Source organism: Melozone crissalis, unplaced genomic scaffold (assembly GCF_028551555.1).
Source record: "Melozone crissalis strain CALT ecotype California unplaced genomic scaffold, PUWL_Pcris_2 ptg000004l_1, whole genome shotgun sequence".
NCBI lineage: Eukaryota > Metazoa > Chordata > Aves > Passeriformes > Passerellidae > Melozone > Melozone crissalis.
The window spans coordinates 10,082,053-10,154,141 of record NW_026535782.1 but is presented as its reverse complement, the minus strand read 5'-3'; positions in this window follow the sequence as shown (position 1 = coordinate 10,154,141).

The following is a 72,089-nucleotide window of genomic DNA, read 5'->3' as shown; positions in this document are numbered from 1 at the left end:
CCTGTGAACAGTTTCTACAAAATTTGGTGGAGGGCATTTATCATTCCTCAATTAAAATGTCAAATCTAATTAGACTTCCCCTCAACACACTGTATCTTACACAGTGGTACAATGAGAGAAAGGCTTTCCCTTGAATTACTAAAAAGCAAAGGGGTTATCTGTGAAAGCTCCAAGAGAAGCAAGGGAGCCTTTCTGTAGCATTTCCAAATGCAAGGGAGTTAATTCATCAGCTGTTTACAGCCCATAAAATATCCATGGACTTGATATTTTACCTGGATGAAGGACACATTCATTCTCATAAGACTCCAGACCAAATTGTTCTGTGATTAGGAGAGATGTGTCCAAGATTCACAGGTTGTTTTGATAGTGACTGGCATCATATATTGGCTGTTTGGCAGAGTGAAGACTTCACTATTCATTTTTTGGTACTTGTTTTTAATCCAGAATGACACATCTTAACAAAGCTAAACACCAAATGATTAACAGCATGTTCTTTCAAAAGAGTTTCAAGCATCTTTCTTTTTCAAATAAGGGCTGTTCATTCCAGCCTGCAAATCTGAGTAACAGAAAATACAGTGGAAAGCAAAATCTTAAATATTATTCATAGTGACCTAAACATACATACATATTGAAATTAAAAAATTCAATATTTTATAAAATCTATCATTGTTAATTATAAGAAATAAACTATAAGATATCAAATCAGTAAATATTCTCTTCTTACTGATCTCCTGAAAAATTGCAAGTGTCATATGCAGACGTGCATAATGCAGTCTAGTGATTTGAAGACATGAATTCACCATACTAATAACACTCTGTAGACTGGTCAAATTGTACAAAAAGTGAAATTATTCCCTTTCCTTAATTTAAAATTCAAACTTTAACAATAATGCTTTTATTTTAATGGACAAGCCAGAGTAGTCATAGAGTTATAAGTCCTCTTTTTTTCCTCCCTTTTCCCAACTTCCATTCTTTATAAATACGACTGTGTAAATGAGTTTGGGTTTTTTGAAGGTTTTTTTTTATTTTCTGTTGCCATTTTTAGAGGTGCTGTTTTACCTCTGGGTCTTTTTTTCCACGATTCACTCCCACTTTTATATTTAGAAATATTGCTAATTGTCAGAAGCCAGTACTGCCTGTCTAGGTTCTCTTAAATTTTCCAAACAAGGAGGTTTTAATTTTTAATACCAAATTTACTTTCTGGTGAATATTTTATGTTACATGAGGCTTTGACTTTGCAGAACAATACAGCAATATAATGAAATCACAAGACAAACACAATCTAGCAATTACAACATGCAGTTGGATAGTAATAGAGATGTGATTCCTATTACAGGTCTTTGTAAGCTCACCATTATGACGCTGGATATTCTCAGTCTCCAGAAAGAATATGTGAGTTAAAGCCAGCTCAAGCCCTTTGCTCTCTTCAGACTTAATTTTGTTGTTTTTTAAGGTTTTTTTGAGAGCCATGTATTCACACCCCCATGCAGGACTGACTGGCTGGGGCATATATTAGCTATTGTAGGGAAGGCCATTTACACAACTGCTTGACACAATCTACAGATAGAGTCCATTACTTGAAGGAAAGGCCCCTCTCTGGTCCCCTTCGCAGCAGCTGTGCTCCTGTGGGTCCATAGGGGAGCAGAGATCCACCCTGAGGCCCGTGGAGGTCCCAGCAGGTGGAGGAACACTGGAAGAAGGTTCAACCTGCAGGGACACATGCAGAAGCAGATGCTGACAGGAGCTGCTGCCCATGGCAGGGCTCTGCTGTGACAGTGCATTTCTGGTGGTCTGCACTCCATGGAGAGGGCCCACACTGGAGCAGCCATTGAAGAACTGCTGCCCATGTGCTGGTCAAACTGTACAAAAAGTGAAAGTATTCCCTTGTGAATAATTTCTCCCCAGCCCATGTGAAGGAGAAGTTCATGAATGACTGTAACCCCTCATTAGGAACCCCATGCTGGAGCAGGGGAAGAAATGTAAGGAGAGTGGAGCAGAAGGCATAAAGTATTGCAAGATGATGACAATCCCCATTCCCCATCTCTCCCCTGCCACGCAGAGGGAGGAGACAAAAGAATCAGGAAAAAAGGAGTTTGGTGTGAAATATTAACAATATGAAATTGAACCTGGGGAGAAAGAGGGAGGGAAAGCATTTTTAGTTTTGTCCTTTTTTCTCACCATCTTAAGCTATTTTTTGCTAGGAAGAATTTAATTGCTCTTTCTCCAACTTGAGGTCCTCTTTGCTGATCATGGTAAATGCAGTGATCTCCTCATCTCTATCTTTACCTACAAGCATTTTCTTCACATTTTCTCCTCCAGTTATTTTGGGGAGAGAGACTGATGCAGTGGCTTGCTTGGAAATCTGGTAGCCAACAAATCTTAACCTTCTACACCTATTTTCTCTTAACCTTCTTTCATTGGCTGGTCACACAAATAAAATGGAGATCGATAACCATTCCATGATATTCCACATAATTATTGCCTGTAACTAGGAAATTGATTGTCAGCGACTGCTCATATTCTGTTAAAAGTACAGTTTTTCTAGAAAATGAACATGAAGAGGTTAATGCAATAGGTAACAAAGCATAAACCTAAAATTCTCCTGCTCATAAATATTTTTTTCTGTCATGGATGAGAGAACAAATTGTCAAAAAGGGAAGAACTGAGAAGGACACCTTCTATGTGGCAGCACAGAAAAATATTTCTTTACTTTCATCCATTTTTGGCAGGTGTTTTGACAGCCCTCAATCACTAAAAATATTAACAGTATGTCAGAAAGTTAATGGAAACTCTTCACTCATTAAGTGTACATCAGTTGGAAGCTACTGTATGCTAATTCAAAAAGCAAGAAAATACATTTGGGAAAATGTAGGAAATGAGCAAAGTATATAAATTCAGAACAAAACTATTCTCCACCATTTCTTCCCTTTCATCAAAATTAAGATGCTTTAAAATTAAATTTACACTTCTGGTAAAGTATGTTCTTTATTTGCAAGTACATCTATTCTGCTGTTAACTGTTTTCAGCTCCTGCTTCTATTTACATTTGCAACTCTGATGCTTGGTTGGGTCTTGATAAATTTCCAATGTACTTCCTTCACATTAAACCAGCTGTGGTGCTGCTTAGCAATAAATCTTAGAAATTATTAATTTTCAGGGGGTTACTTCTCTGAGTTGTGATTATATTTTATAGGTGTTATCTACTATGGGATTCTCAGGTAATTGCTTGGAAACAACATTAAAGTTTACATTCTTTATAGCTTTCAAGAGATGAAATACCGATTTCCATTAGTGAATATGCATATAACAGGCATATGAAAGTATCAGCCAATAATTCAGATAATAACCATAGCAATCATCATGCACCAAAAGGCATATGAATTATTTTAAAATACAAGCACTTTTAAGACATCTTTGCATAAAAAAAGTCATAAAACAGATAGCAAAGTTAGTTCTGTCAAATGTATGCTATTTCAGTTAAATTTATTTGATGCTGTGCCAGAGCATGAGATTGTTCCAATATAGGTCACATCTAAATGAATCAGTGATAATTTCTAAAGTATAAATATGTATTAATTGAGAGGTTTTTGAATATGAAATCTATTTGTGTATCTATCATCATATTTCCTTGATTTTTGTACTCATGCAAATACATGCATGTAGATATTAAATAGAACCTGATGACTCCCCTCCAGTCCTCTAAGTTCTAGAAGTTCTTTGATAATTTAGACTCTGATAACAAAATAATGGGCAAATGTTTATGTTACCATCAATGCATACATCTTGGGTTTGATGATAAAATTCTTTCACCTAAGGTCATTGTTTTGTTCTCAAAGATTTTTTCCTAAAAATTAAATGAAAAATATTTATGCCCAAACTTCTTTCATGGAAGATTGAAGAGTCAGCAAATGTCCACAGCATTAGCCAGCATCATTTAAATCATATCTGCAAAAGACTTTTGGAAACTGGCTGAGGAGTACCAAGAAGCCACCTTAAAATATCATCCCAATATGATCTATTGTTCTTTTTCGAATAATTCTTCTTGTCTTTATGTAGGTATACTCCACATGAGTTTATCTGTATTCCATTAGTTTTTATGCAAGCAACTTCCATTTACATTCTTTGCTTTTAGTTCCTTATTCTTTCAATAGGTCTTTTTGTTGTGTGAAGAGGAACTGGAGTGTAGCATAGTAGTTATCCTCTATAAAAAACTTCTAAAAAACCCCAACCAAACAAACAACCACTTCCCAAGAAAAAAGACTGTTAAGAAGAGAAGTGATTGATTACTTCTCCAGAGAGAAATACAGAGGTGTTTCACAGAGTATCAACTTACCTAGACTGGATTTTTACCAGCAAAATGCATTTATCCTTATCCTTATAAAAATGTCTTGGGATCTCTTAATGAACATTAGTTACCAGGGCACTGATACCAATTTCTAAAGTAATTTCTGTCTCTCAAACATGTTGTCATCTTGATAAAACATGATACCACTGCTTGCTGGGAAAGCAATTCTTTGTGTTTGCAATGTGCAAACAAATCCTTCTGATGGGAAACAAAGAACAGAAGAGTCTCTGCAGAGAAACTCATACTGAATAAAAATCCTGTCTTCACTAGCTTTTTGTAGCCAAATTATATTATATGGAAATGTTGCCAGACCCTTTAGAAATTCAGATCAGATTAAGACCAGTATACTACTACATTAAATTTTACAAGAGGCAAGAAAGATGTTGTGCACTTTATTTAAATGTGATTTTATTGAACTACATTACTATTTTTACAACTGCTAAAATAATTAAATATGGTGCTAATTACAGCCATTAGGCGTGATAGCATTATTTACTCTAAGGTTTCTTTATATTTACAAGAGTAATATCATTTTTCTACCTTTCTGATAACTTAACCAAAAATAGCTAAACTATGATCATCTGAACATTTAGCTTCAGAACATATATGCCTGATTTAAAAAAATATGAAAAGTAAAAAACTCAAACATACAGTTCTGGAGTATATCTGAAGGAGTATATCTGATCTTTTTCCCTGTTAAAGATGATTAGAAACTTCTTTAAAGACCTTTTGCCTTATGCTTTAAATTGTAGAAAAGAAATTTGCCAGGAAACGTGGATTTCTTGCCAAGTCTGTAAAACGCCCTATAATTAAACCAAATGACACATCTTTTAAGAAGTTAGCAATGCATACATATTCAATTGGAAAGCACAATTTTACAGCTCCATCCCTAAGTACTCCATCTCAACTGAGCATGTTCTGGCCAGGTCTCAGCAGATACTCATGCATCATGGAATCTCTGTGTCAGAATTAGAGGCAGCAGCAAAAAGTTTGTTCCTCTTGAACCATGGGTCAACAAGGCTGCATTTGTGTCCAGCCTGCAGGAGAAGCTGGAGGGAGGAGCTGGGGATGCAAACTATCCTATTCAAATTCACTCATGAGAAAAGACATTTTTGCAGCTGGATGTTGCAAACGAACAGAGATTCAAAGGAGCATAGGAGGTTCAGTTTCAAGGAAAACACATAACATGGTATAAATTGAGACCTATTAAAAAAAAAAAGCAACAGGTATCTAATCTAAACAGGTATATTAAAAAAAGGTATGTAAAAAAACTGGTATCTAATTTCAGGAGAGCTGTTCAGGAATTTATGAATAGAATTGAAAAGTACAGGCAAATATACATGGATATAATCTAGTAAGAAATTCTAGTACTGTCGCAGAACTGAGGTGGTCTCTGCAAAATAAAAGGATTAATGTGTTGTAGAAGAAGAAGTAAGATTAGATATAGAACCCACAAATGAAGCTTTTACTAGAAAGCATTTGAGCACTAATGGAAAGACACAAGTGAAGATCAGGGGGAAACAAGCAAGGCAGTCTGAATGAAAACCTTGACGAGAGAAAGTTGAATTTATTGGGCAAGCTGTTAGCAGGAGAGTCTTCAGCAGCATGCAGAGGTTTCATCCAGAAAGGAAATAGACCAATGATGTGAGGAAGTATCTATGATGTTTAATACCTTTTGTTGACTGGAACTGTATGCAAATTCCAGCACAAGCATTGAAACAGTAAATAAAATTACTGTTTAAAAACCATTCAACTTTGGGACAAAGCAGCACATAATAGCTGGCAATAATTGCACTAAGATATTGACATAAATGACAGTATAAAATATAATCGTAGCCATCATAAAATAATTAATTAAATCATGTCAATATTATATAAATGCTAAAAGTTCAACATCATATTATCATTAAAATATTATCAGAATGGTGTTATGGACATGGCATGTACCCTCAGTGCCAAATCCCTGGGTTGTCCCAATAAGCTTAAGTTAAAACTCTCCTATCTTGTACTTTAGAATTCGCATCCATGATACAGGTGAACCAGCAGCATTTACTGAAATGTGAAGGTGTCTTGGATGATGTCCTCAACATCATCAACAGCAGCTGACTACCAGACACTGATACCTGCAGTGCTGAACTTCTTGTTATCAAAAGTTTCCTATCTGTCATTTAAGCTGCCTTTTATCCCATCAAATGATTGGTCCTGTTATTCTGTTCTTTATTTCTCCATTTTTGCAGTCTGATTGTTATTTTGCTGAGTTTCTTACTCAGTCTGGAAATAACTGCTGAGTCCTTGGCCATCATGTCTTCTTCCTGAGAATGATCCCTTGGGGAGTCACGTCCTCAAAACAAATCAGAAATTAGTATTTCAATTAATCCATATCTGTGCAATTACAAATGCCTTTGTATTATAAAATGCCACACAAGGCTTATCTTGACTTCAGCCACAGTTTTCCCCCTTCTATGGCGGCCACATGCTATGATGCATCTGATCAGTATTTTCCTGATCATTCAGATCAGCAGTTCATTCATGCCTATTTTTCTATCAACTCCCTTCTGCAACTCCCTTCCCTTACATAAATTCAAAGCCTTTTTTACATGCTTAAAATTCTTCTTACACACATAGTAAGGAACTGGCAACAGTAGGAACAAGAGGAAATATTAATGTGAATTCAAAAAACAGAAGCATACACTGACTAGTTAAGGAGAATCACAAAAAGTGAAATTGGAAGAGTCAGCTGGAGGCCTTTTAGTCCAATCTCCCTGACCAAGCAAGGTCCCTTGGAGCATGGATCTTTTTTATGACAAAATCTCCTAGCCAATCTTCACAATTCACGATCACTGTGTGAAAATAATCTTGTAGCAACAACTGAATTACACCTCAGGAAAAGGAGGAAGACTGCCTGCAACTGTAAAAAACTCCTGTTAGTCGTATGACACAAGCCTGTAAGCTGACAATGTTTAGGATTGATAAAGGGTTTGTAACAAGGTTACTAAAACTGTATTTTGAACAATCTGCAAATAAAATATTATGAAAATATTACTTATAAATACATTTTTTAAACTCATGAATTTTGGTTAGCTTTTCTCAGAGACAGCTTGTGCCTCTTTAAAAATAAAAATGAAATTAATTAACAAGTTTTTACACCAAGCCACTTTCCTATAATTCTTTGTTATTTTAGCAGGTTTTTAGCATCTTATTTTAGATTGTGTTTTCTTGTTTGTTTGCATTTTCTCAGTGTAATGATTTAAGACCCGCTGGAAATTGGACACAAAGTCATAATACTTTGTATTCTCCATTACTGTAAAGTTTAATTTAGGTGTCAGCTCACACACTTATGACTTATCATACTCCATGTATTTACATGCTCCATTCTTCTCCACTACCTGCATATCAGTGATATCTTCTGTTTTATGCAGAGTCCAGCATTTCTAATGCTCATCACAAATCAGAATTTTTAATCCTTCTGACTAGAATTCTTATTGACTCTGAGAGAACTGCAAACAGCTATGAAGTAATTAATAACGTCCCCCATGCTGGGCTAATGAGTATGGAACAAAAGGCATTTGGGTGTCCAATTATCAATATAATCTGATTCAAGGGGAACTTAAATTCTCTGCCTCAGGGAAAAAGAAGCCCCTAAACATATGTGAAAACTGAATTCCAAATTCAAATGGGATGAAGAGTAGTTTATATCCTAGGGTCTAGAATATCCCACCAAGGAAAACCAGACAGTAATGATTGGAACACTTAGAAACATGTTTACAAAAAATGTCTGCATGCATCAAGAGCATATTCTGGTCTTTGATTTTAGAGTCCAGTGGTGGAACTAAATCAAAATTCTTGTACCGTGTCCCTACGGAAAATTAACAGATGGCCTTGATCTCTTGTGTATGAATATTTTTTGCACATACATTTCAGCAGCAAAATTTATCCCCCTAAAAGAGAACTGGAGGTGGGGATAGGGGAATGAGGGCAAGGGATGGGAGAAAAAGAAGACTGTGAAATGTGAATGGCAGTGAAATCTTTAGGAATCTGCTTCTTTGTTGATGGATTTTTTGGCTATAAATCATCAAAGTTTATGACAAAATCAGTTTACTAACCATAGATCACATGTATTGTGAATAATTACTGGAAAATAAACAGACAGATGAAATAGTATTCTATTCTCAGACACACAGAAAACCACCTTACTGTTGTGCATCATGGCAAAATAAAATTAAATTACAATAGAACAAAGCAGTGCAATAAATGTTAAAGTTTTTAGCAGTACCAAAGTCAGGCATCATTTCTCCCTATGTTTACATTTTCTACCTCATCTTTTTTAAAATTTCTTTCCTCTCTTTTCAAGTCTTTCTTTTTTTCATTATCATATACAAGGAAATTAATTTTCCCCAACTTTCCTCACTGCTTTTCCCATTCTTCTTCTTTTCTCTCAATGTTGCTAAGACATTTGTAATAAGGCTTCTTGATTTTCTTTAAGGCTTTCATAGCTATATTAATGTTCTGTACCAAAAAGATAGCTTGGTGATATTCCTCAGAGATTTTTTCTCACTTTTGCAAATGTAGTAAGAACTAGAATTTTACATATATTGAAAAATTTGTGATGAAGTGACTGCTCCATCCCCAAAGGAGCCATCCCATCAGAGCAGAAAGGTCTGGAAAAGTACGGACCAAGGTATCTTACACCAAATTAACATCCCAAACATGGAAGTTATAATATCACCCTTCCTGCTCTGCATGATGAACTTCTGGGTGAATGACTACAGACATTATTTAGAATGAAGAAATCTCTTCAGATCATATTTTAAAAGAAAAATCTGAGGAGTGTCTTGAGGAGAAGAAAAGTCCATGAATAGTAGGATTTGCCTTGTATTTTTCTCCAAACAGAACATACTTGTTGGTCTTTCAGTTAATGCAGTTAATGTGTAAATAAGGAGAAGTCTTCAGTAATAGTAGACTAGTAACCTTATCCCCTTTTATAACTTTGTTAGCATTATACTGCTGACTTAATCTTCATGTACTGTGTGGGTTTGTCTGGTATATAATAGGCATATTATACATCTATAATCTACATTTATGCAAAAAGAAGGATAATCTAATGTGACCCACTGTGCCCTCCAAGCCCAATTATGCGCATTTAACTACGGCATAGATTTCTCAAAGCATTCAAACTGCACTACAGCTTTTCAAGAGATGAGGATTTCAGAAGAGAGAAATTTTGCTATAGAAGTGTCAACCCATTAATAGGAATGTGGTGATTTAAAATCAGCTGGGGATTAAACGCCAAACAAACTGCTTGCTCTGGTGGGAAAGAATGAGGTCCACAGTGCTGGCTGCCAGCAACTGCCCCAAAGAAGGAAAAGATCAAAAGGCGGCCACTCCTCGTGTGTGCTGTCCCTTCTCTTCCCTCTGAGGCCACTCTCCCCATAAAGGATTCATGTGGTATAGAATAAAAAATATTGACATGCCCATGTGGTTCTAGGCTCCATCCTCTTTTTGGCACCTGCAAGCAAAACTAGAACAAGTGACCAGTGAGAAAGATGGAACTGGATCATATTAGACCACACATTGTTTATGTGCTGAACATTCAAAAAAGAGCACCTTAGTAACTACAAATAGGACATGTTTTTCCTTATAAAATGCAGGGGGATATTAAAGATTCATCCCTGCCTCCACAGGGACTGTGGACATTTGAACCTTCCTAAATTAGCCTTTAGGAGCACTTGCAGTACCATAATAACTAAGCTGTCTCTTTTCTTGAAGATTTAAAGAGGTTGGTTTTTCTTTCTGGGCAATTTTACCTTGCTAATAAATTGTTATTTGGCATTTTACTTAAACGTATTTTGCATATTTTTGGCTTTTCTTTTTGAAAAATGGATGATTTTGAAAAGGTCCACTGGATCTTTTAGTATGGAAGAAATGTTGCTGCAACAAATAGTTTATATATATAGATTTATATAAATATATTTGTATTAATTTGTGTAAAATTGGTTTTAACAGTCAATGGGGGAGGGAAACAGGAGACTTTCAAAAGCCATTTGAGCTTATTTCTCTACAAGACACAGTACAAACAATAGAGATTATGTTTCTTTCCAGGTTATGAGTCATATATGAAGGTTTCTATTCCACAAATATATTTCTATTTATACCTCATCCAATGTCTGAAAATTATTCATTCTTTTGTCCTTTCTGACTGCAAAAATATTTTTGACTGCACAGATATTTCTCTAGGATAGTATGAACTTTCAGATTATATTTTTAAAAAATATTGTAGCATTTCATGAAAGCAGCTATCCATCTGTACCACAATTGGCATTTTTCTCAGTTCTACATTTTCTACTAATCAGAAATTTGCCCCTGGGAAATACAAATGACTGTGCTGAGTAGACACAAGGCGTAAAACACTGATACAAAACATTTAATAGAAATCTGCATATAACGAAAATAATTCCTGAAAACTGTTAAGCCTCCCTGGCAAATAACTAGCATTGTGCAACAAAGTATGGAACCCAACTCAATGTCCTAATTTGATTTTATTTTTTCTTCTTTTTAATGTCATTGGATATAAACCAGTTTTTATTGTTAATCTCTTTTGGAAACCATATGAAATTGAGGTCTGATTAACGATTTTGCTCTTAGGAAAAAAAATAATTATTATGCTCAAAATAATCTCCATATTAAACATGTTTTCTTAAAAAAAAATATATTGAAGCATCTCTGTTTGTACCGGTATAGAAACTAAAGAATATATGTGTCCCAAATTAAACTGAGTTAATGATGGGATCAGGAATAAAATACAACACCCTGTCCCTGTGGAGATACGTCCTCTATCTAAAAACTCCTTTTCCCACCTCAACTGTTCACAGGCAAGAGTGAGTACTGGCTGTGCTGTGTGCTTCACTGCTGATGGTCACAGAAGTGCTGGATGTAGAAAGAACCACAGGAAGGCAGCAGATGGTATTGTCTAGGGATACAGTTGTAATTTATGCTCTGCATTTACTACCATACATACATTTAAATAATAAGAAATATAATGAAAGAGCAGTAGTTTCAGTCATGGCTTTTGGCATAATTCTGAGCCTGTGTTCAGAGTTTTTGAATTAACTATCCTGTCAATCACAGCCTAAAAGAGAAATCTAAAGATCCAGATGTAATTTTCAACAGAATACTCTTAGAAAAACTAAATTTAAAAATGTATTATATACTATTAAAAAATTCATGCCAGTAAATGAGACTTTAGGACTCAGCCTCAGATTGCCCACATATTTTTTTTATTTATTCATTTACTTTAAAAAGTTTTCTTATACTAAATTCTTTATGCCTCAGGCATTCATCTGAAATCTTAATGCTGTAAGCCTTCAGGCTTACCAACAGTAACTGTGATGATGTTTTATAAATGTCTGTAGCGTAGTGTAAGGTTTTCCGCTGACTCACTGTCACAACTGGGAAATGCTAACGAATCCCGTCACCTCAGCCTCTCAGACTCATCTGTCATCTCTGGTCTCTTGGCTTGTCCCACCCCTCGAGGTGCCTGTTGCCATTCTCTCTGAAGGACTGACTGCAGTAAAGGAGGACTTCTATGAACACTTACAGTTATGTGGATTTTCAAACCCAAACAAGACTTTAGGGAGAAATAATGTATTTCCCTTAGTTACATGTCCATTAAATTATCAGAACCATCAAGTCCAAAGAATAAAATAGATGCATAGTAGGATTGCAGCCTACAAAAGCTCTATGTTGATTTTTTGGATTTTTTAAAATAATTTTTAAGTCTCATTTTATGGATGGAAAACTGTAGATGTGCGCACTAAAAAAGAGAAGTTTCTACCACCATCAACAAACCACAGCACTGTGTCGAGCACTTTGACCCAAAACGGTTTAGTATATCAGAGGAATAAACCCACAGCACAAAAGTTATATTCAAGCACTGGTGAGCTTGAGGTCAAAAGAAAATTAATAGAGTAACATCAGAATAATTATTCCATCCTGAAGAATTTTAAATGCACTCATCAGAAGTAATAAGTATTTATACATCAGATACAATAATAATCATCAGAACTACTTTCTATCTGTTTTCACCCTTCTAATTTTTCTTGACTCCTGAGCATTTTCGTATCTTGATATTTTAATTCTACTGTTCTTGAATTTTATTGGATTTTTCATCTGCTTTGATCTTTACGTTTATACCTTAGCTTCTTGTGACTCATAAGAGGTACGCAATTATGTTTCTAATTCTATTTCAACTATCATACTTTTTTCTAGCAAAAAAAAAAAAAAAGATGAGTTTAATTTGTTTAATGTAAAGCAAAATATGTTCAAAATATTCCTGAATTTATGGCTTCAGAAAACTCCTTTCTTTCTCCTAATTTTTTTGTTTTCCAGAAAAGTGCTTGATTTACACTTATGAGTAGGAAGAAAGATTTAAAGATTTTATGCTTTCCACTCACGTATGAAATGCTGAAATTAACAAGATAAGAATGATTTCTCACAGAAAAGCCAATTGCTTTTCTTAGTTGCTCTGAGTTAATTTTATTACTTTAGTTTCAATTCTCCCAAATTCCTACACAGTCCTTTCTTAGAAATTGCCTAAGTTTGTAAGGTTTAGGTTACAGGACTCAATTCTTTGTCTTGCAGACTTCCATCCATTTTTGATATATCTAACTCATTCCATGATATTGTCATATTTTCTGTATAGAATTGATTGTTTAGAACATTTAGTAGGTTGTAACATTTTTCCATTAAAGATTGTAATGCTTTGTGGATTCAGATTTTGGTTCCCTTGTTTTTCTTTCCTTACAAAATCTTCATTTTCTCTTTTAGAATTTCTTGACATGAAAATAAAGCACTAAACACTTTCAAACTTCTCCAGGGAAAACTTTGGTCTACTTGAGCTTAGCCTAGTTATCTGTCAATCACTCAATCAGCCTTTATTTTATATACAGTAGCACAATGGAGAATGAATCTCAGAGTGCCGTGCATAATAGCTGTTAGTTAACAAGAGAAAGCTAATCTCAGCAGATGAATTTTCACCTTTGTTCTACATCTATGTAAAGAGTTTCTAATAACCTCAGGGACTAAGTGTTATTGCTTTAGGGTATATGCTTGAAGTCTTGGTCTCTGGGTTTTTTTGCCGCTGTGTCCATGATAACTCTGGAATAAAATGAACTTGGGTTTAGACTAAAATAAATCAATGACTGAATATTTATGCTATGCAGCATGACAGAGACTAATTACATTTTTGCGACTTAACAACTTACTATGGCCACTGGCTAAGCAAACTGTTATAAATAGATCAAGGCTGTGCTATTGAATCAGTATCCACACAGTAAAATTAATCGCAGCCACAGTCTTTGCAACTTGCACACTGATGAGGATTGCACCTGAGGGAGGTCACCAAGTTCTTATGCAAAACCAAAATGTCCTGCTACCTAGATAATTTTTACATGGCAAAACTTGCCCTCGACTCCATGACATGTAAAAAGACACCTCAGGGAGCCCCTCGTGAACTTTTCTTCTGCACTTTTCCATTAAAAGAAACATTTCGTGTCAAAGTGAATGGTGGTACTAAGTATGCCCTGTACTTACAACACGGTTAGTAATAGCAATAATTTCAGAAGTCCCATACCTATTTTTTTTTCTCTTTTTGATGCTTGACAGAGAATTTTGAGCTCCCTACATATGGAATTTGACTTTTTTTTTTCTGGATAATCTGTAGACAGAAGAACAGAAGACAGTCTACGCAAAATAGTAAATGTACCTCGAAAGGTTGAGCATATGAGACTTTCAAAAAAAAGTATATGGATGTTACCCTTTGCTAGAATAAAAGAAGCAGCAGTAAATTTTTAAAAAATCACTATAATATAAGCAGACTGTTTTGATTCTGCTACTAATTGAGCATCTTTTTCAGTGTAAACAAGCATGTCATATCTATTGTTAGATACAATTGAGTAAATTCTGGTATAGGCTCATTTTGCAAACTACATGTGTTGACATCTGTAATAATAACATCATTATTAACAATTAGAATGAACAGCAGCCATTTCACAACTCAGATGAAAATGTCATAGACTTTTTCTGAATTACTAGTTTCTATTTAATTTAATTGATTTTTGTAAGAATATTCAGATTTTAAGGTTTTGTATGAAAGTAGGCCAAATTTTTCTCTGGTTTTCTCCAGGAAATGAATCACAGGATCACAAAATGGCTGTTGTTAAAAAGGACCTCTGGAGATTATTTAGTCCAAGCTCTTCTGCTAGAGAATGTTCACCTAGAGCAGATTGCACAGGATCATTTTCCAAGCAGGTTTTGAGTATCTCCAGAGGAGGAGTCTCCACAACATCTCTGGACAGGCTCTTCCAGTTCTTTGTTGCCCTCAAAGGAAATAAGCTTTTCCTTATATTCAGATGGAAATTCCTGGTTTTAAATTTGTACCTGTTGCCCCTTGTCCTGGCATTAGGCATCACTGAAAAGAATCTGGTTCCATCCTCTTGATGGCCACCCCAAATTTATTGGCATGCATTTATAAATTCTCCTCACAGTCATCCCTTTTCCAAGCAAAACAGTTCCAGCTGCCTCAGCCTTTCCTCATAACAAAGATGATCCAGTTCCCCAGTCACCCTGATAGCCCTTTGCTGGACCCTCTCCAGTAGTTTCTTGTCTTTCTTGCATTAGGGAGCCTAGAACTGGACTCAGCACTCCAGATGTGGCCACCCCAGGGGCAGAATCACCTCCCTTGGTCTGATGGCCACACTCTTCCTAATGCATCAGCAGTTGCTTCCCAGCAGGTCAGGCCCTTGTGTTCATTTGCGCATGGGGTTATTCCTCCATGGGTGCACGATCCTACACTTGCCCTCACTGAACTTCCTTAGGTCCTTCTCCACCCAACTCTCCATCCTGTCCAGGTCTGGCTGAATGGCAGCACAGCCTTCAGGTGTATCAGCAACTCCTCCAAGTTTTCTATTTTAAACTAACTTGTCAAGCGTACAAGGATCTTGTACTGACCTTGGAGAAGACCACTGGAAATGGACCTCTAGTTAGACTGCACCTCTGACTGCAGCCCTCTGGGCTCTGCCATTTGCCCAGCTCTTAATCCACCTCACTGCCCACTCATCTAACCCATACCTGATCTTACATGGGAGCATCTTATGTGAGAAAGTATCAAAAGCTTTGCTGAAGACAACATCCAGTGTTCTCCCCTCATCTACCCAGCCAGTCATGTCAGCACAGAAGAGTTCTGAATTGGGCCAGAATGATTTCTAATTGAGGAATCCATGCTGGCTACCCTGAAAACATACCTTTTATCCACATGCGTAGAATGAACATCCATAATAAGCTGTTCCATCACCTTTCCAGGGATTTAGGTGAGGATGGATTACCTGTAGTTCTCTGGGTCCCTCTGTTCACCCTTTTTGAACACTGGAGAGACTTTGTCATTCCACCAGTCCTGGGGCATCTCTCCTGCTCTCCATGACTTCTCAAAGATTACAGAGAGTGGCTTAAAATAACATCAGTCAACTCCTTCAGCTGGTATTTCCTCTGTAGGTTTAGGGTAAAATTAGAGGAGCAAGGCAAAAGGGTATCTTCTTCTTTTCCTTTTTTTTTTGATTGGTTGATTATTTCATGGAAAACTTCCAATTTAAAAGTATAATTCAGGAAGAGAAAACCTTGAAAATATTTCCTCAAACATTTCAAGTAATAGATTAAAACTTAATAAAAAAAAAATTTGGAGTGTTCAGAGGAAACCACAATGGAACAGCACAAAGGTATCTATCTCAAAAGAGAACTGCAGTATATAGATAAAGCTGTAGGGGTAATTTGACCTTCAGGCCCTGAATGGGAAGGTTTTTGAGATAGCAGGTACATCCCTGATGTAGGGGTACCTGTGTTCATGACTGAAAGATAAGAAAAAGCTAGTCATTCTAGTCAGGGCAATGATATGGTGTAAAAGACCTATCTAGAAGTAAGCACAGTTTGGAAGATATTTTTATCTCCACATTTCCACATTTTTGCCCCTATGGCAAAATGTTAGTATATATTTGTTACAACAATTTTCTGTGAGATTTAATAAACTTCACTGGGAATTAAATTCGTTTAAAAGTAGTAGGTTTTCATACCACATATTCAGACCTCAGAAAGAATCAGTATGTCAGACCAAATTAATCTCAATCTTTTTTTAAAAGCTTGCTAACACATGTCAATTAATAAGCAGAGAGCTTATGATAATTGGCAGTTAACACTCTATTATGAATAAGGTTGTTTGCTCTTAATGGAATGTAATGGATTGTAATTCTGTACTTTAATATTACATGCCAAAGCATGCCTCTCTCACCTCCCTTTCTGTCCTCACAACAAATTACACAATATTTGACAATGATAAGTAGACAAAGGATTATACTCAACACATTTAATATGGTGTATTAAATACACCAAATGTAGACACTAGGTAAGTGCTATTAATACAGGCATTCCTGTCACTTCTAGCATGAAAATGCCAAATTTTGTTTTGTTTTGTTTTCCACTTGCTGTTGCTAAATGTCACAAAATTCAGTGGGTGTTCTGTCACAAATGGTGTTCCCCAGGACTCAATTTAAAGGCCAGTTCTGTTTGATACCTTTGTCAATGATCTGGATGAGGGGATTGAGTACACCCTCAGTTTGCAGAGGACACCAAGCTGGGTGGGAGTATTGATCTGCTGGAGGATAGGAGGGCTCTGCAGAGAGATCTGGGATTGATGGGCTGAGGACAACTGTGTGAGGTTCAACAAGGCCAGACACTGCACTTCTGTCGCGACAACTGTCTGCAGCACTACAGGCTGGGTGACACTGGCTGGAGAGCTGCCTGGTGGAAAATGAACCTGAAGGTGCTGCTCAACAGCTGGATGAACATGATCCAGTAGTCTGCCCTGGTGGCTAAGAAGGCCAATGGCATCATGGCTTTTTTCAGCAATAGTGTGGCAGCAGGACCAGGGAAGTGACTGTCCTCCTGCACTTGATAATGGTGAGCTCACACCTCAAGTTCATTGTCCAGTTCTGGCCCCTCACTTTCGAGAAAGATACTGAGGTGTTGGAGCATGTCCAGAGAAGGACAAGAGAGCTGGGAAATTTCTAGGGAGTAAGTCATGTGAGAAATGTCAGAGGTAGCTCGTTGTTAACTTGGAGAAGAGTAGGCTCAGGGGACACTCACCAGAACTACCTGAAACGTCAGTCCCTTCTCCCAAAAATCTGAAACAGGATAAGAGAAAATGGTTGCAAGTTTCATCAGGGAAGGTTTAGGTTGGTTATTAAAAATAAAATGGGGGAAAGAGTTTTCAAGAATTGGAAGAGGCTGCCCAGGGAACTGATGGAATCATCATCCCTGGAGATGTTTAGATGTGGACCTAGGGACAAATGGTGGACGTGACAGTGTTAGGTTAAGTGTTGGACTTGATGGTCTTAAAGGTCTTTTATAATCTAAACACTTCTATGATTCTTTTCAGGTGTAAATAAACAGTAAATACAAATCTTGAAAGCACTGGGATTGAGACTAAGTGATCTTTGCTAATAATTGCTCTTTCTTGTGTGACAGTTCAGAAGAAATAAACTTGCTCATAGGAATCTGTAGGTGATCCTTAAGCGAGGTAAGTGAGTAGTAAATTGACACAAGAGCCTAGTGAGGAATTGTTTCTGTCATTTTCTGCTGGGAATTAACTTAGGTCAGTTCTCTATCAGGGGATAAAAATATACAAAGACAAAGAAAGGATGCTTGCACTCTTCGTAGTGTAGACATGCACCATATTTGTTTAATTGCACAGAGCAATAGCAGTATTTCTTTTCAAGCCAGTGCTAATTACAATTTGAATCAATCTCTTTGCCATTGCTAGCAGTAAACTTTAAAATATGTTTGCTTGTTTGACTTCACAGCAGTGAATGTATTGGCTTCTTAGGTTTTTCTTTCATTTATTTTTACTGAAATGTCTGTCTGTCTGTCTATCTATCTATCTATCTATCTATCTATCTATCTATCTTTTTAAAACCTTATTGTCATGCACTACTAATCTAGTAATAGAAGTGCATGAAAATATCTAATAGCTAAAAAGAAACCAATCTACCTTTGTGCAGATAAGTTGCATGAATTATAAAACAAGAAAAGCCACCAAGATACTGGAATTGGAGTACATATTGCCCTGTTTACAAAACCAGCGCAATGAAAACTTCCTCTTCCCCAAATTATTACTTCCATTCATTTAATTTGAAATAATAATTATTGATAATTAAGCACTATCAGAACCAAGAGGGAAGGGAAAAATATGAAGTGTATACACTGAATCTTAATGCCACAAGAAATAAAAGTGTCTACATGATGCAACAGGGCTAATAAGGTTATATTCAGTTTCTTGATCAAACAGAATTCCCATTTCTGAAGATGTCAATTTAATTATTCAACAACATAGAGCAGATGTAATGGATATATTACTGTTTGAATCACTTGTGATTCTTTTGAAGCCTCTTTTGAAGCTTTTTTGATACGTAATCTACCTCTGAAAACAGGCAATAGAAGTATTATCTTAAGAAAATCTCAGATTATTAATAATATTAGAGGTGTCTAGCAAAGGAATAAATCCTTTTCTTCTTACCAAACCTTTTAACAGCTCCATCACCATAGTTCTTAATATGGTGATGTAGCTTCTTTATAAGGTTTATTAGTAGCAGAGCACCTGTATTTACCTAACCTTATCTACTCCTAGACTTCTAGAAGCAAAAAAAATTATCTGAATCTTGTCTATATTCTGAAAAGGATATTTATGATGTAGAAATTGTAGAGAACATCCTTCTGTAATGGCAAATTGAGAAAACCTTTTTAAAGAATTAGAAAGAGATTGCTGTAACATCTAGCTTCATTTGTTGAGATCCTGGTGCCAACAAATGGATAAAACTGTCAGAAAATGAAGAACTCTTACCTTTTATCCTTTATGTTGAAAATTAAACCCTGTATAACACTGGTAAATAAATTCTCAGATATATATGTTGATATTTGCATGGTACATACTTACACTCATACAAACCTAATAATACAAAACTAAAGAACACTGGAAACACTGCATAATCCTCTTTACACTTTGAATTTTAGTTTGGTTGAGTAATTGAGTTTTATTATAACAAAACCAAACAAAGATGGAGATCAAACAAAACCCAACAAAAACAAGAACAAAACCAACCAACCAAAACCCACAAGCAGATAATTGTTTCCATTTAGTCATTCTGGGGTTGTCTAAATTCACAACTGCTGGAAAAACTTTATGGATTCAGGCCAAGGTGTACACACTAGTTAGCATTTGAGTATCTGCCTGAGCTGACCTACAAAATCAACTGCTTAAAAAGAACAATGTTCATTTAAAGTGAATGAATCTGATCCATGGAGATACTGCTTACTATGTTATGTAGTATTGAAATGTTTATAATTCTGGGTAAAATTAAGACTTGACAATGAAATGTAAAGGGGAGAGAGTCAGTCACTTCTTCCTTAGTACAGGAAAAGCAAAAGTGCTCAGCATGTTTTGCACAGATCAAGACTGTACCATTAAAGTAAGCAATGCCAGTGACTGAAATTGTTTGCATCACAAACAATTGTGATACAATTTCAGTGCAGTTTCTTGAAATGTATAAACTGATTCCTTTCAGATGAAATAAAATCAGCAGATAAAGTTGGTAAAAGCACCTTTTATTCTCCAGTTGGTAATTTTAGGATTTATTTGGTTGTTTTCATTTGACTTTTGTTGTTTGGTTTAGTACAGTTTGGTTTTTTTGTTGCTTGATTTTTGAGTTTGGGTTTTTTTTTAATTTTTTTAATGTACAATCACAAAACCAGACTAGGGATAATTTGAAGTAAAAAATTAAAATAAACCAAATAAACTGTGAGGAAATAAGGTCCTCAACATGAACTCTTTTTCTGTACAGATTCATTCACTGTGTCACAAATTTATACAGGTGTAGGGAGTGGCATTTGCAAGTCAGTGATCCCTAAGTATATAGAAATAATCTAGGTGTACATCCTGGTTAACATGCTTGTTCACCACGTTTCATAGCCCTGAAGTATGATGCAATGGTGGAGTTCCTTTTGTATTATGAGGTGTGTTTGGAATTCTGTTTCTTAAAATCAGTGTGCTTAATGAAATTACCATGGTTTGATTCTTCTTCATGGTTACTCTTGCATTCCCTCATGCTTTTATGCCACAATAGGAAAAAAGCCTTCAGCATCACACAACCAGCATTGGTTTGTGTCATTTGTGTGATTGTCATGGCTTTGGGAGAGGGATGTCATATCCTTACATTTCACTTTCAAACCATCACTTTCTCCCTTTGTTTTCCAGAGCCTGTACATAATTTCCAAATTTCCAAATTTAACAAATTCTCTAATATAAACATGACCCAATAAGCTATTAAATTGTATGCAACAGAAAATAATGTGTGGTATCTTTCTGTGCAGAAGAGGTGAATTGAAACATAATTGAAAAAAATGTGTGTGTGCATCCCTGCATGTGTTTATATTTAAGTAATGAATAAGAATAAGGGTAAAAACAAAGATCTCAGACATTATTTGCTATTTTTAATGTTGAATATCTCATTATTTAATTATTAATGCAGTTGATTTTTCTACTTATTAAAAAAAAAACCAAAAAAACCACTTCAGTGCTTATCAGAAAACCATTAGTAAAACCCAAGTTTGATATTTTATAATAAATATTGATTTTATTGAAGTCAGTGGAAGAATTCCAATTTAATTTTCAGAATTTCTCATAAGAATAAATATCTTTAATTACAGAATGCAAAGTCCCATTTTGAAAGCACCTAGGGTTAAAATTAATTCTTTTACTCCATTAATGTTGTAAGTTTCCATTAATGACTAATCTTTTGTTTGTCCTTTTTTTGACAGAAGAATATGAAGCGCTGTTATGAAAAAAACCAAAATAATCTGTAAATTAATCAATCCATTTCCTTCCAATCAACCTTTTTGTTATAGTTAAATTAGGATCAAACAATGAATAAATCTCCTCTTTCTAAAAATATTTTGAAAAGAAACAAATTTTAGGTCCCTTTTTAGTGACTGAAAATGGAACTGTAGATCTCTACATAACAGTGATGCATTTGAAAATAGTAATTAGGATCTGCACCTTTCTAGATCTGTGAAAGTGAGAACAGCAATAGGAGATATGCCTAGGGAGCATTAGAATAATTAAATCTTCTTAGTGTAATAGCATGATAGATTGAAAAGTATCAGACACAGAAAAAATGCCTTCCCTAGATACTTTAAAAAATTGATACAAAGCTTGAGGGAACAGAAACACCATCTTGCCCAATCATGAAGCCTTACGAGAAGGGTTAGGAAATTAACCCCTTTTTCCTAACATCTTATTGGAATCTAAAAGACCAATCTCATTGAAGTGCATCACAGAAACCTAATACACTGACAAGTATTCAACTGAAAACAATTTGCATTTGCTTTTCTTGGATTAGAAAAGAAAAAGCAAAAAGAAATAAAAGTTTACTCAGCCCAAATTTTGTACATGGAAACACAGATGGAAGTGTTTCAGGATCTGGAAAATATAAAATAACCAAGGAACAAAGTCCAATGTTTTTTTGCCATGCGTATTCGTAAAAGTCTACACTTGAGGAGAACTGGGCAAATGCAGGAACAATTTCAAAGGAATGTGGGCAGCCTAGCAATGAGTATCCTCCTTTGTGCTGTTTTGCTAAGAACTGCATGTCTTACAAGCTCATATGTTCAGGATACCTTTTCTCCAGAAGTCCCAAACAGACAAATCAAAATAGCAGCTTCATTTTTAGAGGAAAAATACTCCAATGTTATATGGGCTGTTGTTTTACTGTTGTTGGATTTTTTTTTTTTTTTTTTTTTAAGGAATGAAGTGTTTCTTCTTGGTACTGTAGGAATAAGGGAATTTTCTGGCATTTGTAGGATGAGCTTGGATGATAAACATAACTGTAAGACAAAATGTTCTTCCTCCTGAGGTGTCAAAATCAATGAAAAGCTCAGACTGTGTTGAATCAGGGAAGAAAAAACTGGTGCGTGAGTTAAGATACTACATTATATTTTTTTGCCTTCCAGCTGCAGCTCCTGGGTCAGTGCTGGTCAATACTTTATCCTGTAAAGGAGAGGAAGCCACTAAAGGTCTCAGACATGGGACTTGCTAAGGGATTAGTGCCAGAAAACCTACCCTTCCTAGATGATAAAATGCTCTGGTGGTTGGGATTCTTCTCTTGATACATGAAGATTTCACCATAGATGTCTAAGTATAAGCTACATTGGAATGAAGAAAACACAATTATTTCATGGTCAAGCAACTGTTTAAAGATATTATAATGCCTCTCTTAATTTTTCTCTTCCATTACTTTCCTTCTGTTGCAGTCAGTTTCCAACAGTTTCCTGCCATTAATTATATCATAAACAATGGGCACTCAGGAGAGATTCAGCTGGCCTGAGATGGATGATTCTTCTTAGGCTCACTCAAGACCTAAATCTTTCAGCAATTGCCTGCTTGGCATCTCTGCATGTGAATAGTAGCCAGGCTGAGAGTATTCTTAATAATGTCCAAAAGATTTCCCAAATCTGGAAGAAAAATAAAACAAGGAACAAACCCAACTAAAAATAAATCAAAACTCCAAACAAAAAGTTTCGAGAAGTTTTGTCACAAATATAAAATTTAAGGATTACATTTGGTGCAAAAACTATTTATTTCTCTTTTCTTTCTCCATAAATGAAATTAAGCTCGAGAATTTATGAGGTGTTTGCTATCCAAAGTTTCTTTTACTGGTTTTGAAATGCATTGGAACATGTAAGTACAGGAATCTTACTATTATACCTGTGAGAAGGGGAGAATTTTTAGAATATTTCTGAAGTTTGTAAAATTGAAATGCATTTAGAAACAAAATTTCTATAATTACCGAAATTTAAACTGGTTTGTTCTGCTTAAAATCAATTAATGATTTTGATAACCATTTTTAATGTGTGATTTTAATCACACTTTTCAGTGTAAGGAAATTCAAGGAAAAACCTGTCTGCTTCTACTGAATTTTGTGCAATTCCTTCTGTTTCAGTTTTTCTTGATTCCATTACACCTCTATAAATTACTCTTTCATAAAATCTATGGTTTTTACATTATATAAAAATTTCATAATTATATTTTTTTCATTACCATAATTAAGTTTCTTTCACAAGTAGTGACTCATCTCCAATTTCAAAACCTAAAAACTCTAAACTGTGCAAAGATATTTTGCATGATCTTACCACGAGTCTAAACAGTACAGGTGGCAGCAATCTGGTATAGAATACAGCATGTTTGAATTATAAATCAAGTACATTAGAGAATCAAAAGCAAAACTCAATTAAAAGAACTAATAGACAAAATTTAAAATAAAAAAAGTAAATTATCTAGTAAATAACTTGGTTAAAGACAGAATGACTAATGAGATACCCTTAAATCACTCAACAAAGCCAAAGTATCCTACAAAAAGAAAAGCATTGCATTTCATTTTTTATTGAAAATATACACATTAAAATACATGATTCCACCAATTTCTGTGTTATGTGTTCTTGCATTAATTTAATTTAATGTACCTTTCCATTATTTTCTAACTACATTTGTTACAAATCTCCATTGTTCATATATGCTATTCATGAGCTTGTTTGTAGAACTTGGAATGACAAGAGCCTTACAAATTATTATGGCTTTAACATGTTTTCAGAGCAGTGAAATATAAAAAGTTGATTAGTTTTTGGGATGAACTATGCCTATTTTAAGAACCCACCCTGAAGCACCATTCAATTTGCAAGGTATCTGATTTTGTGTATTCCAAGAGGACATAGTTCCTTTCATTTCAAGGGAACGTGATCATTGCCGCATTCCGCGTCCATCGATATCCATCTTCCGCTCTCCAAAGTCTGACTGCTACCACCCCTTATCAGACATCTTGACAGTATAATTGGAAACTGGTATCAGTGGGGAGGTTAATGTGTCACAGAAAGCAACATTTCACCTGAGTCTTTTTTCACAACCTTTCTGCTAAAAGGTCATGCTTGTACAATCAGATGGAACAAGCACGTTCATCTGTTTCAACAACACTGACAGTTGTTTCTAAGTTTCTTTTTTATTTTTGAAAGCTGCAATTATTCCCTACTCTAACTCTCAGTGATTTGTTTTCCTTTTTGATCAGTTGTAACATTGTATTTTTAATTTAAAACTTGTCTTCTTATGACCAAATGGAATGCAAGGATTAGTGCCAGTTATCAGTCTTTGATCAACAAAAATGTACATAAAGAACCATCTTGACAGTCAGTGTTCTACAGATCATACAGTGTGATTTATTTTTCTACATCCAAGTTGTTTGAAGTAATACAAGTATTTTCTTATTTTACAGAAACAAGATATTAGAATCCAGGAACATTTTGTTGATATTTCTGTATTCTCTTATAATTTCAGCAATAATGATTTGCAGTGGCCAAAAGCAATTCCTGTTTGCTTTATTTTTCTGAAATTTATTTTGTAATTAGTGTAAAACCTTAATAATCATTTTCCTGCCTTTTTCTCCAGTGTTTTATTTCTCAAGATGTGTTATTTTTTCAGTGTATTACTATATAAATTTTAATTAGTGTAGGAATTTTATTAGTCTTTGCTGTACCTCTCTTCTGCTTAAATTTCTTTTCTGATGTTAGATGCTCATACATATAGACATTCAGAAAAACACCTTTGTTTTGATTTTCTGTGTCAAGAAATTGTTACCTAACACTGTTTGAATTTAAGTTAGCTTGCATAATACGTGTCTGTTTTCAGTGTCATAACTAAAGGAACATTATTAATGGAAACTGAAATATTATTAGCAGTCAGCAACAAACTAACAGTTTTCTCCAGATCAGCAAAAGATGTTGAAATACTTATTTACTCCATGTAGCAAAAACCAAAAAAGAGAAATACTCTGGGCATCCAAATTATATCTTGATTTCCCTTTGATGTTGAAAATGTCTTCAGACCTTTTTAGCATGAGTGATACCTGTGACACAAACTTCTGTAAAAACTTCATGTTGCAAACTTGCCTTTTCTAGTTTATTTATAATTATTACAATGTTATTGAAGAAAATCAGCAGAAAATTATTTCTTATGTTTCATAATATTTTTTAATACTCCACTTTGTAAATGTTAAAAATTTACTGCTTTATAGGAATGCTTGAGATAGTATGTTAAAATTGATAATAGATTCAAATTAGTATTAAAAATCGGGTGAAAAAAATTTAAGCAGAGATTTGTATTTCCTTAGGCAGCTTGCTGTTGAGAGAAGGCCTAAACCTTAGCCTAGGAATCCTGTCTGTCCTAAATTCCTATTTTTTTTCTTTTCTTTTCCCTTTCTCCTTCCCTTTCTCTTTTTTCTGTCTCTTTAATTATACAGATTCTCAGTGAAACTAAACTTTGATTGACTGCTAGAGAAAATTCTATCTGGATTTCCATTGATTCCTTATTAGCTAGCTAACCAGGTATTATTAATATAAGCACTTTGTCTTCCTTTTCTTTCCTACTCTTTGTTCCAGATTGCAAGGCAAGATGTTTTCAATTACCATCTGTATGGCAGATTATCTTTTGTCAAGTGGGTAGTTTGCCTTATCTCTCTCTTTGAGTGACCACAATCAGTCCTCCCTCCAGAGGGGACATCTGTTGATAACAAGCTGTTGAATGTCACTGCATGGCTGATAAGAACTATAACATCAGATTGTGAAATGCTCCGCCTAGAGGGAGGAGCCAAGCATTGCTACCCAGATATAATCCAGAAGCTTTTTGAGACACTAACACAGCTTTCTCCACTGAATTCCCCAGAGGAACAGCAGCTGCCTCTTCTTCCACTGGATCTTCAGAGGAAGAATACATCCTTCTCTACAGGACCCCCTTGCTCCAACAGAACCACACCTGGCACTTCAGGAGGATTGCAGCCACATTTCCAATTGGACTGCTACCAACACCCTGACCCACAGGGTGTCAGGTTGGGTTCTGACTCTGTCAGTGTTGTTCTAGTGTACTGCATTGTTTGTTTTATCCTTTTTTTTCTTCCCTATTAAAGAACTGTTATTTCCTGCTCCCATATTTTTGCCTGAGATCCCCTTAATTTAAAATTTATAGCAATTTGGAGGGGTGGGGAGAGTTTATATTCTCCATTTCAGGGGAGGCTCCTGCCTTCCTTAGCAGACTCCTGTCTTTCCAAACCAATACACTCTTTTATATATTTTACACTATTGTTGTGGTTTGACCCCAACACCCAAACCCCACATTGCCATTCTCTCACTCTTCCACCAACAGGATCATGGAGTGAATTGGAAGTGTAAAAGCTAGAAAACTCATGGGTGGGGATAAAGACATTTAAGGAAAAGCTGTGAACACAAAGCAAGATAAGTAATTATTTCCTGGATTTCCCTGAGCAGGCAGAGGTTCAACCATCTCCAGGAGAACAGGATCCCATCACACATAATGGTGACTTGGGAAGACAAACATCATCACTCCACCAATGTCCACCCCCTTCCTCCTCCTTCCTGCAGATTTACATGCTCCATGTGTAACTACATGGTCTGGAAAATCCCTTTGGTCATCTGGGGTCACTTGTCCTGGCTGTGTCTCTACCCAACCACCCCTGCATGCTCCACTTCCTCACCAGCATGGCAGTATGTAAAGCAGAAAAGGCCTTGGCTCTGGCTTATCCCTGCTCAGCAATAAAAACAACATTTCTATGTCATCAACTCTGTGTTCAGCTCAAATTCAAAACATAGCCCCATACCAGTCACTGCAAATAAAATTAATGCTACCCAGGTGAAAACAAGCACAGCTATCTACCAGTCTTCTCTCAGCTATTATTGACCCAGGATAAAAAAGCCCTGAATTCTGTAGGTGCTTTATTTTTCTCCCAAATTATACATCAATTTTCTCTTTGCAGTGTCCCTTATTATGGCTCTTCATTACCATAAGAGGTGTATTCTTTACTGATACTGCTGCTTTGCAAGTAAAGGCACTTTCCCTACTTCACCAAGTCTGTATATGGCACATGTAATAGTTTTGCCAAACAGAGAAGTGAAACATTGTCAGCTTTGGGGAAAAAATCCATGAAGGCAGCAGCAGCGAGTACATAACATGGATACATGAGATATATGAAGAATGTGGATATTACTTTTTTTTCCCAGTGCTTCCTACACCATTTAAAAATGGAGAATTGCAAGACAGTCATCAATCACATCACATGAAACAGCTATCAGAGGGTATATGGAGAAAGAAGGATTGTGTCAATAATGGGAAAACAGCAGACAACAGCTGAGATTTATAACCATGAACTAGCAATGAGCTGCATAGATACTGGCTTTTCTGCCTCTCTGACAACTCATATATCTGTAATATGTTTTCCATCTAATTGTGGGGATTCAGCTGCTCATGACTGGTTGCAGGATTAACTCTTGTGTTTGGAATGGAAAGAACTTAGCAGCAGAGAAGGGAAAGGAAGGCGAGACAAGGATCTAATTTGGCACTGGTGGGCAATAACAGCCACTATGTGGAATATGGGGAATGAGACTCATTATCAAACCTCAAGAGAGAAAACATATAGAAAGGTAAAAAGAAAAATCAGAGGGAAATACTGAATTGCTATCTAATTACTGAATTAGGAAATAAATCTCCTGTAGTACTTCCTATTTTAGGTGATGAAGATGCTTGTTTTTAATGGAAAAAATTTAAGAACTACTGATTTGTTTAAAAAAAAAGATAATATAAACAAGATGAATAACCAACATCTTGTGATGCTGAATTATGTCCCTGGTAAATCACTGAAGAAAATATTGAAAGAAAACAAATATGTGATCAGTGATACAGTCATAAATTTATTTGGTGACGTTACAGACGTTTCAGCATGTGAAGAAAGCAGTCATGTATTCTCTTTGAAAGGGAAAATGAGCTAGGGACACTTCTGTCTGGATTGTCACATAGAGTGTTGACATTTCAATACCAACTGTCCACTGTTCTTGAAATATGAGTCTGTGAAATATAGTATGCTAAAAGAAACAGGTAAGCATGTCTGAATTCATATCGTGTTAGCCTCCAAATTAATTGAGCCAGACAATATAAACCCATTCTCCAACCAGAACAGCTGTCTTACTCCTATCTCAGCTGTGGCAGATGAAGAAGTAGAAGAGATGAAGCTGTAAATTAAGGAGAAACCAAAGCAACAGTGAGCCTTAATTAAATGAGTAATGGCAGAGACACTGTGGATAAAGTGTTGGAGGCCAAAGACAGTAATGAAGTTTTTATTATATATCAGTTTTTGGTCACCTAGAAGAGATTTTTTTGGTCATTTTTTTGCTGTTCCATAGTGCAAAAGAAATCAGATGCGGCAGAGTAACCAAAAGGTATCTTGTTCCCTGTGAAGAGAGGTATCTGCTCTCACACAAGAAAAAAATTCCATCTTTAAAAAAGGAAAAACTGTTTGAAAAGGAGAGCTCACAGTTAGACTCAATTTCTAATGGCTTTTTGTATTATTGATGAACTCTGGTATTGGAATGCAAGGAGTCTTGATTGATCAAAACATTAAAAATTGCTGCAAGTAACGGTTCATACTTAGAGTAAACTTGAGCTGATAAATTTATTTTTTCACTTCTAATCACTACAATTTTACGTCTTCATATCAGTGGCAACTGTTCTGAAGTTGTTCTTTGTGAAAACCCTAAATTCTGATTAACAGAAGTAAACTGAATGCTCACAAGTACTTCATAAGCTCTTTAATTGACTTTGGAGGTCCCATTGCCAAATAAGAGAGATTTATTGGACTTAATTTATTACATTAGTCACTCCTTACAATTTGTTTAGTTCTAATCTGGTACAATATAGACTGGGCCCCTGGAGAAGCAAATCCAGTCATCAGTGTGATGGGGTTAGAAAATTCTGTTGTTTCAGAGCGAGTTTGTCTTGTGAATGTTATTGTGGTCTTGTGTTATGTGTCCTCTATTACACAGAAATTCAGAATTTATAACCAGGAATTCTGGTTTTGGTGGTTGAAAAAGCTTATGATTAGGATTCATATATAAAACACTTGTCTAGTACATCCAATAAGCATAAAAGCATTCAGTGGAAATCTTACAACCAGTGTCCTGATGATACCCTGAATTAAAAGATGTGGTGTCATTCTGATGATGGAGCTTTCACTTCTGAAATAACTCTGTCGTAGCAAAATGAACTACACCTATCTAGTGCAGTCTGGGCTTCCCAGGTACTTGGAGCAATAAAGGTTTTTTTCCCATTTTTTTTCCTGATATTTAGGTAAGATTGTTTTTATTATAGTGCTGAAATAACTAGGAATTCTGAGCCATGAAAGAGAACAAAATATGTACATCTGTAAAGCTGTAATCTAATTGTGCTAAAAGATCTTAAACTTCCAGGCTTCTTAATGCACTTTTAAATAGGATATTCATCACTGGGTACTAAAAATAGAAATTAACAGTTTCTTAATTTTTTTTACCTGAAAGATAGTAAAATTCTTATTTATTTTGTGCATCTCTGCCGTTTCTATTTCGTTATAGGGATTACAGGCAAGGAGATGTCCTGAGCTCAGAATAAGTAAATTTGTTCCATCTCCTGAAATATTTTCCTTCTATTTCTTATTCTTTTCTCTTAATCAGTAATCAGCATCTATCCCCTTGAACTTTCCAATTGCACTGCTGCCTCATCACACTAAACAGCATTTTCAGTGCCTCTGAAAATTTGATCGTAGCAGATTTTTGGCAATAATTATAGGGTTATCAAGGTGTAGAGACCTCAAAAAAACCTTTCAATGGTTGGTGTTTTATAAAGTTCCTGCCACTTAGATTTTGCTTTGTGATCAAATCTTCAGCTGATGGGAATGAAAATGTTAATAAAGCATAACTTAAGGGCACTTCATCTGTTGTTAATATCCACATATATCAAGAAAACTTAAGAAACTCACTGAAATTATGGACTGATTAATTCATGTATTGAATAGGTCAGTAATTGTTATTCAAATGATAATATGTGATTTTATTATTTTCTAAAATTATTTTCCATCCCCAAGTAAATTGAATCAACATAGTTCCTTACAATAAAGTGCCATCAGAGCGGTCTTATACCACTCTCACTCTAAATGGCTCAAAAGAAATGGGAATATAATCACTAAATCATCTGGACATTTCTGTCTAAAGATATTTAAATCTGTCTAGTGTTTTATTTTACAATCTTGGACATTTTTTATATATAATGAATCATTGATAAGAAATATTTTCTGAGTTTAAAAAAAAAACAAAACAACTCCTCAGGGGTTTTTTTCTATTCTGTTTGAGAAAGCATTCCAGAATAATTGTACCCCTATTTTGTACATATTGCAGTATTATTTACTGTATTAATGAGACAACTGGAAGCATTTAAGAACACAAAAAAAATATTTTGAAAATGATTTTTTCTCCATGACCAGCTTTCATTCACTCTAATAAAGTGACTTAGGTCTTATGACCCTTAAATCATAACAGGTTTTTTTCAGGAGGTACTTTATAAGTGCACTGGAGTGAGTGTCAATCATTGCAGTGGGGTAACGGAACCCTGCCAAATACCTCAGCTCCTCTCACGTCATGATCTCACTCGAACTCAGTTCTAGGCCCCAGTTTCTGGTCACCCAAGTACATTGCTAATTTTCCCAGGTTTTTCTTCTTGTGACAAAAAACTTCTATAATTCTGGGGCTAATTCCATCAGAAAGATTCCCCTATAGTCAAAATGGGTAAATCCATAATACTTTTAATATTTCCACCCCATACAATTCTTCAGCATAATTCAAGTATCAGTTGTACACAGAAAAAATTCCCAAAGAACTTCAGCCCAGGCTCTCAGGTAGGCAGAAGAAGAACACTGTAGGTATAAAACTATTCTTTGGGATTTGCTGTGGAGCTGAAGGGTCATTCTCTTGGAGGAGATAACTGTGTCCAAGCAAATATAAATGTACAGCACTGATGATAATGCAATGCACAGTTGACCCCAAAGGGTATATTCTACCACATTTCTCTGTACATATTTACTAGGTTTCTTCCATATCAAGCTTCTCTCTTTAATTTAGAGTTTTTAAGTGGCTAATTATCTTGAGATCTTCTATGATCTCAAAATTCCTTTTAGCACTGTTATGCATCCTATGTGCTCAATTAATGCTTTTATCTCTCTTATATTTTTACAAAAGTGTATTATATAGGAATATATATTTATATAGGAATAAAAATTAATTTAGAGATATAATATTATATTTTACATTTTGTAGCTATGCAATATCAGAGCCCTATGATGTATACCTTGACTACTCCTATCAATGGATTTTCTGTTCAAGAGTTTGTTATCTAGTTGTTTATGAATCACAAAGTTCAAATTACTTAAGCTACGGAGCTAAAATAATTGCTTTTCAAATTCTTCAGACCTATATAACATTCCTTAATCCTGTATACAGTCTAGCAACAAATAGAAAATCACTGAAGTATTTCCACAGACCAGTGTGTGGTTGGCTTGATTTGTATTTGAAATTTTTATTTCATGTACCAAACTTTGATTTTGCCTTTTATTATACCTTCCCATTTGCATAACATCAAATTTCCATCTGGTTTTGAAAGGTCCAAAGAAACTCCCACTACTGCTTACCAATCAAATAACAGACATTCGATTTCATAACCTTTTGGCTTTGCCTTTAAAAATTCACCAAAAAAGTCTTACTGTTTACTCTAAATTCTGTCAGTTCAAAATGTCGTTTCTGTGGAATCCAATTCAAATAACATGTCCTAGAAAGGTCTGGAGTAATTTCCTCCACTGACATCCTCCTCAGAAGTTATAATTTTAATCATTATCTCCATATTTGCCACATGCTCTTTTTTAATGATTCGTTCTTTACAAAGATCACATATCTTTTAAAGTTAGTAGATTTTAACACTAATTAACAATTAAGAATTTCATATACAGTTTCAAAGTTCCTCCACAGAAGTAAACAGGCAGGACTTATAACTCTACAGTGATATAAAACCAATGCCTTTATACTTTCTTCTCTGTTATAAAATCTGTGCAGAAAAATGATGGGTAAGGAGTTCCTGGAGCGGGTCCAGGGCAGGACAACAAAGGCGATTAAGGCACTGGAGCACCTCACAAGGAAAGGCTCAGGCAGCTGGGACTGTTCAGCCTCAAGAGGAGACACCTGAGAGGGCACCTCATCGATGTCTAAAAATATCTCAAGGGAGGATGCCAAGATGGATTCTGGCTCTGCTCAGTGGTACCCAACAATAGGACAAGAGGAAATGGGCAGAAACTGATGCACAGGAAATTCCACCTGAATATGAGGAAGAACTTCTGTCCTGGGCAGTGACCAAGCACTGGAACAGGTTGCCCAGAGAGGTTGTGGAGTCTCCTCCACTGGAGACATGTAAGAACCATCTGGACCCAACCCTGTGCAATGTGTTGTGGGATGACACTGCTGGAGCTTGAAGTACATCTGATTTTTCCTCTTATGGACTCCAACTATCTTCTGTGGAAACTGTGGATATCAAAAATGATTCAAGAAAAATTATTTTCTGGGTTGCCTATGTCTTGGTGGGAGGAAAGATAAAAATATCCATTTTAAATTTTGCTCAAGAAATTAATGATTTCTTTTCTGTGGCACAAAAGGTAGTTTCAGTATATCTTTAAGCATTTCTTTATTTTTAAGGCTTCTTCTGGAATGCATTACCTCCAACTGAAGCTGTTCTTAAATGATGCTGCTTTTTTTAGAATTATAAACTGCCACTTTCGTTAGAATTGCAAAACGATCTATTGTTTACAATGGAAAACATTGCATTTTTCTTTCACAGAAATTTTAGTTGCAATTCTTCCAGCAAACAAATAAAGACCTAAGGAAAATGAGGTCTGTATATCAATGTGTAGACTTTGTCAGGTTTTCAGAATAAATGCTTTAATTCACTTTTGTATCTCACAGTAGTGAGCTTCAGGATAAAAATGTTCCAAACATTCTAGTCATTCTGTTGAAATATTCTGGAAATATTTCAGATATCTGTGCTAGCTTGAAAATCCCTTTTTTGTTAATACAGATGTTTTGTCAGCTTCCACACATGCTGCTTGTTCCATGTGCTCATGGTGAAGCACAAGAAGGACTCCTTTCCCTGAGAAACAGCAGAAAAAACATGTGATGAACTGACCACAACCCTCATTCTCCATCTTCCTGTGCTGTTTTTTATTTTATGTGCTTCTAATAGTTCTTAATTACAATGCTTATCATTTTCATTTAAACCCTCATGATCCAGAGCTCAAAACAACTAAAAGTTAAATTCAGCAATAACTGTGTAAAATAATAAAGCAGGCAAACTTCTGCTGTTTTAACTCTTGTCTGTCATACAGGCAATGAATATACTGACAGTGCAATTCCTGATGCAGTGAAAACTAAAAACAGAAAAAAGCATAGCTCGTTTACCCTAGGAATAGCTAATCAGATTCTAATGTGATCAGTCAAAGCTTCAAATCTGCACATGTCCTCCTTTATTTCTGTGGTACACGCTGTCAGGCTTTAATTTTGTGTTGTTACTTGCACAGGAAATGAACAGGTGTTTAAGCGGAAATTACTTTCCCCTTCAGTACCTACCACTATTGTATAATTCAGTTCATTGTTAAAAACAGCTTGCATACAACAATAACCTTAGAACTATATTGTTATGTAAGTGAAGCAAGACTACATTGACCCTAACTCTTGCTTCAAACAATAACATCTGTTATAAATACAATATGTGAAGAACCTTGTACATCAGATCTGCTGCAGAAAGATGGATGGTGTTACATACAGTTACAGGCTTGTCACAAAGCTGCAAGAAAGCCAGCTCAGGACATCACAGTAAATTTCCTAATCCTAACACCATATGACTCAAATTTGGAGATTAAAGTGGCAGAGAATATATTTCATGTTGTACCTCAGTATCCCTTTCATCCAACGTAAATTGTATTAGCAGCTGAACATGCATACTAGTGTTATTCTGTTTTCACATTATTCTGTTTTAACCTGTCCTTTTCCATAGGCTAAGGAAGGCTGCTACCATTTTGACTTCACCTCCTCATGACCTCCTAATAGAGCTTATCAGTCCTCTAACCTCCACTCCTAACACATTTTTGTTGATATGAACTGAGTTATGGACCTTTTATTTAGTAAGTCTCTGTCAAGAAAGAGGTCTTAAAAGATCAGTTTACCTTCCTTGGTTGAGCCTGAAGTAATACCCAGCTGTAGGAAAATATGGGCAGAAAACGTTAATTGGCAGAAGGAGAAAAATTAAAGATATTTCACTTAGTATGTTGACATTTTTATCTGGAAAATATAGCCATAAAGTCAGGTAGGGAGATTGCCTTTCTTGGGGAGATCGTAGGGTTTAATTCAGTAATTTCTACATCAAGACCATAAGACATTAACGACTATGAGATTCACAACAGTTCCTGTTACTGTCAGAAGAGAGGATTATTTTTGAAAGATTATGTGCACAGATTGCAAAACCCCTGAGTTTAAGTAGTGTCTACATTTTAATTAAAACTAATATTCTGGGCTATATATGTCATGTAATCTGTTACAGATGATACTGTTCCTCATCTTTTCAAGTAATTATTCCTATTATGAGCATATTTATCTCCAGTCTAACAATTTCATGATTTCTTCATAGTCTTAGATGTAAGAGTGCAGGGTTTTCCAGGAAAATTGAGACAAATTTCTCAGTTCTCCACAAGAAGCTAAGTATCTTGCACTTTAATGGTTATGAAATTTAGCATGAAATCATGACTTTCTGAGGATCGGCATTTGCCATGCTAGTCTGTGGACACTGGCCAATGAAGCTTTGAGATTTTTGCATCTGATCTCGGGAAAAGAGAAATGCCAACCTTGCAAACACCTAGAGGTGGCTCATACTCTTATAGCTAAACTACAGACAATTGCTATTCTCACTATAGAATTCAGGAAAGTAATCCTGATTTACTGTGTTATTGAAAAAGCAGTGTCAATGGAAATTCTTTTTAAGAATATATTTGTTATAAAAATATATTTATATTTTTATGGAGAGTTAAATTTTTTGCTTTTATCACTCTCAGAAACAGTTTTACTATAGCTGTTAAGCATTGCATGATCATAGGCAAGAAAGAAAGAAATGCATGAAAAGGCGAGAGAGATCAATTACATAACAATTACACACAAACTGTAAAATGTCAGTTTGCCCAAGTTTCTTCCATTTCCTGTGGAATCAGTTTTCGCGATCCCCCCTGGCTGTATTGACTAAACCTCCATTGATCACAATATTAACTGAGACAAGTAACTTGTACAGAAATCACAATCCAGACACCTCATAACAGGCAAGGTGAAACCAGACCACACATCCTCACTCGCTCTGAGTGGTACTTGTACAACTGGCTCTTGCCATCTACTTCAGAAACTAAATACCCAGATGATCTATTTGCCATTAGCTGTTAGGTTTCTCTGCTCTTCTTCACTACCTAGTCTTCTCCCCAGCTCTACCTGTACTGCTTATAGATGGCCAATCTAACCTGGTGGAAAATTTCTGTGAAAATCAGCAATCTGCTGCACAAAGAAGGGGTAACTGCCTGCAAGGCTGAGAAACAGCTGGACAGTTCCCAGCCCACGCTGATGTGTAGGACCCTTCCTTCCTGAGTGCAGGCCTTCACATTTGTTTCTGTCAAAATTGCTTGGTTTCCAGTGACTCATTCCTTCAGTGTTCTGGAATCCCTCTGAATGGAAGTCCTCCCTTCCACTGAGAACCACTATCCATTATGGTGTTGTCCTGTTATTGATGATGATGATCTTAAGTGGAATGCCAAGTGTAACTAGACACCAGTTAGATTTCAAAGTGTTTTCCATTAGCTTATTAAGCCTAATGGATAAAGAATTTTTTATCCACCTTGTAATCCACTCAGCCTATTCTTGCCACCACTTTCATTTCTGTGGTGCTATTGGGGATCCTTTACAAAAATGTTGCTAGAGTGAAGGTAAACATACACAGTCATCCACAGAGCCAGTCAGTTCCCATATCCTGGCTGGTTTGGTGTTCTATTCTCTTGCAAGACATTTCTGAACCTAATTGCCCCTCAGATGTGAGTACTAATTTCCAAAATAATTTTCTGGTTTGGTTTGTTTTCTGAAGTGGATGTGTTTCTCTAAAATCTAAAATATCCCACAGAAAAAAGAGAATTTAAATGAATTTTTCCAGGTATACAAAAAAATAAGTAAAATCTTTTGTTTTGGATGAAGTCAGCATTAACGAATGCATGCTGCATTTCATTACAAAACTAAAGCTTCTGAAACCCTCTCCCTGGTTTTTTTTTTTTTTTGTAACTTCGATACACTTTAGGATTCTTCTGAACAGCAAAATATATGAAGTGAGTGTACAATGCCAACTAGAGCTCAGAGAAGTATGGAATTCCCTCTCAGTAAGGAACAAAGAACGGATTCTAATTTAATTTGATAAAAAATTTTTATAGATAATTTTTTTGGGTATTTTTCCCCATGGTGGAAGGAAAATGGTAATTTGGATCATCATTTTTTTTATTTACATTACTAAAGTGGAGATTTTTCAGCTAACAGTAAGAAAATGATTCTTTTCATTCATTGTTTTTAATGGTTATAGCATGTTTTCCTCATTCAGTATCCTTTACTCTGAAAACTGGAGTTTACATGCAAGGTGCCTTTCTTTTTGTGTAAGTAAAAATAAATCAAGTAAAGCTTGGGCAGAAAAGAATTGTACAGCCTAAAATGCCTGCCATCATAATAAGGATTATGAGCTTACAAAAAAGTGTGTAGCACTTTCATGAACATGTAGCTCATGAAGCACTTTTATTAACACTTTTTCCAGGACACCTGAAAAGACAAAATATACTGACACTCATGGAAAGATCTGAAATCTAAAAATTTTCTTTATTCTTCCAATGGCCCTTTTTTTGTTCAGTCCAAAAAAATCAGGTTTTAAGGTGTATTTCCATGAAAAAGGACTTTTCACAGAAGAAGTCTATGGAACAAGGTAACTCAGTCTTATATTTTACCAGGCTATATGGAAAATGAAATCAAACTAAGCCAAAAATGCTCTGATATTGCAGAGATAATTGCTTTTTTGTACTGCAGTTTTGTATTAGCAGTCATTCTGTGACTGAAATTCCTTGAATATTGAATAACTAGATATGCCTGACCCATAAGTGCAAGAGTGTTGGCTTCCTAGGTAAGGTAAAGGCTTCTATCCTCCCTAGAAGTTTAGCTTGACTTTGATACAGTAGTGAAAGTAGAAAGTAATTAGGCAAAATTTCACCTTCCATTGCCCATAGAAAAGATGCATTAAGTTTCATTCATTCATGCTGGTGATTTTCAGAACCTATTAGATTCATAACTCTCAACTCTCAGAAATTAGAGCAGCTTGTGTAGGTACAGAAGAGGGAGAGTAGTCTGAAGCAGTAAAATATCATCTTTAACATTTTAGTACAGTTTGAACAAAAAAAATAACTTTTCTCAAGTTCAAAGATAAAAGATTTTGGGAGTATATAGATGGAAAAAGGTATTGGACCATGTTAGGAACACAGTATGTCTCACCTGTTTAGAGAGTGATGTAAGGTCTAGTATTCAGTGACAGGTGACTCCTGTGCACAGTGGCTGGTGTGTAACTGCACGGCACATGCTTTATTTCCATTTGTGATGGGAGTATTCACACTTTTCTGAAAATAAGCCTAACTGCATCTCAAGGAATGCATCTCATTGTAACCTTATAAAGCTCCAAAGCACAGCAAAAAGCTTTGTGTGACTCTTGGTGCTGAAGGAATGAGTTGCACTGTGCATGTGCATGCAGAAACCGCACAGCACAGAGTAGAACTGAAGTGAATACTGCAAAGTTTGTGCTCCACAGGGAAAATAGCAAATTTCTTGAACCTAAATAAAATACTTACGCCTATCTCACAAGACCTCATGGATCATTAATACATCTTGAGACTTAAAAATATAGTCTAGAAAAAAATTTATTTTCTCCTCAACCAAATAACATAAAATAGAAGAATAAGTATGGACATTACCATGTTTTAAAAGTTAGCTCAATATTTTTCATGAAAATGATGAATTATCCATTGTGTTCACATTCAGGGAGTGCTCAGTAACAAATTAAAGTTGACTTTGTGTATGGGACCTGCCATACACAAGTAGGCTGATAAAAAGAAATTTAATGATCAGCCTTCTAAGTAGTTGACAAGAATATTACACCTGCTGTGTAATATTAGGACTCAGTCAGTTATAAAAAATCTTTCAATTAGCTTTGTTCTTCACACTTCTGCAATATTTTATGTTCTTATCATTAAAAAGGAAAAAAGACAATTAAAATACAAATGTATATGCAATAATTTTATTTGGAGTTAATCACTGACTGACATAAAGTTGGATCGATTATCTTATGGCTGATTATCAAACTAGAATTTTTTTCTGTGGCCACCACTTTATGTTCCATCACTCACAGCTTTCATTTCAAACAAACAAACAAAACCACAAAACCCTCCCAAACCTCTGGTGAGAAAAAGTTCTATGGAAAAGCCAGGTGAATGTAGCTACTGTCAGTGTGAGTATCCAGAGAATCTGCAACAGATGTGAAATCCATGAACAGTCATACATCTACAAAGAGGTATTAAAAATAATTCAGTGAAGTATAAACAAAATACAAGAGGCTTTCAGGGCAAAAGTGAGGAGTTTAAGCATAGAAAAGAGGCCATGATATTTTTATTTTTATTTATTGTCCAATTATTTGGTTTCCAATGGAGATTTTATTGCTGTAATGGTTTCTTCCCAGGCAGGTTAGACAAGATTGTTTGTGATATGGATGCAAAGGTAATGAAGCACTGAGTAAATTGTTCTAGAGCATAGTGGTTAATTTTTCCTTATTAATAAGTTGGTGGTGAACATGAGCAAAGAGCATCTTTATTTAGCAGCTTGAGGCAATGAAAAAAATTGGTAGAGATGGAAATTCTGAAAAAAATTCCAAAGAGGTAATATGAGATTCTTACTTCTTTGGTACAGCTCTATATGCAGTTTTATGATGATTAGCAATAGAAAAATATTTATAGCTGATTAAAGATGTGTTGGTCCATCAGTTTTGGAATGAGGACTACAGGAGAGCTTTGAATTGCTATTTTCAGCAATCTGATGATAAAAAAAAAAGGCACAAAGGAAACCTTGGCCAGTTGTTTAAGCTTGCCCATAGAGATTGTGAAAACTCCGTCCTTGGAGACATTCAGAACTCCATCCTTGGAGACACTCAGAACTCTACCACACGAAGCCTTCAATAACCTGATCATACTAGAGTCAGATCAACCAAGTTTCTTACAATTTTAATTGGTATAAAATTAGTTTTTCCATGCCTGAAGCTATAAACATACATTTTCTTGTGAAGGATATACATGGTTTTGCTCAGAGGAAAGATATTTCAGATAGAAGGCATGTATCTAGATGTTGTGGAATGTCTTAGGTGAAAATGAGTCCTGGATAACCAGTCTTCAGTAAATGCTGACAGCTGGGATTCCATGAAGAAAGAAAATACATACCAAGAGCAAACAATAAGAGCAGTAATTAAAAATTCCAAGAAATCAAAATTAAAACTATGGTGGTGTGTTCTACCAAACTAGAAACAGACTAAGGGTATTTAGGAAAAAAAGCCCAAAAAACCAAAACTAGCATAACTCTGTCAAGTAAAGTAAGTTCATTGTAAATCCTGACAGTGATCAAAAAAGGATATTTAACAGTGCTGAAAATGCTACATATAATAGGAAATACCTTTACATTCATTATATTCATGTCCTGTAACTATTATTATCAAAAAAACTAACCAACCAATCAACCAACCAACCAACCAACCGAAAAATCCAAAACCAAACCAAAACAAAACTATGTTAAGCTGGTCCTCCAATAAATAACACTGCATCATACAAATAGGTCAGATGATATTTGCAGCTTCTGGTGATACAAGTTAGTGCAGACTCTGTTATACAGTATGAAGCACCATGATAGACAATGCCCCTTAATATGGAAGCGTCTATATGAACAACCCACCTTGAATTCCCCTTTAACAGTATTTCAATACCTTATGTTAACTTCAGAGAGCATAGTTTCCACAGTTTTAACAGAAATCTTACTATTTACTAGTTATTTAATCTCTCATACTTAAATCTCTACATCTATCTATACTTTGAATGGGTTTGATCTTACATTTTCATTATTTTTTATATTTTTGATTATTCATTTCATATTTTTGATATCATGACTATTATAATCATGCCGTATTACGATTCTGTGGGGATGACAATGACTTTGCCAAATTTTGTCCCCTGTGTCAATACAAATTATTTTAATATAAGATGTTTTGTATGTCTGCTTCTGAAAAACACTTCCTTTGATTCAGAAGTGTTCATGCAAACAAATTATACTTGATTTTTTATTGTTCAGGTTGTAGTTATGATCATCAACCGTCCCACACCTTTTAGTTATCATCATGATAACTCAACCATCCCACACATTTTGTGTCCTAGATGAATTTCCTGGGCATGGAACAGAATTTCATTCTACTTTCTCAAGACTGTATTGGTTGCATATATATAGTTTGCAAAAAAATACCAATGTGAAACAGTTTGCATTATTCTGCTATGAATGGCAAAGTCATTTTCACAAAGTATATTGTAATTTATATCACTTACAGAAAACAACTATACTTCCCCAAAGGTGACTTATAATGAGAGAGGAAAAAGTCTTTGGGTGAGGCATTTATAACTTTTTTTTCTCTTTACTTAAATATTATCATTCATTTTCATAAAGACTGCCTGAGTAAACTGACCCTTAAGCAGAACTCAAACTGATGCAGTTCTGAAATAAAATTCTGTGTAGAATGAAAAGGTTGCCTCTAGGGAGATAGGTACATTAAAAGCCTTATTGTAAGTTTTATTTATGAAGCAGTTATAAAAGTATTGCCCTATTTATACTAAAAAGTCAGCTAAGCCAGTATGCATGAATGTACCTCAAACAGTAAATTGTAGCTCACCTTTTTTTTAGCTTGCTTTTTAAATCTGCTAATTCAATGGTGGCACAAAGAATGTTTAGGTTGAATTTCATCCAAATAAATTTTAAATGTAGTTTAAAATACTTGTGATTGTTTACTCCTCCTTGGTTCTACATGCCAATTCATATACTGAAAAAAAAGATCAAAACCTAGTAATGTTGACAAAATGATCACCTCACAAATGCCAAAGTAACAGTGACCAATAGAGAGAAATAGTAAGATCACTACTTTATAAAATAAAATTAATATCATGGAATTAGCAAACTGTATGTTTGGATTCACATGCCCACACAGACCTCCCATGTGTGCACCTTCATAAAAATAAAAGCTCATTAAATGTGAACAGTCCCATGTATCTTTAGGAAGATGTTGAACTGCTAATTGAATCTGAAGCACAAAAGATGCTTAGTGTTCCATTCAAAGTTATATATATTCACTAATTCAAAGTCACTGAAAAAGATCCATCCAGAGAGTTTCTGGTTCCCCAACTGAAAGTATTCAAGTCATAAGCTGAAAACTCAGCAATCTCAAAGAGTAAATCTTTCAATGAATCCAGAGTAAACATCATTTCTGATTCAAACACCTGAATTTATAATTAAATAGTATATTTTGTCTTAGACCATATGCTTTGGGCTAGCAGCCCAGGGGGCAGAAGCAATTATATATTATTATAATCTCTTTCATATGGGGGTAGCTATCAAGCAATGAGAAAATTAATATATGGGAAAAGAAAAATGGAAATAAAACCAAAAAATGCAAACAGCATATCACTATATATACTACTACTACTACTGCCCACAGCTTCAGAGGCATTAGAAATCTTGTAGAACATTGTCTTTGTTCTCTCCTTCATGCCAAACTCCATTACATGTATAAAGTCTAAATTATGAAAGAAAAATTTAACAAATATAAACCCCAATACTTCTTGTTCTTTGTTTAAAGAAAGTCATGTATGTTCCAAGAAATTTTCAGAAAATTTAAATCAAAAATTTATCATCACAGTTATAATTATTACCAGTCTCCTTCCACACTAGTAAGTGTACTTGTATGTATGCAGATACCTACAGTACATACTAAACCAAATAATGTGTGTCAAACTGCTCAGCAAATACAACAGAAATTAGAACAAAGCATGTCCACTTGCCTTTACAATAACAATATGCACAAACTGACTTGGGGATGACTCTATTAAATCTTAAATTCTCCTCTGAAAAGACATTTTTCTGCCTGTATCAATATCCAAAGCTACATGTCAAGGAAAGAAGTGTTCTTCATATTGCAATTACAATTTAGCAGAAGTTTGTGATAGGTTTCCATTTGAGGTGGGGAATAGGCTGATATTTTGCTGACTGAATAATCTTAACAGTGATAATTTCTATGGCAAGTCTTTTGTCATGGAAAAATTCAAGTTCTCACATGCAACGTGATGATCACAAACCACTTCCTTTTGCCCTTAGAGGGAAAATCTGTATTCTCATTTACTTGAAATGCAAAGTTGGTTCTCATCATGGCAAAATTAAGCATGAAAGAATAAAACATAAGGCAAATATTGAGTGCTGTTTAAAGATTAAAAAAAATACTAATACATACACATTCTAAGACTTGTAATGTGCTTGAAAGCTGCTCTTACATTTTCTCCTTTTTAAGAATATCATGAAGATTATGTGTGTTACAATCTTCAGTTTTCCTCAGAATGTAAAAGCTTTCTAAATTGAATGCCTAGATTAAATATTCTGCTTGATCTTTTAAATCTTGATCTTTTAAATGGCCTGTCCCATTGCACTCTCTAGTGACTGAAATTTCAATGCTGAAATTTTCTATTTGGTGAAGCAATGATGTCGCTTATATTTGCACTTGTGTACATTGTGCAAAGAGAAAAGTCATGGCAATCCTGCTTATCCCTCAGCTACTTCCAAGCCCACTTAAGCATAATGTAAAATTGTCCAGATTGAAAAGATGCAGTTTTCTCATAAGACAGTATTGATGAATAAGCAAAAAAAATCCATGATTTTGCAGGTGCCCACTCAGTTGTAAAGGATTTGTAGCGTGGTGCAGAACTAACTTCTTTGCAATTGTAGCAGCTCTTTGAACTTATGCCAAATATTTTGCTGCATCATTTTGTAATAATGTCTGTTAATATAAAGTCCTCTTTTTGGGTGAAAAAATAATCTAACAAATATGAAAAATTGATCTATAATAAATTACAATGAAGACTAAAAATATTTGCAGTTAAAATATCTGTGAGATAATTTTTAAATAGAATGGAGAATTTAAATTATTCAACCTTACTATGCAGTGCTCCACTGAGGAGCTGGTTTGAGAACAGGTTTTGTTACTGAATCTTCTTCAACTCAAAGAAAAATTAAAAGGAAAACAAAGTTATCCTAACAATAAACATATTTGAAACAGAAAATCCAGAATTTTTTCAAAATCTTGATAAGTATCAAACTCTCAGAGAGTAATTTCAAATTTTGTGATGCTAACAGAAGGAAATGGATGGCTTGTATGGATTTCTATCTTGTTCTCTCAGGAATTTATTTTTCACTTTTTAACTCATACTCTTAGTATATCAAACCACAGTTACAATAAACTTTGCTTTTTCTTACCATCTTTTTCTTACACCTACAGCTGGCATTTAGCAGCTGCACTAGGCTAATTTGTTGAAGAAAGTCTTCAGGGACTATTAAACCTGGAAGCTATGCCTGTAGAGATAAAGGAAGCCTGTTCAGGAAATAAGCTGTGGTCCTCCAAACGAGTAATGCAGAGTAACACACATTCACACAGCTCAGGATTGGAAATCACTCAAGTGGACTGATAAACCCATTTGGAATGGGCTTATCCAAGTATGCAGTCAGTATTCAGTAGGCTCCAAGATAGCTATCAATTTTTAGACAATTTTTTTCTATCCTCTCCCAGCCTTTTGGGTTCAAGTATCAGAAATGATAAAGCACTGGTGAGAGTACAGGCTGAGGATGTGGCATGAAAAAAGAAATAGAGTTGTGTGAGAACACAACATGCATTGGGACAGTACCATCAAAAACTAGTGGAAGGAGAAAATTGTGAAGTTTTTTCTATAAGGACTCGAAGGTATAGTTTATTGAGTAAACTGTCTCCAGAATATCAACATTGATTTGTCTGAAAGAAAACCAGTTAATCAAAAACCCTGGGAGTGAGAAGTTTTAACGTCTAGGGCCTATGGAGGATTGTACAACGTAATTTTCCAGGAGAAACATCAACTGCCATTTCTTAATCTGGACATCTCAAAGCTATTCATATTCAGAGGTTGGGAGAGCATGCTTTTTATTGGGGAAATTATTGCTTTATCTTTACCTACTTATAGTATTACCCTTGTCATAGACAGGACACTGTGTTACAACACCACTTCTTTGTTCAAATTTCACTGTCTTAAAGACTTTTAGCAGCACTGCAGCACAGATCTCAGTACCTGAGACAAAGACTGAATGGAGCATGCAAGTTTTCATAAAATTTTGGTGATAATCAAGAAAATTTTATTGATGCTGTCTTCCAATCTCTTTCACTTTAAGAGGAAAACCTGAATTATAATATTCAACAAGAGAATGTATCTGATGCTCAAGACTAAAAATTATTTAAATAAGAATTTTTGGCACATATAATATACAATACACTCTGACATAATACTTTTTAAAAATTAATTACAGAAATTACTTCAAACTATTTAAGAGAATCAAGTCATTAGAGAGGATTATGAGAAAAAGAGAACAGTGAACAAAAAAGGACCAGTAGGGTGAGTTGCAAAGCTGTTCTTTACCCCAAAACACCTTCACTGTTTAGATATCACCTACATCAAATTGCACGCACTTGAAAGTAATGATGTCATTATTCTTTCTTTTCTTCGTGGATATGCAAGACTTTAGCTAGAAGCCTTACATTTTTTCCTACACTGATTAATAGCTGCTTGCAAGTGGCAATTCATGATCACTATGATTTTTTTAAGCTTTTTAATTGTCTACGTATAATTAAATCTCTTGGAGTTCTTTGCATGCACAATAGGTAGTTGATTTTGAGATCAGTTATACTTGCATAAGTATTTTTTTGACAGAGAACAAAGGTGTATTTTTGCTTCCCTTCACCCTTTGAACTTCTGTAAATTTAATTTTATTTCTGTTTCAGATATGGTTTTCTTACTCTTTGAGTCCCATTTTTCTAGGAGCTAGACACTGTCTTAATTTTAGTGGTTTCTAATATAGCAGACTGATGTTTTCTACATATAGTTTATCTAAGTAGAAAGAAGAATAACTTTAAAAATTTCCTTCCTAGCAACACAGTTTGTTTCGTAAATTCTAACAGATATAAGTGCTAAATGTTAAATGGTATTAAAAATCTCAATCTGAATTTAAGGTTTGCTTTTAGAATTAAAAGGATGTTTGAACAAGGACAGAAAGAATATCTAATTTTTCTGTTTCTGAAGATGTTTTGTTTGGTCTCTACTGTCCTATCTGCACCCTTATGAAAGGTTTTTTCTTCTCAGTATGAAGTTGCATAAGTGAATCTGATTTAAGTAGAGACATTTACCTGAATAAAACATTGCATGAGTTTTAAAAATTAGCTAAAATCTATGGTCTGGATTTTGTTTTATTGGAGGGTAGAGATCCACAGCTTGTGTCCTGCTTTGTCATACTGCACAGAGAAAGTGGGTCCCATCTAGTGAACACCTCTTTTGCAAAGCTGCAGTGGAGCAAATGAACAAAAACCTGTATTCAGTCCCAGATCAAAGTCCAGAAATGTGAAGGATGCTTTTAGCCTAATAATCAGGGAAAAACACTACAAAAACATTGACTTTGCCCATTAATGGTACAGTGAAAAAACATTATGTTAGTAACAAACTCTTGCAAATGCTTACAGACACCTGCACCTCAGAAAACTGGAAACCACTGGTTGCTGGGGTTTCCACAAATCAAAAGGAATTACGTGAGTACAGACTTGTGTAGATAAAGCCAGAGGCTCACACAGCAAAATTTGTTTTTATCAGGAAGCACAGTGAATTCACACAAAAGGAATGTATTCATACCTACACTTACCATACAATTTTTAATGTAGTGATGACTACATTATATAATTATCTTTTATAAATTACAATCGTAGCCAATTATAACATAAATGGAAGCCCTCATCAGAAGACATTCTGGATCAAAATCTTAATCCTTCTATTAACTGACAACTACTCTCAGGATTAAGTAATTTTTAATAGGTAAAAAAAAAATCAATAACTCTTAATAAATGCAACACATTTATTTGTAAAATCAATTTCATTTATGCATGTATATATAGAAACACATATTATATACACACATATAAATGAAATGTGTGTGCATATATATATATATATGTATGCATATAAATAAAATCAATTTTTTTCATATATGTATCCAGCTTTGCTTATATGCTTAGAATGTACACAATTGAATATTATAATATGAAATGCAATTCAAAGCAGAGTTCCACATGTGAATAAGCCAACAGATGGCAAGAATCCTCTAAGGCAGTCTGTATGCCAGAGTATAAATACTGCTGCAGTAAAACTAATCACAAGAGGAAACTAAAGCCTGTAGATGATGTATCGTTAAGCAAAATACAGTTAGAGTTCTGGTCTCAGCTTGGCTGAATCAGTGAATCTCACCCTGTCACAAGTTACCATCACATTTTCTGAAGTGGAGAAAAAATATCCTTAAATTTAATGAGTAAGAGTGTGGTGTGGAGACACATATTTGTGTTATTAGGTAGAAGAGTTATTGAAGCCCTGACCATCTTTGAAAAATATTCAGTGAAAGCATTGGATCAGAAGCTGTGAAAATAAAAGCATAGATAATGACTGCAAGTCTTATGCCAAAGCAAGGGAAGAGCTGCCTCCTAGCACCAATAAAAGATTTACTTGGTGTTCACCACCTTGTGCTTCTTGGCTTTCAACCTGAAACTGGATTCTTAATCAGGCTTTCCAGTTTATGTGTAAGTGACAAATACATGACATAGTCTTCCAGGAGGATATTTTTGGTCTATTTTCTGCTCACTACTCTCTGATAACAGACAACCAAAAATCGAATTATGCAGTTAAATACTTGGCCTAAATTAACTGAAGCAGAGATTGAAGTCTTAATGTCTCATTTAAGAGGCTTTACACCTTTTAAAGAACTGTACTAAAGTCCTTACAGGAACAGTAAATAAGACAGGTGCCATGATAGGTGTCCCCAAGACTGGCCTTCTGTTGCCAGTCTTGCCATCAAAGACAATGAGCTAGAGAGGTACCCTTGGAGACGCTCAATACTTGGCCTGCGTGGTGCAGTGAAATTCCCTACAAATTCAAGTGAAAATTGGTAAGAATTTAATAAATAAAAAAATTCCTTATTGCATAAATATATCTTATTAAACTATGGAGACCAAGTCAGGCCACTCACAGATCATGATGCCCTGTTTTATATTACTGATCCAGCAGACCTGTCTGTGTAAAAGGCTGATAAACCTGAGTGAATGAGCGTAGGTTCATTGTGTATAGTTTTAAGCAAAATTTCACCACATCTTCTCAATGTGGGATATGTAGTTCTTGTATTTTGCTCTACTAACAGGAAGTTTTAAGCCTTAAGTGTATTCTGACCATAACTACAGGTATGAATAATGTACATGAATAAAGTGCATGTTGAATAATGGGTTACAGTTTTCTCTGACTTTAATTAAAAAAAAAAAAAGAAAAAATAGAAAAAAAGAAAAAAAGAAAAAAGAAAAGAAGAAAAGAAGAAAAGAAGAAAAAAAGAAAAAAGAAAAAATTAAGAAAGAAAGAAAATTATTAGTATCTAAATGAAATCAGACTGTTAGTCTCTGCTTGGCTTCAGTTAAATCAATAGGCTTTTCCAGTTAAGCCAAATTGTGAAACACTTTGCTATGAAGACATATATGGCTAAAGATATGACTTCTCCATAAGATGTGTGTAGAAGTCTAGAAGAATTTTTGTGCTACCTTACATTGAATAATCTGGTGTTTAGACTTTATTGGCACTTCAAGGTTTTTTTCAGCTTTGCTTTTCTTTCAACATACAATCAACACACTGTTACTACTACTGGCATTTTTTGTGGAAGACATGCTTATGCATAATACAAACATTTCAAAAGAATTGCAATAAATAAATAAATCTTTCTTGGAAATATACCTATAAACCCCTAGGCAAGCCATATTAAAAATATACTCCCAATGGATGGGATGTGCTAAAATATTCACTCTCTCTGCCTGAACAATTTTAGGCAATCCCTCTGAAAATTTGATTGATGGCTGGTTTGATAGCAAATACAATCTGCCACACTTTTGTGTGTTATGCACAGCTGTGTATATAAGCTTCCATAAAATAACCCATATGCTAATTTTGTTCATTGAAGAAGGCTGTAGTGACACAGGAGAGAAAGGAGGAAAGCAGTTAAGATTTTCTCTTTTCTAGACACCGTTCTCTTGCCTTATATGAAAATCTAAAGTAAAATGCTTCAGTTCTAAATTCTAGTGCACTATAAGGAGCCACTGCTCTGCCACTCTTCAGTCCCTCTAGTACTCCAATGAAATGACTGCAGGCTTCCCAGCAATGAACCTCTTTTACTTCCACCTCTCAGTGCTCCTCCTTTTTTCCAATTTTCAGTGCTAAAGCTGTACCAAAATGCTGTTACTATGGTTACCTGAAAATAGTTTTTGAAAAACACAGTTGTTTTCACTTCCCCACCTTTGTAAGAATATCAACCTAAAGTTTGTCCCTCCCTTCTGTCAGAAGAATACAGTGCAGAAGAAAATTACCAGCAGACTTATACAGGCTACCACAAACCAACCTTCTATAGTATTCTATCAGGCCTGATGAAAACACATTCTTTCTTTCCAAATTTAAAGTATCTGCACACAGCTTTCACACAGTTTATCTGTTTCTCTTCAGCCAGCCACATGACAGCTCCTCATAACCTATTCAAAGGAAAACCAGGCCTTTTCCAAGACAGAAAATTATCTGAGACATTTTAATTGATCTATAGAAATATATTACTAAGTATTTCCTTTTTTATATATATTTGATGCATTCAGAAATAAATTCAGAAGTAAGAGAAGACATAAGAAAAGAAAAAAAAAAGGGAGCTATAAGGAGAAAATTAGAAATTTCTAGGAGACAACAATGCTGCTCTGACAGAAACAAAATGCAGAGACCTAAACTCAAAGATCTTTGGAGAGAGATTTGAAGAGCTGTCTTGTAGCAAAATCAATTGAAACATAGGAGAGAAGCACATTTGAAAGGGAATAAAGTATTCAAGTCCAGAACAAAGTAGGCAGAAGAAATTGATTTCATGAAGGATGCTTTCCTATTTCACATTCACCACTACAAAAAGTTAAAAATGAAACTAAATCAAAACACACACACAAATTCAAACCAAAACAACCTAACCAGAAAAATCCCAGTAACTATCTTATTACTGCATAAGGCAGTAATGTTTTCCAACAGACTTCTTTTTACAATGTGTCTTCTGGGAATAGAAAAGTACACTTTCAATGTGATTATTCTTAAAATCTATTTACTGCCATCAAAGCATAATGTCTAACATCTTTTTGTTCCAGTTCAGTAGAACAGAGGGAATGCAGAGGAGGGCAATGAAGATAATCAGAGGCTGGAGCCTATGAGGAGAGACTGAGGGAGTTGTGATTGTTCAGCCTGGAAGAGAGGAGGCTCAGGGGAGAGCTTAGGGAAGCCTTTCAGTATATAAAGAAGGGTAGATACAGGAAGGATGGAGAGGAATTTTTTACAAGGATATGTAGAGACAAAATAAGGTTGAATGGTTTCAAACAAATGAGAGTACATTTAGATAAAATATTAGGCAGAAATTCTATGTTGTGAGGGTGATGAGGCACTGGAAAAAGGTTTCCCAGAGAAGCTGTGGTTGCGCCATTCCTGGAACTGTTCAAGGCCAGGTTGGATGGGATTTTGAGCAAACCAATCTAGTGGAAGTTGTCCCTATCCATATCAGAAATTTGGAACTAGATGATCTTCAAGGTCCCTTCCAGCTCAAACCATTCTGTGATTCTATGATTCTGAACATCAGTCATACATTTACTCAAGTCAATGTAAATGTTCCCACTGCCTTTAGTATTGTAAGGCAAAAAATTAGGTTCACCTGAAAAAGGGAGACAAAAAATCTTGCAGTGAATTACAGTGAATTAAAGCAGGGCAGTAGAAGAAATATAATACCTTAGGCACGTATTAAATAGCCGCTAAAACGTAATGGTTAGATAGTTAAGTAGGGAATAGGCAATATTATTTTAAAAATTATTAACTGCCATTTAATTCAGTAATAATTAACTTCTGATAATAGCAGATATATTTCCACTATTTTAAGCATTTTTTAATGAAATCATACAAACCTCTACACAGCCTCACACACACACATAAGTATTTAAATAGAAAATGAAGCTTGAAACAGCCGCTTCAAGTACCCTAAAAATTACTTAAAGTGTACAACAGAAGATGTAGTATGCTTTATAATATCAAAACACCCTCAGAAATACGGGTCTATTTGCAAAAATACCCAAAAACCTCAGGGAGAACTAAAATCTACAAAGGTGATTTAGAGTCCTAAAGAAAATTATCCAATCTTAGAGGAAGCATTTCCAAGTAACTAGACAGAGTGAAGCGACTGACTTACATTCTGATTTATGATTGTTCATCTGGGTTATTTATCCTCTGTATTTCCCAAGGATTCAGTCAGGATCAAGCAGAGTAAGAATTTTTCTAATATACAAAAAATTACCAAAAAATCTGTGTAGATAAAATCTCAAACTTCAAATTAAATAGTATAAATTATTGTAATTATAAAAAATCGTCTATTATGAATATTTATGAAAAATTAATTAATTCTATTTGCCCTCCCAGTGTACAGAATATGGTTTCATCTTCATCAGCTTTCTTCCAAATCTGATTATCTGAGAGCTTGGGAAATCCATTTGGTAACTTATGAAAATGTAAGATTATCATCTATTCTAGTTTTGCTTATAGTGAGATATATTACAACATTAGTTTCCCAGTTGAAACATAGTAAAAATATTTAAGTATACTTGCAATTTATTGAAAATAGTGTTTAATTATAAATTTGATGCTGCAAATGAATAAAGATCTCTATAGAAAATTAAAATGGCTTAGTGCCAATGTCAAAGTGGTTCTATCGATATTTTATGCAGAGTTTACTTATTTGTGAAAGTTGTAATTTTTCCCTTGTACATAAATGGGTGGAGAGGTGTTTACTCAAGTGTGTTCTCCCAAAGAAAGAAATTCTGGATATTGCATATTTTTCAGGGCTTGGCACTTCCTTCGATTTTAAAACTGATTCCTTATGTAAATGACAAGGGTCAGAGAGACAGAGCTGCAATGTCCAAGCCTCAAGAGTACTCATTAAACTGAGACTGTTTATAATCTTGTCCTTGATGCTCATGTAGGAGTATCATTCTCTGAGAACCCCTTGAAGGACATTTCTCTTCATAACACATCCAGATGCACAAGCTATGTATGTTGTTTGCAGGATTACCTGTATAATAAGTTGTAGTCAAAAAGGAAGCAACCAGAGATTTAGAACTAAAGCCTGAGTTTCTATCACAAGCAAACAGCTTGACAGTCATATTACAAGAGTTGTTTTGACTTTTCTATTGTATGTAACGATTTAACAGGTTTAATATCTTTCCTAGGCAGTGTGTCGCAGAGATAAAACTTACAGTTGAGATGGATTCTTTGGTTTGAGGTTGGCTTTTTTTTTAAGCTTTTCCAATCCAAATAGTGCTGCATTGCTCATTTCATGCAGTTTAAACCAAGTCATAATGAAAGTGGTTTCTTCATTTCTTAATGACTTCTCTGTAATGGGCAATCAGTGAGTCCAAATATATGTCAGCAGATAAACTGCAATACTAGACTGTTGTAAAGTATTAAATATTTCCATTGTTTAAAATAGCCCATTTACTTCCTTTCCCATACTGCCAACCACCCAACTTTTCCCTCCTTGCTCTTGCTGGACACACAGACGGCAGTGTCCCCATCCCCTCCGAGCCATGCAGTGTCCCTTTGCATCCCACATGGCAGATGTGGGACATTGCAGCTCCAGGAGCACCCAGGGGTGCCCATTGCCTTCTCCTGGGGCTGCACACCAGGGTGACCCAGGGAAGGCAGCATTGCACAGCCTGCACGGAGAGGCCTGGCCCATCAGCTTCCCCTCTCAAGGTCTGTCCTCTATAATGGATCTTTCTGTTTCTCCTATCTTGATTTTCAAGGTGACCATTTAGTTGGTTCAGTTTCTTGGCAAACTACCAGTGACTGCTTAATTCAGCTGATGTCCATCTTTGTCTTTAACAGGACCAATCTGGGGGCCCTTCCAGAGAGCCTGGTGTGTTTGATTCATTCAGTCCCTACATCCATAGTCTTCTCTGGGAGAATGATCTTTGAGAGGACTTTTGCCAAGAGTAAAGCATTAAAGCAGCCACCAATATGTATACATAAATACATGTATGTGAGCACGCCTGCACGCAGGCATTTTTGCAGAAGATATTTTGTATTTATTAGTCTATGCACACATATACATGTATGATATTCTCTCCTCACCATCTTTCCATCCTTCCTCAAAATATTTTTTGTTTTAACCTTCAAACTAACAAGTAATTCTCTTCAGCCCTTATTCCAGTAATTTTAACTAAACTGTTGGCATTTTCTCTTGTCAGGCTCAGAGCAAAACTGTTCTGATTTAATTACAGCTATAAAATTATCAAAGTTCTGTCATCTAAAATAGAGAATGATGTTAAGGTGCTAAGCTAGTTAAGCAGTGAACATGCAAATTTGTGAATACATTGGTGCAATGCTGTATTGAGGATCAATACAAATAATTTCTTTAGACATCAATGTCGGGGAAGACCTTATAAAGTTTGCTGGGGATTCATGATGTGATAAAGATGTCTACAAAAATAATTTCTAGTTTATATTTTAGCCTACAACACAGTTTTTTCAGCAAGGTGGTATAAACTCATTACTGATGCAATCTCTATGTATCTCTACAGTGCTATAGTTCTGAACCATAAAATGTCCCTTTTTCTCTCCATCGTCCTTTGCTTCTCTTGGTAGCATCTTCCAGTTCCTGGTTTTAACTTCTTCATTGGTAGCATTACCTTATCTCCTTTACCATCCCATTCTCACCCACTCTGTCTGTTGTAATATATTAATTAAAAACAAACATAGAAATCAAATATTCCCTCCCTACTGAGAATTATGATTTACATGAACTTTGACAGCCAGTAACTCTCATGACTTAAACCTTGTGCTTTGTCCTTCCACCTTCTATTTTTTGTGGGATTTTGCACAGGGTGTTCAGTGAGATAGAAAACAGGTCTAAGGACTGGTGGAACATTATATATAAGTGTTTATCAGATTTATTTACAAATAGTGGTGAGGGACACAAATTCATTATCCTCTTTTCCCCACCAACAGAACATTTGCAAAGGCGAGGCATTGAGACTGCATTACATGCACTGGGAAACGAATAGTTGCAGGTGCTATATTTCTAACTCAAAACTGTGGAAAGAAATACTGTGTGACATTTGATATTAAATTAGGCTGGTGCAACACAGATTTTCCAAGCCCAACACAGATTTTTTGGCTACCTGTACTTCGCCTCTGACTTCAAAACACATAGAAAATTCAATACCTCCAGACCATCAGGCAGTCTGTCAATTCTGAGCCACATATGAAAGTAATCTTGCATGCAGTCAGTGTTCTGATATTGTGTGATGCATTCTAAAACAAAAGTTTTTCTGGCTTTGAAATCCAAGTATTTATTAAAAAGAAGGTATAAATGATAAATAAATGATAAATAATTAAAGCCAATTTGTAAAGGATGGCTTTAAAATTAAAACTTAAATTAAAAATTCATTAAATTAAAAAACGAAAAGCATCAACATTTGTTAATATTCCTTAAATTTTTAATCAGAAAAAAAGGCAAATGGACATAAATACCCAAGCACTGATTATCATTCCCTGAAATATTTTTTCACCTTTTTTGTTTTTTCATGTCTGGGTTGCTTGCAGCACATCAGTTAGTTCCCTAATAAAATATAGCTCAAGATTGCAAGGATTTATTCTCATTTTAAAATTAAGAAATAAAGTACATGGTGCAAAAAAAATACTTCTGTAAAAGAACTTCTTTATTTAAATTACTTCTTGTCTAAATAAAAAGCTAAATAATTGGAAGTCTCTATCAGGGGATGTTGAAAACACCATACAATAGCAACTTCAGATTTATATCTTCATACAAATTTCTTCACTTGGAGAAAAAGTAAAAAATCCTGAAATAAAGACAAAGGAGGACATGCTGTAATGTAATGTAAAAAAAATGCAAACTTCTTTAAACTTTAATGTTTATTTGAATCTTGAAACCTCAACATATTGACCATGTTTTAGAAATTTTACCAAAAAGAAAGTAATAAAATAAAAATGTAATATTTTCTTTCCTAGTAGGGCTGGGAGAAAGGAGGTTTTGCCCTTCCCATGAATCTTCTCCTGATTTTAAGTGTTGCACATTGCACACGGACACTTGAGATCAGCTCTGTGTGTACACAGGATATTGAGATAAAATTTTCACATTCCTTTCCTGAAATAGTCCTGGAAGAGACTTGAATTTCTTGAACAGAAAGAACATGAATTTCCACTTTCCCTCACTTTCTAGAGCCCTTTCTTTTTGAATCTTTACAGAATGCCCGAACTACCAGAGGATTGTTCTCTTTCCTTTTTTGTCTGTCTGTTTGTTTGCTTCTGTTTTTGAAATGAGATGTTTTGGTGTGAGGGTTTTATTGTAAATATTAAAACCGCCACTGTTTTAATATTTACAATGGTAGATGATAAGAAATTCTGCCAACAAAGTGATTAAGGGGAAGAAATGGAGAGGAGACAGATGGAGAAATAGAATGCTGATAGAGGAAGAAAGAGACATTTTGTCCTTCAGAACTACAACAATATATATTAGAGATGACATCAGTAATGAGGTTCCCCAGTTGAACTGTCTCCCCCCTATGTACTTATAGCCATGGTTTCCATTTTAATGGGTTAATATTTTTCCATAAAAAACCCCCTTAACTCCCCTGAAAAATGCCCCAGCAGCATGTTTTCTTACACCTGTTCTTAGAAGCGTTTTTTCTCTTCCCAGAACTCTTAGACAAATATGTCAGAGAACAGTTCTGCATTTCCAAACACCTGATGCACAATCTAGAGTAAACAGGTAGGAGGCTTGTTCCTAATTTTAAACCACTCAGAATAGCCAGAAGAATATTCTCTGACACAAATGTATAAACTAAATAGTTATAGATGTAAATCTACATGTAACTATACAGACCTAGGATCTGGGCATATCATTGTATTTTTTTTTTCTGAATGTCTTTGAACTTTCATGGAAAGCTTTGCATTAAAACAATTAAAAAAGTAATTATTCACATCCTTTGAATACTTATGATTAGTTTTCAAGGTTTATTACTGGTAAATATATTATCTTGGACAAAATAAGAGTTCTCAGAGTTCCTTAAAAATGTAGAAAAAAATAAATCCTCACACAAATGGACGGCACATTATCCAAAATCTTCTCTTCCAAAATTTTCCACATAACTACTTGGTTATTTTTCTAAAATAAATAGTGTTTCCACTCCATACAATGGGTTGGAAGGGATGAAAATAAAAGAAAGTGAAGCAAAAATATTGTCTTCAAGGACATCCAACTTTTCTAGTGGAAGTAAAATGCAAGTTTTTTTTTAAGCAGCAGTAATACTTTTAACTTATAAAATATAAAGCAGCTTGATGTAACTCCAAAGTATGTTATTATTATACAGCATCATATTGACCTTTTCTTTTCTGATCTGATTCAAAATCATATTTTCAAAGATAAAAATATGTTTTTGCAACACAGAGAAACTGTTTAGATCAAGTAACAGCATATAAGATATAACTATACAAAACATGTCTAAACAGATCTGTCCTGTTCTTAAGAACAAAAGGCCTCACATTAGAGAGTTCTTTCAAATGAAATGCTTGATAAAACATATATTTGGTTTTGTACTTCTATATTATGGTAGCATTCCATTAAGGCTAGCATATTGTCTGCAAAATAATCCATGTCTTCACTGGCTGTTGGATTTTGCCCTAAAGCAAAGACCAAATCTCTACCAAAAAAAGGACAGATGACACTAAAACTCTTTAACTACCCGAAGAACATCAGATTTATAGTGACACACCTGCAGATGGTGCTGTTCCACCACATTTCCTGCACAAAATTGGTTTAACATTCGTTAGTTGGTCTATTCTTTGATCTTTTGGTTTTTATTTATACAGTACATGCAGCTATTACATAAAATGGTTGGCTGTGTGTGAAGGCTAAACTAGATGGAAAATTATACCTAAAGATTTAACTTTTTCCCATGCCAAAGATATTTTCTTTTTGCCCATCCTCCTCTTTTTAAAATGTTAGCAATTATTCAGCAATGTGATATTTCTTTTTATAACATATAGCATTTTAGCACTGTTGTTTGTGAGACAGAAAGTTGTAGCTACTCAGAGAGGCTATGTTTAAAATTGGTTTTCCATCTCAAACATGCTACAGTGTACAAAAATTTGCTAGTGAATGTTATCCTACAGAATTATATCACCTAAGGGCTACAGATTATGAATTATTCACATCAAGACTGTGGGGACCATAGAAATAAAATACTACAGCACAGAGAGGACAATTTCAAATCTGTGTTTACTGCTAGAGCAGAGGAATAAGGACAATATGTGTCTTCAATTGAATTATTTCATACTTCTGTAAAATTTAATGTGATTTTCATTGGAACTAGCTGTATTGCTTTTACTATTCCATAGTTTTTATTTTTTAATCATGAATGAAAGTATCACTACCACTGCTACTATTACTGCTACTGCAGTTATGACTAGTGGTACTAGCAGTAGTAGTAGTACCACCATTAATTTGTAAAAATCATGGCTTCATACTTTATTTCCTCTTTATGAATATTTTAGATGCAAAAAAAAAGCTTTTAAACCGTATTTGAGAATGGAAAATAAAATTTCAGAATTAATTTCAGAAACATTTCTATAGCATATATCATGCTTTGTAGAAGTCCTGTGTAGTATAGCAGATTTTTTTCTCTAAGAATCTATTTCTATATTTGGTATGGAATAAAAATTAATTTGCCTTAGTCGTTTAAAACTTCAAAGTTTCTGAAAGTATATAAATCAAGTAAAATTAAACACAGTTAAAATTTAAAAAGAAGAATTAACATTATACGCAGGTATTAAGTCTTTGTTATGGGGTAAGTTGAAGGACTGTGAATAATTTAAATGGGAAATCTTTATACCCTGGCACTCATGGAAGTATTTTCATTGAGTTCAGTGGGGTCATAATTTCATATGCTAATCTTCTATCAATAAAGCCACTCATGGATACCAGTAGGAGGCCCAAATATTTCATAAGTATAAACATATTTAATAAGTTTTCTATTGGATTTGCTGGGATACGTACATTGAGGATTTTTGTTTTGCCTTCTAAAAAAACCTCTAAAGCAACAACAAAAAAACCAACCAAAACTAAACCCAGAAATTGCTTACAATTTATTTCCCTATTTTTTTACTGGGAGAAGGCATTAATCACTTTTTTCACTTACTCTGCAGAGTAAGAAGAGTATTTAATAATTAATGGATTTTGAGGAGATCTTTTAGATGCCCCGTGCATCTTCAGTATCTCTGATGCTTCACTTCATTTGCTGTTTTAGTGCAGAACTCTTTGGGAAGACCAAGACGATGATGTGGCATTTATCAAATTAATGAATTAATTTAAACACTATTTATTTACATAGTTATTTCTGCAAATAGAAATTCTTTTTTGAGTACTAAAGATAAATTTTCAAGAAAGGAACATGAAGTAACTCATTTATCTTGTCATAGAATAATATACTAATGTAATTTTTTTCATTCTGCTTTCAGAGTTGTAGTCACCTGCAGACACAATATGACAGCCTTCAAATTCATTATTTTCTACTTATACATATTTTTCAAATGCATTAGTTGGTGTACAGCGTGCATAATACGCTGGCTGTATTATACAGAGATTAATCTTCAACCCAAGATGGAAAATATGCTGGAAAATACTTACAGGTTTTGATTAATTTTCCCTGCTCTTCATTATAAAATCCTGTTTTATTTCTTCCTTGGAAGTTCGTGATTGCTTTAACTTACTCCTATCCTTTGAGTCTCTGGATATGCTTTTTCTTCACAGTTCTAAATTAGTTCAGTAAAGAGCAAAAACCTTCAAGCAGTCAGACTAGAAACTCCCATTTACTCTTAAAAATGAGGTTCAGTAAGCTGTTATCTATTGTGTCCTAAAACCAAAAACTAGAAAGTAAATTCAAATGTATTCTTATGGCAGGGAATGTATTCTGTGGTTCAGGGAAGAGCATCAGAAGAGAAAATTAGATGACACTTGGAGAAAGCTATGCCATATATCACACAAAATGTTTCAGTTCAGTTTGGTGAAATGCCAGTGCAGGTTTCTGTTTATGTTGTGCAAATAACAGCCTAGTCTGTGCCAAACAAATGACAAATTGTGTGTTTGGCAATACATGTAACAAGTTCTGATAATTTAAAATTGTATGTTACTTAAATACATTTCCTTTATAAAATAAATTTCCTTTTGTATACTAATTTACTGATTTGATCTAATTCTTCTGCTTATTTCTATAAATAATTAAAATTAAATATTTTAAGGTAGTGTTTAAACAAACTGCTACTGCATTTAGAAAAGTTAAAACTATTTCTCTAAAATATTTTCTCCTTGATACAAGCTTAATATTTCATCTAGAATTTATAAATATGTATTACTGATCTCTGCCATACCATGAAGCTCACCACTGGAGATGGTGGCCCAGCTGTGTCTCACCAGCACCAAGCAGGGTATCACTTCCCTTGACTTCCTACTGTATTTTAGCTCAAATCCAGGGCTGGAGCATATCAGTGCATGAAATTGTTATTGTAGAGTAACTCATTAAATGGTATAGTATTTAAAATTATGTTTCGGTCTTTCAGCTAATTATAGCTTGTTATGAATACTAGAGTCATCCCTTTTCACAATTGCGGCTTCAGCAGAAGCCATTGTACCTGGAAGATAATGCAGGCTTCAGAATTTCAGTTTTTAAAGAAGTGGCCTTTCCAAGACATAAATCACATTCACTTGATATCCAGGTGTCACAAGCTTAGCTGGAGTTTTCATGCAGATATTATTTTCAGTTTAATTCAAAGAGAGAGAAATATATGTGGTTTTTGATACCACTTATTTACCAGTTCAGACAGTACTTTATTTGACTTCAGTAACACTCTAATTCTCCATCTAGTGTTTACAGACAAAAAAAAAAAAAAAAAAATTCATATTTCTTTTTCCTTTTCTTTTATTTCTTTTCAAGAAATAAAAACATTATTTGCAAATATTTCTTACAGTCTTGTGTTCCTGTAAGGCTAACTATTCATGTTGAGTAATTTTACAACACTGCAACTGAATAGGTCTCTTGGTCATGTCTAATTGCCTTTATAAATAACAACTTCTCATTACTGCCAGGTCACAGTAACAAAGGCATATGGAACCTCAAAACTGGCAGGAGCAACGTGTTCGCCACTGGGAAAGCAATGGTATGTGGATACCTTATTTAAACAAATAGAAAAGATAAAGTCATGCATTTCCCAGGTTCCAAATGACAGCTAATGTTCCACAACTAGCATTTTCACAGGTTTTCATTGCACATTTCAAAAGGAATTAAAAAGTGCACTTCAGTAAAGTGAGTGCCACACAAGGACGGTCAATAATTACCCTAAGTGTAAGTGCTGAGATTAACTGTTTGGGATCTGTTTGGGCTTGGGGTTCTTGAGAGAAAGAAGGGGTTATTTGTTTGTATATTGGGGATTTGAGGGTTTTATTGTCCCCACTTTTATGTAAGAGGAAAGTTTAAATCTTCTTTATATGATTTCCACCTTCCTTAACTTCCACTATCAGTCCCCTTTCTCTACCTGTCTCTTGCACACAAAGAGAGTTCATGAGATAATAAGCAGCAAGGAAAGGAGGGATAACACATTTTAAATAATAAAATGAAGAAGATTATTTAAAGAATCTTTTATATGAGTTATGAGTATTGTGTATCTTGTGTATTTCAAATCACAATACTCTGATGTCTGTTTGCGTCAATGTGGTGATGCCTTTTTTTTTTGCAAGTACAGGATAAAAGATTTTCGAGTAAGTGCAGAATTAGATTCAATATTAATCAAGTGTGCATGTTTACTGTATGCTTATATCTATTGCTGCTTTGAATTAAGAAATTGATGAATATAATTCTATTTTTAAATTGTTCTTTTGTTTTTCTCTGGCTTTTTTTTACAAGCCCTTTGCAAATAATTTATACATTCTTTGAGAGGTATCTTTAACAACTGATCAAAAAAGTGAGATTAAAGAAAAGAATAAATTTCTATCATCTAACCTCAATAATTTTCAGTTAGTGATAATGTCATTTCACATTTGAACTCATATGATAAACTGCAAAAAATAATGAATTTAAAATACGTTGAGTCAGTGAAGATAATTATGGCAATTTTATGCATCTCAATTTCTCTTTCAAAAGAACATATAATTGCTCTGGTATTTTGTTTCCAACCCCCTTGTCTCTGAGCCAATATAAATTGAAATCAAACTGTTTTACAAGGTCTCCTTTTCCCTGCTGCTTACCAAATCCTTATCTGACAGAGAGATTCAAAGGGCTCAGCCTTCTCCTTGGGTCCTTCTCATAGTCCAGGTGTCATCAGGAGGGAATATGCCTGGTTTAAGGGAACAAGGAAGTTTCAACTGGGGAGGGAACAACACCCCATGAGGAATAAATACCATTTGGTTCCTAACACTGTCTTGAGATGCAGGCAACCTACCACATATAAAGGGTCATCCTTGACAAGTCTTTTAACATGTTGCAAATGATCATCCTTTTCCTTTCTAATTGCTGCAATGCTAAAGCAGAAATTTGTGTTTGCAAAATAACCTTTAAGAATTTTCTCCACTTCATTCAAAGTCTCTTGCATTAGATTAGGATTTGTCCCATGTCTATCTGAGGAGCTGTCCAGGGATAGTGGTACCCATCCAGTCACAATAACAATCTCATTTGAACACTGCAGTTACTCCAATGACTAGTTAGTGAGTTTAGTTGTAAGATCCTGACAGCTGGAAATTAGCTAAATTCTGGAGTTTTTTTCAACTTTGTTAAAAGGCATTAAACTTTTTTTATTAATTTTTTACTCTGAAGTTATTGTGATCAAGTACTATCTGCTCAGATCTGAGTTTTCTCATTTCCTTCACCAGGTCTTTATATTTTAAATAATAGAAAGATCTTTTAAAATAAAGTTGGTATTCACTGCAGTAGCTTTTAATATCTATTAAGTGGAATTATTTGTACAAATAATTATATGGGATATAGAATCTATCTGATTTAGCTAATAGGTGCTAGGTTGTTCCTGTCTAAATGCCAGGTGTCCACTAAAAATATTTTATAGCTCCTCTTCTTCAGATTTCCAGAGAGAAAAAATATAATTAAAGGTTCATGGTTTGAGATTAGGACAGGTTTGCTATCATGGGCAGATTGATGTGACATGGTGAAATTAGTTTGATTTCGAACCAATGCAATCAGAGTAAGATAATGAGAAATAAAACCAAATCTTAGAAACACCTTTCCCCCTTACTCCTTTCTTCCAAGGCTCAACTTCACTCCTGGTTTTCTCTACCTCCTTCCCACAGAGGAATGGGGAATGGGAACTGCAGTCAGTTTAATACACACATTGTTTTTGCTACTTTCTCCTCATGGAGAGGAGTCCTCACATTCTTCCCTTCCATTGGAGACAATTCTCCACAAACTTCTCCAACACTGGTCATTTGGTCTTTCCCACAGGCTGCAGGTTTTCACAAACAGATCCAGCATTCTTCTTTAACGGGGTGCTGTCCTTCAGGCACAGACTGCTCCAGCAAAAGACCCCACAGGGTCACAAGTCCTACCAACAATCCTGCTCTAGCATGGACTCCTCCTTCCATGGATGCACAGGTCCTGCCAAGAACGTGTTTCAGTATAGAGCCACAGCCTCCTTTGGATGCATCCAGCTGCTCTGGTGTTGGGGCTGCAGGTGCATCTCTGCTTCCCCATGGGCTGCAGGGGCACAGCTGCCTCACCATGGGCTGCACCTCAGGCTGCAGGGGAATCTCAGCTCTGGTGCCTGGAGCACCTCCTCTGCCTCCTTCCACACTGATGTGGGCACCTGCAGGGCTGTTTCTCTGATGTACTCTTCCTTGTCTCCCAGAATGAGCCTGCTATTCCCTCCCTGACCTGGCTGTGCTATCCCAGACATGCTGCCACCATCACTGATTGTCTCAGCCTTGGCCTCATCTTGGAGGTGACTGACATTGGCTCCATAGACATGTGGGAAGCTTCTAGTAGATTCTTATAGAAACAACCCCTCCAGATGACCCAATACCAGAACCTTGCCATGAAAATCCAATAGAACAATCTAAACAACATATTTATACTGCCTGAATCTGAGCAGCATTGAGCATAATGAAACAGCTGGGGAATACCAGCGTCTGTTCTATGGTCACACTCTCCCAATCATACCAACACCTAGCTTGTGCTTCCATCCAGTATCATTTTCTACATCTTTCTTGCAAAGGTTTATGCAAAAAATCAAATAGATAAACAAATAGCGTTTCAGAAGTTTAATGGATTTAATGGATTTAATAAACATTGAAATTAATTATGTGACTTCTCAGGAACAATGAATGGATATTAAATTGGTGTGGAAAAATACCAATGCTCTGGATGAGGAATTCTGTTTGGATTTGTGTAATACCTCACACAGTGGTATATTCATCTTGAAAACATTGAAATTAATCCATAGTAGAAATAATTAGGCATTATTTTTTTTTATTCTATTTATTAATAAAAATAAAGGTATTGCAAACAGAAGTAGCAAAGGTGTATTAATAATGTCAAAGCTGCATTATTATAAACATATAATGAACACCTATTTTCTTGTCAGACTATAAAATATTAACTGAATTAATGTTTATTATCAGTGTTTTATTCATGTATTAATTATTTATAAGCTATGTGAAGTTCCATTTTATATATAAACTGCGACTGTCAATAAATTCATATAGCAACTGGAAGAAATTTAAATGCCTCTCCTACAGAATATAGTCATAAAAGGGAAAATGTGGGCCTTTTTAACATGTATCTTCAGAAACAGCAATTTTTCATTGGTGACATATCTGCTGTACTTTATTTTTGTTTTCTTCTTCTCAAAATCATAATAATTCTCAGGAGAAAGATCTTTTCTTAATAAGTACGGCTTGACATTTACCATTACATACATGATAGATATTTGAAAATGATCATCCATCAATGCTATGGCATCAAATTTAAACTTATTACCCATGCAAATAACTTGGCCTGCAGATTTCATCAGCATCTTTTCAAATATTCAGACAAACAACATAAAAAAACCCCAAACAGAACAAGATCAAAGCAGTTCTGCCCCTTGCTAGCATGAAAGAGTTGCCATACCAGTTAGAAGTTGACATACCTATTAATATAGTAATAAACATAAGCAAAAAAATGTTTAAATTTTTTGAAAACATTATTTTTTTTCTAGAGAATTTCAAATGAAATTTAAATTAAAGCCACTACAAAATAAAAAAGGGATGTTAGCTGTTAAAGGCACAACTTGATCAAAATCTCATGATGCTTGAAGGATAAGGTGAATGAATATTTATCAAAGTATTTTAATGTTTGCTATTTTAGCCAACACTTAGAAGACATACCTAAATAGAGTATTCAATACAAAGATTGGGGGATTTTTAAAATATTTTTTCTTGAATTTCCACAAATCCGAAAGGGAGCAGACAAGACTTTCTTAAAACATTTTTCACTTTTGAATCCAAGTGGATTCAAAAACTAGGTAATATTGGTTTCATGTGAACTGACAGCCTTTAAGGATTTATTTTATTCTGTCTCAGTTATCCACATTCCTTAGATCAAAATTTTGATCTGAACCTCTTTACATGTTCAAATGTACCCATGCATCTTTACATATCAAAAACCCAGTTCCTCCATCTCACCAGTCACATAGTTATGATAATCATATTGCTTACATATATGGTTGTCCCAAAGACAATTCATTTATAAATGAGAATGATGTACTTAGCTGAGTAAACATTTGAAAAGTATAGAATTCTACAAAGGCACATTTTAGTGTCCTCTTAAGTGATTTAATTTCCTGTAAAATCCAATTTTACCAGAACTCCCTTTGAGTCAGATTCTTCCATTAATGTAATGATGATAACAAAACTTTTTTCTTCAACAGAATCTAAAATGTCATTGCAAAGAATTTCTCAGTTATGGTCAGTCTGGAATGCATCCAAACTATCATGTTCTGGTCACTCTATTTCAAACAAGCCATCCACCAACAAACCTGTATTTAGAAAATGAGTGTTCTAAGAAATGGGACATGCCAGATTACTCCAACTTGACATCTTGATGACTTCTAAATTAAAGAATTTACATCACCCATAAAGCATATTTCCTAAAAGAAAAGGATCCTCCCAGTCATTACAACTGCTTTTAGTCAAGTTTGGGCATGTTTAGCAAAAAACACAGAACTTGCAACTTTATGTGACTATTTCTAACAAACCTGTTAGATGTGTTGTCAATATCTCTCAGCTGTCCAGCTAAGCATTAAGCTCCCAGAATAGGGATTGTTTCTGTGTTGCATTAAGTGAATGTGCTGAATACAGTGTTCTTTGTTATAAACACAGAAGATGACTGTCTCTGCAAGCCAGAATGAGAACTCAGACTCAAATGTCTGAGAGCCACAAACTTCTAGCTAAAGCAGTAGTAGTGGATCCCCTGACTATGTAAGAAAGTAAATAATATTAAAAATATAAATGTGATGTCATAAAAGAACTGCATGTTCATTATGAGCTACAGGAGAATCAGAAAATACAAAGGAATACAGTCTTGCAGAAAAATTATGAAGGAAACAAGGCATTCTTAATTTAGGTTTCAAAATTAACTTCCTGGAAGCAGAAGATTCAATGGTGAGTTGTATCAATGTCTTCCTTCGAGTGAAAAAATACTCACAGAGATTTCAAATTTTAACTTCTTCATGGTACTTCTGCATCTTCACACAGTGGTTGAGATCAGAGGACACCTCCAGAGCTCATGCAGTACAACCTCTCTGCTCTGCTGTAGTGGTGTCCACTACAGCAAGTTCCTCAGGGCAATGCTCAATCAGACTTTGAATATTTCAAAGGTAAGAGATTCCACATTCCTTCTGGGAAACCATCCTTACATTATTTTCGCTCCTTTATCTTCTTATGTCTAAATCCCATATTTCAGTTTGTCTAAATCCCATATTTCAGTTTGTGGGTCTTTCTTCGGCAGTAGCTCAATAAACATGATTTTGGCATTGTTAGTGTTAGATTATCTGATTAATATATAATTGCAGTAAATACAATAAGCACAGAATATCAGTAGTAGTACAACAGGTGACCAAACTCTTATCAGTGAAAATGAAGCATGCTTGAAATGACTACTTTCAATGTTTCATACCAAGGTGAGGCAACTAAATAAATCTCTTCAGAATTCATTACAATACAAAAGGAGTTATTTTCAAAGGAAGTTAAGGGTTATATTAAACAAAAATATAAGACTTTTAACTGTGGATAAAGTTTTCTTCATACCTGTATCAGTATTTTGTGTCATTTTGTGGGTACTTGAAAAGACAATGCTCTGCATTGATCTGTGCGGCTTATCTGTATGTTTTGAGTATTGAGTGTGTGCATGTTGGAATGCACACAGGTATTGCCAGCCAGGGCACAGCCCCACACTGATCTGCTGCAGCCTCACCTGCCAGCCAGGGGAAAGGACAAATCCATCAGTGCCATGAAACCCACGAGTTTAAGCTCTCTCTGACAACTGAAGAGAAGCTCTGTCCTGTGCTGAGGGGCTTACCCTGACTGGAGCTGTGTCAGAGAATGACTTAAAGAAAAAGGCCATGAGACATACAATTGAGAAAAAAGTAAAAGGTAAAAGTAAAGCAGCTCCTAAAGCAGTTCCCAGACTGATTTCTATAAACAATTAAACTCTCTTTATAAACAATAAAGTTCTCAAGCTGTCTTCCCATAACAAGCAGAACACTGTCTCTGAGAAAGGCTAGCACCCTAAGAACAGATGAAAAAGTTTTAAGAACACTAGTTCTGTTTTTAATAAACAATTGTAAGTATTCTAAAACAAAAGGAGTAGCTAAACTTTTCTCTGTTAGCCTATCATAAAATTAAATTACAAAATATACATGAAGTTCGTTACCATTGTTATTTAAAATAATAAGTTGATCAAAAAATCAGAATTCGATGCATTACCAAAATAGTCGTTTCTCCCTTCACTTCAATAGAGCTGGGCTGAGCTGAGCTGGTTTCAGCTCCTCCCTAAGGACCTGTTGCCTCCCCTGCTTGATCATGAGCTCTGCCAGTGACTCTGTGGGAAGGTTCAGAATATTTTTTCCATAGCTGCTGTCTAAAAGAGCCTCTGGGGTGGCTGAACATGTGAAGATTGTGGGAGCACCCTTGAACTCAGTCGTGAGCAGCCAGAGGGAATCAATCAGTAGTAACAAATTTTAAAAATACACCCAAGCCTCTTAAAACTAAGAAAACAGCTTTGACTCTGAATATCACACTCATTACCCTGAAATCCTCAGGATGTTGATGGCTCATGGTGACTGTTACTTCTAGTTCTTCAGGAAGATAGAGACCATAAATCTGAGGACCTGGAGGGACATTCCAAGGGTAGAACCTACACTGATTACAATGCACAAGTAACATGAAGTTTCTGTATAAGAATTATGTTTGTATTTTGGTAAGAATTTTCTATGTTAACTTTAATTGTTAGGCTGTTACAATATTAAATTAACAACCATTTTTTGGCTGCATATATGTATATAGTGTGTTTCCTTTTTTCTGGGCTAGAATATTAAACATACATATACCTAAAAGACTTCCATTTAGCACAGTACTTGGTCCACTTACATGTATATCAAACATTTGACTGATCTGACCCTATAACTTGTGTTTTTTCCTTTGGGAAACTATACTGCATTTTAAAGAGTTATTATACAAGTGAAAAATCACCCAGCCAAGGAATAAACAAGAGAAAGGAAAAAAGCTAACAGTGATAATCAATGTTCATGTTCTGGATGTGATTTTTCAGCACTTTGCTATTTCTGACCAGAATATACTAAATTTACTCTGTGAAGTGTCTAAGAATATCAAGTGTAGCTTGCTAAAGGGTGAAAGTATAGCTGCCACTGGAGGCCAACAAAAAACAGACCCACATCTTCACTCTTACAATTTTACCTCATTTCTGGTACTAAGATTAGGAAGTAACAACCAGTGGCAAATGAGACTGCATACTTTATGAGGAAGAAAGAAGCCAAAGAGTAATGTAATGTTTATTTTTCCACAGATTGAGGTAAAATGAATAAATAAAATATCTGTTTTTAAGGTAAAAAATGTCCATCTAGAGAGTTTCATCTCCACTGTCAGAAGTTTCCATCTGTATCATCACTGTTTGGTTTTTTTCACCTTATCCTTTCCATTTTCTACTCTCTGATGATAATTTTATGCCTCAATATGTTCTTTATTGTCCTTTTTCACTCACATTTTTTCAGCTGGTGTCCTTGTGTCTGTATATGTTGACTTCTCTGCATTGCTGTCTTGGATATCATTGACCAAAGTTTCTACAGCTACCTTAAAAAGTCTGTTTGTGCTTATACAGAAATCAGGTTTTGAGTGTTTCATACTTCACAATTCATATTTTACATTTCTTTTGACTCACATCTCTGGTGTGTTAACATACACTTGTTTTAGTTATGCCAGCTGTAGAAACATTGAAGAAATGTTTGTGCAGCACAATGCATGCATCCACGCAACCGGAACCGTGGGGAGGGAAGATAGAATTCCATCCCTATCTTTCCCTCTTGTGCATCACTTCAGAAGATTTCTTATATTGCGGGTGCTCAAGAGCTAGTTGAAAGATGAGATTTCAGCTGTTGAACTTGTGGGAGCACCAAAAATCCCAAAGAGAAATTCTAGGGTCCTAACACTCTCTGTGCTGGCCAAGGTTTTGAGAACTTAACATGCTTTTCCTTGTGAAGCCAGGGCAGTTACTGGTTGCTTGCTATGTTTGAAGAGCTCTTGTGGTGACATTACACCCCACAAAGGGAGGTGTCAACCCTGCAGGGTTGATGATTGCCAATTCACATACTCACCTTGCTATCCCATGTTATTCTATGAATGACTACTTTGTGAGGAAATAATGCATTTGTATGGAGAGTCCACCTTTTCTTGTACGAGTGGAACTGTTGTTTATTCAATTGAATAAGTAGCATTTGTATGCAGCCTTAATCATGAACATTTTGGAGATTGGCATCCGGCACTAAGTACAATCCTGTCAAATAACTGGCAGTGGATTAACTGTGACACCTAGAAACATGCCAGATTCTGACAGAATAAGAACTTGCTGTGTACCCAATGTCAATCATTCACTGAGTGCCACTCAAAATGCTTATCCTGTTAGTGATGACATCAATCTGCATTGGCATTAAAATGCTGCTGCCCTTTGAATACAGAATTGAAAGCAACAGGCAAAGCCCCAAAGTGCACTCATTTTAGCAGCCACCTATTCTTCCTTAAGAACTGGGGCTACCTCCTGTGCAGAGATGCTGCTTTATTAGTGAGCCTGTGAGTTAACCCAGATGTTTGCAAAAAACCCCCAAACCAACAACAACAAAAAAGCGCCAAAAAACCAAAAAATAAAAAGCCAAAAAAACCCAACCAAAAAAACCCCCCAAAAACCCAAGGTAACTGTTTTACACAGATTGCTCTACAGGCAGGCTCACTTGCAAGCACTCAAAAGTAATTTCCATCATGAACGAAAACTTCCAGAGACACTTAGGCCTAATTCTAGTTATATCCCAAGTTGTAGAAGTCTACCCATATTAATAACACCTAAATTCAACCTGAGGGGTTTCAGAATTTTAACCACCAGATGTTTAGGCTTACATTTACTTGATCTTCTCTTATCTTCATAAATCCTGCATTTCTGCCTGCACAGTGAGCTAACACAAGATGAACATTCCATTTTGTCTTTTCCTTTTCAGTCTGTCTTGTTCTATAATCCACCAGAGTGAGCATGACCTTGTGAAGTAGGAGATGAAGCTGGAAAGGAAATTGAACACTTCTCTGATTTCCTGGGCATGTATTCTAACTATTCAAAAGAGGAGCAGTTATGTAGCAGTAGTGATGGATAAAAAAGTGAACTGTGTTTTTTAAGTCCCTTACTTTGGAAAAAGAATCCAGTTCATAGTTGGCTAGGGGTCACTAATAAAAAAGTCTAAGGCAAATTCATAAGCTTAAAATAAAAAAAGGGCTAATTATTAGGATAGATGGTTTTCTCTTCATCTTGCAAAGTTACTCACAACTGAAACAATTAAAAAATACTCCTAAGCCTTAAGCATAGCTGGAAATACCCTTTTCCACAATGTTTCTCCTATTGGCCATGCATAACCCCTTGTTCAGAATGTAGAAGCCAAAAGTAGCTCTTTGGAGACATGTCTTCCTCAGGAAAAGACTTGGTGCTTGATCCCCTGAAAAATGTATCCCAGACACTGTACTGTGTTTTTTGTCTTTGAGATACAGAAATTGGGCATTTGTTTCGGAGAAATTATTTGTAGAATCAGATTATCAAATACTTTTATGAAAAAAGCTATCAGGAATTATATACTTCTTCTTCTGTTTTGCTCCAGTCACTAGGTAAGTGTCAAGTAGTGTATTTAGACAATACACACACCAGAACTTCTGTTCAGTTAGAAAGCTCAAATAGGGATGGGATTCTTGTTCCTCTGTCATGCCAGGAGGTCCTAATTCTTAGACATTTTTAGGCTCATTTAAGACATCTCAAAAAAACCCCCTAGTAATGACTTAATCTGGGCTAGCAAAGTCATATGAGCTTTCACTGTCACAGGCCAGACGTTTTCAAAAGGAAAGTAAATCTTAGACCATTAAATAGTGTCTCTTCTCATTATCAGGTACAACTGCATAAAATTCCTTTCAGAAATTTAGTAACCTCCACTCTAATACATTATTTACTCTACTTGGTCTTTTAGAAAACTATTTCAGAAAGAAACTAAATCTGAGGAAGGTCTAACAAGCCTGAAGCCAGGCCAAATGCAGGACTGAGGTGTCATGTCTGCATTCCGTCGTGCTGTGAAAAAGTTGTAGCTTGCTTAGAGTTGTCTGAGGTATTGGAACAAAGTCAGAACTGCTGTAAGTTTAAGCACCATTCAATGTGATAGTTCCATAAACTGAGCCTATTTTTTGTTGTTTTTTTATTTGTCCTTGATAATATACCTAGACAATCAGTTGTTCACAAATCTTGTATTAAACATACAAATCTCATAAGGAGCTTTAGCTTCTGATCTGAATCTGATAACTCCACTAAAAAAAGAAAAAAAAGAAGCCCAGAAAATGTTAGTTATTGAACTTCCAAAGTACTTTTCAGGAGCTGAGCATAGTGTGTGCAATACAGCATCAATGTCTCAAAAAGGCATTTTTCTGCTGCTGTCATGTGGAGGTCACTGTTTGCACTCTGGTAAATAGCTGTGATAAAACCTGAAGTATTACAGACTTGCTTAAAATTCAGCCAACGTGGAACAAGTGCAACTGTCAGCAATAGGAGGCCTTGAATAGCTGTAAAGGTTAAATATCAATTTGTTTTAAAAAAGAAGTCAAACTTGCCTCTCTACCATAAACTGCAAATCTGATGGCATTCAACCCATAACCCATTAACACTCCTGTCAGACATTTGAATTTAAAGTGTTTGACACCCCCCAAAGCACGGCACACTTTTATCAAAAAGAGATTACTTTGTATAGGGTTTTTGAATGCCCTCTTTTAATCTGAAAGGCATGTTCAAAATTTTAAAGGGTGTTAAATTTACTCAAGCTTTTATCTAATCTTTATTTTGTTATCAATGAAAGATTAAGAGATGAGAAAAAATTGGACTTGAAAATAGCAAATGCATATTAAAAACCATTTGTGGAAGTACAAAATGTTTGAATTTTAAAACTTGCAGTTTAAAATTGGATCCACTAAATCACAAAAATTAATATCACATCATCAGTGACAATAACAGAAGATACAGCATGGCTTTCTCTACCACTGCAAAACTGGAAAGTGTTAAGATCTGAAATCAAGCAGAATTTTACTTTTCAGTATTCAAACAAGTGAATGCAACATATTGACTATTTTTTTTAAAATGAGAACATGATGCAGCTTCATGCATTCATTATATGAGATATTTCTGATATCTGTGGAGAAGAAAAAAGCATTTCCTCAGCTCTTCACTGTTTGGGGGTTTTTGTTGTTATTTCTTACATTTTTGGTGA